This window comes from Carassius auratus, unplaced genomic scaffold, assembly GCF_003368295.1.
Source record: "Carassius auratus strain Wakin unplaced genomic scaffold, ASM336829v1 scaf_tig00013793, whole genome shotgun sequence".
NCBI lineage: Eukaryota > Metazoa > Chordata > Actinopteri > Cypriniformes > Cyprinidae > Carassius > Carassius auratus.
In genome coordinates this window covers 119,449-184,250 of record NW_020524447.1, presented here as the reverse complement: position 1 = coordinate 184,250, position 64,802 = coordinate 119,449, and the positions used below count along the sequence as shown (strand labels likewise).

Here is a 64,802-nt window from a genome sequence, read left to right as displayed (position 1 = left end):
TTTGCAACCTGGAAATTTACTAATACAGTCATGAATGGAACATGGAAGAAAAAAGTTCACCAAAAGAAGTAAATTCCTTTATCACAAAGCAGATGTTTGGCAAAATTTCCAATCCATTTGTTGTTGTTGTTTTTAATACAAATTATTCATAAATGTTATCACAATTACAGCATTTTTTTTCTAGTGATCCTTTCTAGGTAACTCAAATTGTTTAAAAATAATAATAATAATAATACTTGAATTTTTACTTGAAATAAATACATTATGAATTATTCATAATTATTAATAATAGTAATTACAGTTAGTTTACTTGTACTAAAATACTAAAACTAAAATTAACATTTGTAGGAAAAAAAAATCAACAAAAATTCCAAGTGTATAGTTTATACTAAAGTACAGAATTAGAAGATATTTTATTTATTTTAATATAATAAATTTTATTTTATTGAAAAATAATGTTATGGAATGAACAAAGGCCTACCTGTATCTGACCTACTGTACGTACATTATTTGTATTTTCAATTTTTTTTTTAATTCCATCTTGATTTGACAATTCTAATATTTTCCTTTACTTTTTGAACTTACAAACTTTTTGAACATGACTGCACTTCTGTGTTGAGGAACTGACAGTGCAACACCTCAGATGTCTGGCAGACTTAGTGTGGATCCTGCGTGTTCATGTTGAAGGTCTCTTTGAAGCACAGCACTCTCTCGCCTTTGATCCTTCCCTGATGTTTGCATCCCCCATCCCCTGCACGCAAGAATAACTATGGTGGAGAAGAATGTGGTTAAATTACGCTCTCCTTAAAGTGCAAATCAATGCTAATGGAAAGAAATCAGACCGCCTACATATATCAATTCTCATTAGTCTTCCAGTTCTGTGGACACGACACACCAGACAAAAACCAAACTACTTTGCTGAAGTGTGCAAGTGGGGGCTTTTAAACCTCTCAGCCAAAGCTTTGGGGGAAATCATCAAATAGCAGCTTCTGGGTCGCAGCTGTACTAATTGAATGATGGCTAAATGGAATTTTTTTTGCTTTGTCACTACAGTAAATTTGTCTTTGCTTTCCAAAATGAAGTTTGTTTTTAATCAGAGATTACGATCCGTTGTTTAGACATGTAAATAACCTTGGCATATTTGATAAGGTACGCTGGGAGTTTGGCTCTGGCTTTCCACTGATTAATTAATTCATTATTTATTTATTTTTTTCAAGAATTTACATTAGTGAAATGCACTAAACCCAGTACTTAATAAATGTAAATAATTAAGAACCAGGGACCAATAATGCTGGGTGTAAGACATCATCAAGGACACCTTAATTGCTAGAAAGTTTTTTCTTTTCTTTATTAAAGTTAGCAATGCATTCATCCAAGTCTAATAGAAACCCCTTGTCGCTCTTAGCAAGCATGTCATTACAAACACTAAGGACCAGATTTACTAACAACTTGCACCAGCGCAAACCCTTGTTGCCATTAAAAACTACCATCAGGATTTACCAAAGACATGCAGTGAAACATTAGCAATGTATCTAATGAATCACGCAAGGGGACTTACTGTGGTTTGTAATAGTTAATTTACTGGTATTTAATGCTCAAGAAGCATGTCATTACCCATTTTGCACCGGTGTTGTTATTTACAATTATATATACATATTGATTATTATTAGCTCTGTTTGTTTGTGACCCTACGCTAATTTCCACTGCTCTTAGTAGATTGCGCTAGTCATTATCTTTTTTCAAATTGTTAAAAAAAGTCTGAATTATGAGAACAAAACTTTGCACCTTTTTTATATATATATATCCTATAGTAGAAACAAGCTTTCATACATTTTGCACCAAAATCCTTACAGATACAGTACAGAGTTCATCTTCTGTCCAGCAATATAGGACAGCTACAGTAGATTTAGAGGATTTCCAATCAAGCTTACACATTTGCCAATCATTTATCATAAGCCAGATCTATCTCTTCTCCTGGTTAAATGAAAACAGTTCATGAAAGCATGCTTTATTTTGTAAGAAAAAAGAACTGACATTTTCCTCTGTATAATTTTGAAATTATTTCAGTTTGGTGTGCAATGCATTAGCATTTTTGCATGTGGCTGCCTATTCGCTATTTTCTTGTGTTAGGTATATTAGACGGCTGGTATATAAACAGAGAGACCGACTTAGATTGTGTTTTGATTTAGTGAATCTCTAAATCAACTAATTTGATTTTTCAGCTCTCCGGCAGTTAGCAGAGATTACTGGGTGTTGGTGTATTTGTGATGAAACAAACTGCTGTCAAGGTTGGCTCATGTCAGAGATGCTGTGTAAAATATCAACAAAACCTTGACATAATTTTCAATCTAACATTTTGTGATTGAACCAAAATACATATTTTTGTACCTATGACGTCATATGTTTATGTGGACTGAAAGGATGTGTATCACATTCTACTGTATTTTTCTTTATTTGTAAAAATATTTTAAAAATTGTATCCAGACTTGAAGATCTTTTTTTTATTTTATTTTTTTATTCCATATTCTGTACCATATTTGTGGAAATTAATTATCTGTCATGTTCCAAGTATAAGATTAAATATATAAGATCATGCACATCTGGCATTGCAAAGCCTATAATAATCATGTTTGGTTTCAGAGAATATGTGAAATAAACTTCTCAAATTCCAGCAATGCAAGCTTTATTCATAAACTAAACAAAGGAAAATGAAACATCCCACATTTTCTAAAAACTACTCTGTAGATTATAAAGACATCTGTTGATTTTAATAATCCCTGAAGAGCAAACCATATTCAGGATTTTTTTTTTTTTTTTTATATAATGTTCTAGTTTATGTATATCACAGTGAATACATATATACACACATTTTTATTTACGTTTTTTTTTTTTCTCTCAAATCCATTACCTCATGTGTGACATTGGTTATCAACATGGCAAATCATTAAGCTAAAATCAAACATGTTAATTTTCAAATTAAGTGATATCTTGTGGTGTAACCCATGGCTCGATTCTGAGCCCTTTATGTATTATTAAATCTCCATTTACTTTGTGTAGTTGGCATAATTAATTGAATCAGCTTTCAGTATGCAATGATGTGCAACTCCATTTTTTACTTTTCATTTGCATTTATGTGCATACAGTATATAGCAATTTGTAAACAACTTTATAAAATTAATTTTATTTTCATTATTTGGAAAGGACATATTTTTATATTGTATTCCAGTATAAAATTGTGATTTGTGCTCATTGTGCCAAAGTTGAGTACACATTCTTGTGATTAACGACTGTGCTTTAATTTTCCCCTGCAGACTAGCTGCAGTTGTCAGTGTTCGTCTTTCCTCCTCCCTCTAATGAGCTGACACATGCCGATTAAAGACTTGTGACAGAAAAGTGGAGTGAGGGCTGTTAATAAGTCAGTGTCCTCGGCTAAATCTTGATGGCAGAGATACATGGCTGCTCTGACTTCTGAGTCTCTGTATGAGACAATAAATCTGAAGAAAGACGTAACGCATCCGATCCAGCCAGCCGGAATCCATACGTGGTCAAACAGATCTTCCTAAAGCTACTTACCATTAGGAGTCTAGGGCTTAAAGGGGCCATAACAAGGAAAATGTTATTTATAGTTTATAGATCCATTGTAAGGAACTGTTACCCTTCATATGAATGTCTACTTCGAAAAGAGACATTTTACAGCCGTCAATCCACCTTGGCTTTTATTTTTATCAGAGACTTGAAGGATATTTCTTCATGTTTTAAACATTTTATTTTACTTACCTTGTGTAAAAAAAGTGTCACCTCCCTATACAAATTGATGATGTCATTAACACAATACAAACATTTTTTGCACTTTCCCTTCACATCTTATTTGCCAGTGTGTAAATGATGTGATGCGTTGTCAACTTAATCATCTTATAATGCAGATGCTTTAATGAATGATGAACCATAGAGAATTAGGTTCTGTTACCAAGGTGATTATTTCCTCACATTATCCTTGAGCTGGATTGAAGCTCACACTGAGAGGATAACACACTGAAAGCACCATCACACTACGATATCTGTAAACAATCTATATAGTAATGTTAATGGAAAATATTGGTATATAATATATAAGATATTTTACCATATAAAAAGTGTATGACAAATTATATTGTGTAAAATGTTACTAGTTTAATTTAAAAAATTTAATTGTTTAAAAAATACTTTATTTATATTTAAGAATATGTACCGTTACACTAAAGAAATGTGTTTTATTTATTTTTTAAAGATATCTATTGCTATTCTGTATAGTTTGGGGTTCATGCAAAGACCAAGCTGGATGAAGCCACTCAATATATCTGTGAATTGTAAATATGCAGGTCCTATACAGGGTCATCGCATAAAATCTGAAACACAGGGGCATTATGGGAGATTTCAAAGGATTTGTAAATAACCTTCTAAGACTGCGTTCATAAAAACACAAAAAGAATAGTTTTGTTTTTTTATTATTTTACACAACATAAGAACACAGCAGATGTTGCCTTCCTGTACATGGTTTTTTTATGCCTTCAAACAAAGGCAAAATCAACGTCACAGAAAAGAAAACGCTTTGATTTTTTAAAAAATATCAATTTAATAACAGGTCCCAGTATCAAGTCCTTATATAGTTGTTTTTTTTTTTCCTCTATAATATGCAGGAAATGTCATTTCCTTGAATAGAAAGGCTTTTTTGTGAAATCTCTAATGTTTCCTTCCATCCGTGTAACTGACACAAAGCTCGTGTCCAGTAGGAGCCCCTGGTAAGAGGACACAGGAAGGCACCGATGCTTTCCTCTTACCGTAACACTCGGCGTGTGCAGTGAAGATGGAGGCGTGTCTCTCTCGGATGATGGATCTTGCTCAGAGTGGCTCTAACACCTCCCTCAAGGCAAATATCCACATTAATCCATGGGTTTCCAGAAAACATTAATAAAAAGACAGCAGAAAATATGATTTGCGGATGGAAACAAAAGAAATGGTGCAAAACGTGCACATTCATTCGATCACACACATTTATATACTATGAGCTCGTATACACACCCTCACACACACACAAAAGCACGTACACAATGAGATGCAGGCACTCCGTCATGTTTCCAGCAGTCGTACATTCACACGGTGCTCTCTAGAATCCACTCTGAACTGGAAAATGCAGATTTCTCACTGTCTAGATTTGAGTTTGCCATTTGGACTAGCATTCCGTTCACGGACATACTCCGCTTGCAAAACACATTGCCCATCTTCTGCGAGCCAATGTAGCAGTGATGTTTCGACAGGTTCTCGTTCAAAGAGTACCTGCGTTTAGCCCGTGCTCCTTCCACGGGCAGTGTCATATACTTGGACGAAGACGGACAAGCCCTCCTTAAAATCGGAGTGTCTTTGAAGCGGGATGGAGGGGGCGGAGGGGTTGGGACCGGCTGCTGAAGAGCGGTGGAGTTGTTGCGGTTGGTGTTTTGCGTCTCTGCGTTCAGAAGCGCCTCTACTTTGGGCTCGGTGCAGGCCACTGGGACAGGCTTTGGCGCTGGTTTGCGCTTTGGCTTTAGTGATCCTGAAGAGCCGGGAGTCGTCCAGCTTTGGCTTACCAGGGAAGTGGAGGTGGAGCAGTCTGGGATGGAGGTTTCTGAGGTGTGGGTTTGGGAATCTGGAGGCGGAGGAAGAGGCATGGCGGAGCTCTGTTTACACCCCTCGCCCTCCTCCAAGCTCAAAGCACCCTGTTTGGACACAGACGGTGTGACTGTACAGCCCTGGGATTGTGCCCCGTTGGTTTGCGAGTGCACGTCGGTGACCGAGGCCCCCTTGGTGGAGTCGCCGCTGTTGCACACCTTGTAGCGGATCATGAGGATGATGATGAAGATGAGGACGGAGGCGACGATTATTCCCCCGATGATGATGATCATAGTGCCGCCCAAGAACTGGGATTGCATGAAGTGGCAGCGCAGATATTCAGATTCGGTGGTAAACTGCACACAGCCCACAACCCGCGTAGCCGTCAGGGAGGTTATGCCGTCGTCGTAAATGGCCAGCACGCAGAGATCGTACTGCGTCCCGGCGGCCAGGTTATTCACCAGGAAGTTTTTACTCGTTGGGGGAATCATTCTGTTGGGTGAAGAAAAGAACAGTGTTAGAATAATACATTATATGTTTCATTCATCATTCATTTATTAAACTGCCTTACACCTTTTTAACAACCTCAAGAGGGGTACCAGTTCCTGCAAAATTTTCATTTACATCTTTTTGAGCTCAGCAGTAGCCCTGAGAGAGTAATCTCTTACATATATGTATAAGGGTTGGGGAGTTGGTGCGTTTTGGGTACTGTAAACATTTCTACACAAACCATTTTTTTTGTCTGCCAATTCATGTACACACATGTACACACAGTATATACATACACTACAGTTCAAAGTTTTCAGGTTATAAATAAAGTATTGATGCTTTTTAAAGAAGTCTCTTATGCTCACCAAGTCTGCATTTATTTGACTGAACAAATACGTACAATACTAGGGCTGCCCTCGCCTAAAGATTTTTCTGGTTTACTTGTAGTTGTTCATTTTAAGCATTAGTCTACTATTAGTTGCACTTTTATTAATAAACCATATAATTCATAATAATGAGCATATAATTGCCTAAATAGTCTAATAAGCACTCAAGCGCATGCAAAATAGGCTTGCCACAGCACACTGGCAAATATAATAATTATGAATTTGTTAGGGAAAAACAGCAAGTACACTGCATTAATGTTTTAATAATTTATTGATACACTAGTGCTGTCTGTTTTTGGTTTAAGAGATGAAATCAGTGACACTGACTCTTTTGTAACATTATAAATGTAATAATGCATCCTTGCTGAACAGATAAAATGATATATTTAAAACAAAATAAAATAAAAAAATCTATTAAAATAAGGAGTTTATAAATAAAATGTATAATAAAAGTCACATAAAAAAAATTACAAATTAAGCAATATTTAATGAAAAAAAAAAAAACTGGTATTACTTCAAGGGGTCCACTGGTATGATTGTCATTTTGATTTGTGTTCAGAAATCAAAATTCCAGACAAATATATGATTTCATAATCTAAGCAGAGAGTAGAATAAAAAAAAAAGATTGCACATCGGAGGGCTCTGCTGATAAATATGCTAATATTCAAGTAGGAAATTTTTATTACATTTATTTTTTTTTTGCATCGGGCTCAGGCACGAAGCATGCAGAGTATGCATTATACTATACTGAGCATGTTACAATAAACACGTCAAACAAACTATGATATCAGGACTATCTCTTATCTCTACCATGTTTACTCTGCTGCAGGCATGTTTAATCACATAATCTAGCGAGCACAAATCTGAAGCCGTGGTAAATCTGCTTCGGTGCTCTATGGAAGTCCTGCTGTACCTGCAGGAGCCTGGGGTCTGCTATCACTCTCTGAACCGTTCGCTTCAGACGTGAACAATGGCATCTCTTATCATCCTTCCCCACGCGCCCCACCTGTCTCCTCTGCAGCCTGGCAAACATTCAGCTCATTCAGCCAGCTGAAAGAAGTGCTCTGTGATTTCCCCATGCAAACCGACTGGATTTGGAGCACAAAGGTTCTCAGTAGAAGCTGCCTCGCGCCACAGCCGGTCAAAGCGTTTCAGTGGTGAGAGCGGCCGCCGTCGTACATACAAATGAATGAGCCAAGCATTTTAATTGCAGGGTTGCTCTGAGTAACTCAAAGTGTGTTTAATGGTGTCAAGAAGCTAGTTGCTAGGGTCACATTTCACAAAATAGCTGACAATATTTGCATGGTTCTAGTTTTTGAGTAATTACTAATTTTATGCAGTGAGATTTTTATATATATATATATATATATCCTATTTCTAGATGCTTCATTGTTAAATGTAACATCTAATTAGCTCTCTGCCTAGATTCTATTAGTGTCGCTACGTCTGGATAGCATAAGTTTCCATTTTGTGGAGGAGTTTCTCGATACTAGCAGGCAGCTGGCACTGTGAACGCAAAGAAGTTGAAAAGTTTACAATGCTTGGCAATGACAACAAATACTGGGTTAAAAAAAAAAAGGACAGAGAGATTTCAATTATAGTGCACACAATCTTACACAAATTAAAAGCCAAGTGTTCAGCTAAATTCGTACTTGAGCGAAAGTAAAAAGTTTCCACATTTAATTGTGCTTAATATTTAATAGTAGCCTCAAGAGTGCTACTTACTTGGCTTGTGAAAAAGACTGATGCAATCAGCAGGGGATTTCTCATTAAAGTAACTCTGATGCTCAAACTGTGTAGAAGAGTCCTTTTTAGCACAGTTTTGTTGATGTTGTAGTTATTTTTATACTGATCATTGATCATTTAAAGCCAGATTTACTTAGGGTTATAGCATGCACTGTTTTAGATCAAAAACTACATTCATCCATAATTGTGTCCAATCACATTTTACACACACACACACACACACATATAAATAAATAAATATATTTATATATATATATGTGTGTGTGTGTGTGTGTGTGTACTTTGAAGGTCTAAATTAAATTAAAGGAACTAAACGGTGTGATTTTCTGCCTTAGAAATATAACTGAGTCTTTAGTTTCAATAGAACATGAGAACATTTCTCCCATAAAATGATGAAGCATAATTAATTTAAGTATTTTACACCTCTGAGACATCAACACATTTTCTGATGAGTAGTGAATTATGTACTTTGAAGATCTCAATGAAATTACAATGATTAAAAAGTATGATTTTCTTATAAATGTAATTGAGTGAATTCACTTCCAATGGCACTTGAATAAAGTACAAAAAAAAATGTAAAAAAAAAATTCAAAGGTCTCAATTCAAAGGTCAAAATTCAAATAATTTTAAAAAGAATACTGGTAATGCCCTTTTTAAGTTGTGTGTGTGTGTGTGTGTGTTAGAGAAGGTACAATTATGAGTGGTGAAATTAGGGGTGGGTGATATGGAAAAAATATCATATGACATATTTTTCTAAATATCACGATTCACGATTTTATCACAATTCTTTGTCATGTTGGTTTTACTATTTTGTAAGTTGTCTGAGCATTACAGCTAAACTAATTTATCTATTATAAAGATAAGGTCTTTCAAGGTAACAAAAAAAAAAAAAAAAATGTCTTTATGTTTTGTTGTTTTATTAACGTTAAATAGTTCATCCAAAAATAAAATTTTCTATCAGTGTCTGTCAATTCTGTCATAGTGTTTTATTTTTATACCAACATTTACTCACTCAAAACTGGATTTAAACCTAAATGAGTTTCTTTCTTCTTCTGAACATAAATGCTGTTTTGTGGAATGTCGAAAAACCAAACAGTTACTGGTCCACATGGACTTCCATAGTATTTTTTGCTACTACCAAATTCAGTGTGGACCAGCAACTGTTTGTTAACCACATTCTTCAAAATATCTTCTTTGTTTAATAGGCCTACTGTCCCTGTAAGACCTGCATGCATCTATTATACAGGCATATATAAGTTTTTTCTATTAACTGTTTACTTTCATTTTAGACATAAACCAACTTGAGTCTACATGTAAACCTTGTGTGTTTTGAGAGTATTAGCGCAAAAGATAAGTTAGTTCAATAATCAGGCGCTGTTTGACAGGTTTTACACGTTTTACACGTTGTATACACGCGAATGAAACATTTAAAAGCACATGCAAATAATGAAAGAGTAACTTTACCGCCGAGTTAACACTGCTGTGAATGCATGTCCCTTATGAAACAAAAATATATTGCAGTATATTGGAAAATATCATGTAATATAATAGGCATATATTCTTATATATATTTATTTTTTCCAATATATTGCAATATATTTAAAGTGGCAATCATTTGTATATTTTGAAATATATTATATAATATATGTATCATTAATATATTATTAAATGTATTCAAATATATAATATATTAGAAAATAAAAAGGGAAAATAACATATTACCACAAAATTTAAGAAATATATTGGTAAATATATTTTCCTTTCGTATGGGGTTTAACAAGTTCACAGCACTTTTCTGCATCTTTATCGCAGAAACAAATTCCACTGGCCTTGTTTATGTGGTGAAAATTCGATTATAGTCTATGTTTCACTGTGACCGTTCTGTTGCTAAATGTGTTAACTGAGAAGGGAGCACTTGATAACAACAAGGGGTATCAGCCAGCTGCTTCTCTAGTAAAAAATAGGTCGAGATGTATCTGTAGTCTTTCTGTGGGCTTCATTTTCATCATTCGTGAAAAGAGCTTCCCACACAATGTGCTCTGTACACAAATGATGAGGTAATGGCTTTGCTTCTGCAGTGTGTCTCATTGAACAGGAATGCTCATGGCCAGTGTGTGTTATTGTAATTAGCCGACTGTGGCTCATTTGCAGCAGCCCATTGAGATAAAGTCAGCCAAAAAATGAATCTCTTTTTGATTCCCCCTAGCGGGTCTGCAAAGAACGTAATTATGAGAATGTATTAATGAGCACAGAGTATGTGAAAGAAAATACTGTTTGAGATAGCACTAAAACAGATTGGCTAACACACACAATGGTGACTGGATATTATCAACGCTATAAACTACAGTTATTATTCAGATTTACGCTTTAATATGCTCTTGATATACACCTTTGCTAATCTGAATCAAAAAGGTTCATGGATTGTATTCAGTCTTCCAAATATCCAAAACCTCTTTCAAAAATCAAACCACACCTGGTAAAACCGGACTAGGCTAGTTTCAAGCTGTATCTTTCAGCAGAAATAGCTGCAATAGAGAACAAATGACAAGCAGCACTATGTTATCAAACTCTCTTCTGTCTTCCAAACCCTCACTCTGTCCGCCATTAGTCAGTTAAAGAGACAGTACCATTTCCCACTCAGACTATTATGCTTAAATAAACAGCAAGATTTTAATAAAACCATTTTGATTTAACATTTTTAGGAAATTATACTTGTCTCTGCATATCCTAGCAAAATCTTGGATAGAAAATATGTCCTGAAAAACTCTAAAATTATCAAATATAAAAACTTTAAAAGTATAAACACCTAACACTGAAGTGTAGCATTATAGTTAGAAAAAAAAGGCTGAAGGCTAAAGGTTCAGATATGAAGAATCCCAACCAAAGATAGACAAAAACACTGCACACTCTAAGAGCTAGGCTGCAAAAACTAATACACCAAAAAACACCAGCATTATTCATTTAAGAGAAAATTAGAAATGGATTTCTTTTCCACCATCTCACATGGAAAGAAAGCACAGCATTGATCCATCCATCCATTAGAACAACACAAACTGGTGATGGATTTTTGTGCTAATGTACTAAATATAAGATCTTTTTCTCAACTGGCCTATATAACACCTTGCGGTTGACTCAAAGGGCAAAAGTCAGTTCAATCATGCATCTAGACTGATTGTGTTTTTTTTCAACTGCCCTTTAAACCAAATCGTTCCTTCTACTTTTGCTGGTTGGTCTGAGAGTCTATTGTAAAAAATTTTTTTTTTTTTTTAATTTCAGTCTACAAACCACATACTGATATATGAGCCCATTTTTTTAATCTTTGTGCTGCATTATTTACACATAAAAAAGTATGTCCAGAGCTGTACACATTTAGTGAAATACTGATGGATTTATTGGATGAAGCATTGATGGTGTTTACTTCACACTGCTATTGTATTAATTATGACCTAAAATTCAATCTGAAATGAGTTGCGTTTGAGAAGGGTCAAGCAGTTTTAATAGCTATGGCCATTCTGTTTATAGATTTAAAACAATGTGATATCAAAAGTGGAATACTAATTTACTGTATCGTACACACAGTCTAATTCAGTGACTGTGGTGACAGCAGTGGCAATACACATGTCACTCAAGTGGCCATCCCCCTAATTATGCAGAACTTGAAGGCTTAACATAATTTAAATGGATGAGTTATACAAAAATTCACCCCCTCACAGACGAAGACCACTTTTTGTACCAGGCTTTAAACACACACACATACACACATGTCTGGTCAGCTATCCTTGTGGGGACTCTCCATAGGTGTAATGGTTTTTATACTGTACAGACCGTATTTTCTATCGTCCTTCACCAACCCTACACCTAAACCTAACCCTCACAGGAAACTTTCTGCATTTTTAGATTTTCAAGAAACTTCATTCTGTTTAATTTATTAGCTTGTTTACCCGTGGGGACCTCAATTTAGGTCCCCACCGTGACACGAGTCCCCATGAGTCTGTGTGTATTCAGGTTTAAGTCCCCACCAGAATAGAAAAACAAGAACACACACACACACACACACACACACACACACACACACACACACACACACACACACACATATATATATATATATATATATATATATATATATATTTGTTTTTGCTGTAAAGTTGTGCGTTTTAACACAGGGAGCCTATGGGACTGACTCTCTTTTAGAGCCAGCCTCAAGCGGACAGTCAATGAATTGCAGCTTTATTCACTTCAGTGTTGGTTTCAAGAAAGAAGGTTGCTATTTGATCAATAAATAATAATAATAATAATAATAATAATAATAATAATTTTGATTATTGTTTTTTTCATAAAACACGAAATCATATCTTGAGTAATTTTACTTGTAAAGTAAACACATCTTAATTCCAGAATTTGTAGATATTTTTACTATAAAACAAGACAAAAATACTAAGGAAGAAAAAAAAAAATGTTTTGCAGTGAAAGCCAACATAAAAAAAACAACAATGACTAACAACTGTTCAACATCCACTTAAAAATGTATAACATCTAGCTTACTTCCTTATAATATACTTTTCTAATAAACCAGCCATTGTATATTACAAATACTCTTTCTTCTGTAAGTTGATTTTTGTTAAAAGCATCTGCTAAATGCACATTTACATTTAGCTGACGCTTTTATCCAAAGCAACTTACAGTGCATTCAGGCTATATATATTTTTTTATTGTTATTATTAGTATGCATGTTCCCTGGGAATTGAACCCATGACCTTTTGCGCTGCTATCTCAATACTCTACCTCTGAGCAACAGGAACACAGGAAATGCAAAAGTAAGTATTTCTCACCTGTAAACAAGAGAGTCATCATAGGTTCCATTATACTGAATCTGAAACATGCGTATTCCAGGTATATTCCTCTGGAAGTTAAATTTGATGAGTGCTGTGGACGAGGTGGCTTCTGCCATAACCACCCTCTTATCGGAGCTGGTCTTGGCATCGCCAGTGTGGTTGCCGCCATTTGCTCCTGCCCTTGTCGAAGTGGAGATGTCAGAAGAGCCTGGGTCAGGCTCCTGGATGTTATTGGTGCTGTTGCTAATGTGTGGAAGCTTGATGATGACGAGCTCAATGGTCTGGTGGGCCTCCCCAGCGGGATTTGAGGAAATGCACGTGAAAGAGCCTGTGTCCTTTACTGTGCTTATCAGAATGTCCAACGTGCCATTGTTGTAAACCAGCGTGCGAGACGAGTTTGAAACCAACTTCCCATCGGGAGATATCCAGTGAATGGCAGGTTCTGGATCTCCCCTAGCTTTGCACTTCAACGCAACCCGTTGGCCCTCCAGGACCCTCATCTCGTGAGAGTGGCGGGTGATGAGGGGTGGCTCGCAAAGGAACTCCTCCTCCGGGATGGACCAGAAATAGCGTCCAGAGAGGTGCAAAGGTGTGGCGCAGGTCTCCAGGTCATCCTCGCGATTGAGCCGCCGAAGCCACAGAAGCTCACAGTTGCAGTGTAAAGGATTCCCTCCAAAGCTCAGAGCAAAAGAGGAGGGATTCATTATGCCAGACGTAGCCAGAACCTGCGCCCGCTGGAAAAGTGGGTCCGGCGGAAGCTTCTGGAGCTTGTTGGAGGTCACGTCCAAGCGGTTGAGCTTCTGTAGGAGGGAAAAAGTCCCCTCAGGAATGTATTCGATCATGTTGTGGTCCAGACTAAGAGTGTGTAGGCTGGTCATCTTTTGAATGGCCTCCCAGGGGATGGTCTCCAAGTTGTTGTAGGATAAGTCCAGTTCTTCGAGGGCTAGTAGGTCGTTAAAGGTTCCCATGTGGATGAGGGTCAGTTGGTTGTTGTTCAGAATCAGGTGATGCAGCTTAGACATGCCACTGAAGGTATCGTTGGTTATTCGCGTCAACCGGTTGTGGTCTAGATGCAAGGCTCGTAGGTTCTCCAAGTCCGCAAACGCATGTGGAGTGATGAAGCTTATTGTATTCCTTGACAAAGTAAGGTCCACCAGCTTGGTCATGTTGGCCAAGTCTTTCCGTTTTATGCTGGTGACAAAGTTATCCGCTAGCCGGAGCTCCACGGTGTGCCTGTCGATGTTGGGCGGAACAAAGAGCAGTCCTTTTTTGGCACAGAGTGTTGCGAGGTTGGGGGATAAAACTTGACAGACGCAGCGCTTCGGACAGATCTGGGCCTTCACTGCCATTCCGATAACCAACAAGCAGACAAGCAGTTTTTCCATTTTTACACCTAGGGAAAGGAGAGAGAAAAAGACGAAGTGTGTGATTAATATACTACTGTGCCTTTGAACTACAATTTTAAGCAAAGTAGGCCTTTATTCATTTAGAGCATAATTGCATTTGTAGATGTTTATCAAACACCAGTGCTTAGCGCAGCCAGAATGCATGTGATAACAGCAGGCCATTGGTTATCCTGCAGTCATTTCAGGAAGTGTGATAAACAGTTCATCTTGCACAAACAAAACCCTATGTCAGATGTAAGATATCAGCAGTTTTGTAACACATCAGTAACATTCTCAAGTTCAAAATCAGTGTAGTCAGATCCCAGATTTTTGTCAGATCATTCTTTTGCGGCATTAATTAGGAACATTTACTGTATTTGTCAGTGGTGGACAGTAACGGAGTAGCTTTACTTCGTTACTGTACTTAAGTACATTTTTCAAGTATCTGTACTTTACTGGAGTAGTTTTATTTTGAGCAACTTTTACTTTTACTTCACTACATTCCAAAGCATAAAATCGTACTTTTTACTTCACTACATTTCATAAAACATATCGTTACTCCCTATATCACGTGCTCCGACACGCAGAAGCGGTGTCTGATTCATCATGAACGAACCGAGTCTTTTCAAAATAAAACTTTTAAATCGGATCGCGAATCGCACCAAACGATTCGTTTACTAATTAGAATGATCCGATTGCAGCTGTTCTGGAGTCGATCACTCACTGATTCAAATGAACCGTTTAGTGCGAGTCACCAGAAGTAAGAACCGGGAGATCTTGTGAGCGCGCGTGCGTCTGGTGTTGCTAAGTTATGTCGAAATTTTGGATTAATCATTGTAACTGAAAATCATATTTAGGTCAAAACTGTCAGTTGTTTGGGAACTAAATCCGTTGTAAAGAGAGATCTATTTAAGCCCACTCAAATGCTCGAGTGCAGACGATGCAGACACATCAATTTTAGGTAAGAAAACAACAACAACAACAACAAAAAAACCTTAAAACAACACAGATTAAATACAATAACTCATGCATGTTCAAATTCACCGCTGCCGTAATGTTAACAGTTTTATTAAAATGTCCTATGTGACGTCTGTTTTTATATTGTTTATCGACAGTGACGTTATACATATGTATATTGTTTGGATTAACTAGACGAGTAGACAGACATGAATGTTCATCGTACTGAAAATAAGTAAATATTGTTAGCTGATGCTAACTGTCTAGCTAACAAGCTTGTTGGTGCTAAGTTGATGTAATTTTTAATAAATGTCCAAATATTTTTATTCAGCCACACACACACACACACACACACACATATATATATATATATATATATATATATATATATATATATATATATATATATATATATATATATATATATAGATAGATAGATAGATAGATAGATAGATTACATCTGGGTAGAAAAGAAAGGATGTGATGTTCAGAACATGATAACTACAGTAATTATCAAAGTGGGAAGAGATGCACCCCGTTTGGCCAGGGGTGTTTTTAAACCACAGACAAGATTTGAGAAGGAAAAAATCATTATTAAATTTTTTTTATTATTTTTTTCCTTAAAATGTTCTTCCTAACTTCAGGCCTTATTATCATGTCATATATACAGTACAGACCAAAAGTTTGGACACACCTTCTCATTCAAAGAGTTTTCTTTATTTTCTTGACTATGAAAATTGTAGATTCACACTGAAGGCATCAAAACTATGAATTAACACATGTGGAATTATATATGGAATTATATACATAACAAAAAAGTGTGAAACAACTGAAAATATGTCATATTGTAGGTTCTTCAAAGTAGCCACCTTTTGCTTTGATTACTGCTTTGCACACTCTTGGCATTCTCTTGATGAGCTTCAAGAGGTAGTCACCTGAAATGGTCTTCCAACAGTCTTGAAGGAGTTCCCCGAGAGATGCTTAGCACTTGTTGGCCCTTTTGCCTTCAGTCTGTGGTCCAGCTCACCCCCAAACCATCTCGATTGGGTTCAGGTCCGGTGACTGTGGAGGCCAGGTCATCTCAGCACCCCATCACTCTCCTTCTTGCTCAAATAGCCCTTGATGACTTCAGTGTGACTCTACAATCTTCATAGTCATGAAAATAAAGAAAACTCTTTGTATGAGTTTTCCAAACTTTTGGTCTGTACTGTAACTTTGATGTTCTGTAAAACAACTAACTTTAAAATACTTTTTTCTTACTGGTGAAAATCAGATGGTCATCTCTGTTTTCTCTCAGGTACATCACAGTGTAAGCTTCACAGTGAACATTACTCTCATCAGCGTAGTCCATATCAACAACAAAAATATATCTTGACTCCATATAGTGGTTATTTTGGAAAAAATCCCAGGTATTTTGAGCAGTAGGATTATAAAAAAATGTGCTAATATAAAATTAAATTAAGTAGCCTATGTAAAATTGCAAACATCTATCTTGCAGTACTTTTTTACTTAAGTACATAAAAAATTTAGTACTTTTGTACTTTCACTTGAGTAAAATTGAAAAAGGAGTACTTTTACTTTTACCGGAGTAATATTTTACCATATGTATCTGTACTTTTACTCAAGTACTTGATTTGTGTACTTCGTCCACCACTGGTATTTGTGCAGACTAAAAAAAAAAGGATGTTTTTTTTGTGTTTTCAGACCAATGTATTAAGAAGTTTAGATAAATTTAAAAACAGTCACATAGTTTAATGCATAAAGATCCATTTATACTGTGTGTAAAAAAATAAATAAATACAAAAAATGATTTTATAAAGGCGAGGTTTTTCCCCAAACAAAATCATTACCAAATTAACTGATTAAATTATTACCTGGAAAATAATTTGTACTACAACAGAATATTTATGTATTTTTGTTTTTACCCAATATTAAAATACAAAAGAAAGACAAGGCCAAAAGTAGCTTATAATAAGTGCTCATGGCAACACAGCTCAAAATAGATCGATGCCGTCTCTAAAGGAGTGTGGGTTTATTTCAGGCAAAACACATGGCTAACAAACGTCATGCACACTACAGGAACTATTTTAACTCCACTTTATTAGAGGCAAATTAAGAAAAACATTAATTCTTTCTAAACCCAATATGCCCTTTTCATCTTCGATTTCAAGGGTTTTCAACACAACATCTTCCTTGTCTCACTTTCTCACACTTCTCTGGACGGTGTGATGCATTCTTTCCTAATGTAGAGTCCTTCACTCTCCATTAGAACTGTGTGGGTGCGCAGAAGAGCTGTTTCATAATGACCGTGTGTGTGTGAACAGGGAACGCTTTTGCAAGACCCTGACCCAGTGGGGGAACTGTATAATATTTAATTATATAATTATGCTGAGTTGAGTATGTAATGACACAATACGGGGTCTAACAACTCTGCACTCACAGAGAGTACTGCATTAAAATCAGCCATCATTAAATGGTAAGAGAAGCTGACATCAGACTATGAAATCATGAGGATTGGTCTGAGCATTAGTCCTGAAATGACCAGAAGGACCATGATCATTGATTATGTCACCTTTCAGAATAGGACATTATATCTGAAATATGATAATTTGTTATTGCTTATTTACCCTAATGTCATTCCATACAATGCAACTGAATAGTTATTAAGGGCTGTTACATCATGAATCATGTGCTATATTCAAAGCCTCAAAGACATACATAAGCATTGAAAAATTTCCCTTCCATCACAACAGAAACCATACCACACAAAATTTGTGAAAGGTAAGAAATGTGATGAAAGGGTAGATTTACCATAAACAATTAGCTTGTTTGTTTCATGCACATACCATTTTACCTTTATTCATGACACCTTTATGGTGCTTTCTAGAAATTTTTGGATCTTTTGTTATATTATTATATCATAACAGTATTTATTATATACTATTAAAGTATGTGTTAATATTTTTAATTAGCTTTTATTTTTATATTGTCCGTTTTCATTTAAAAAAAATTTAACTATTGGCGCTTTAGTATATATGATTTTGTATATTGAACTTTTTATATTTCTATTTAGCTTTAATTTTTTTCAGACTTTAATAAGTCTGAGTAATTTAAGTAAGTAGTTAGCTGCCAAGGCAATCTGAGATTTTATTTTGTTTATTAAAAAAAAAAAAAATCTATATTTAAAGTTTAAATCAGCTTTATTTCTGATAATGAAAATCATAGTTTTAGTGTTTAGTCTGGTGTCAATATCCAGTCTGACATCAACTTTTGTGCTTCTCGGAAGAAAGATAATCGTACAGGTTAGAAACAACATGAGAGTGTGTTTATTTTTGGGCATTCCTTTGAGTGTAAAAGATGATGGAAAGATGACATTTGAACATGGCTGGGCAAGATAAAATACCTCCTTGCTCTCATGTGAAAGATTCATCCAGTGAAACTATCTTCGGCACACAGTGAAACTCACAAGAGTACCACAGACCCGATGCTGCTGCCCAGTCACACAGCAAATGCAAAGATCGTGTTTTTTCCCCACACTGCAAGTCTTCACTATTGATTTTCATTTCACCCTGCGGACAGGACAAAGCAGTGAGATTTGAGTGAGCAAGAGAGAAAGGGCAGGCGAAAAGAAAGAGCAAGAGAGACAGAGAGAAATGATGCTGTAATGGAGACTGATGTGTTGTGCATATGAACAACAGGGAATAGTATGTAGAGTGTATGATTCATGCCATTGGATCTGATTCATGAGCCCTGACTCTTCACCAGTGCAGTAAAGCATAAAAGGCCTCGGCAGATGTGCATTAGGTTTTGCCTCAAGATGAACTGAATAATGTGTTCAAGCCACATGGTTATGCAATGATCAGTGTAGAAAAACCACAATCGTATTCGTGTTATCTATATGGTCTAAAAACCTACACTGTATAGGAATCTAAAGCAAGTTGTTAAAGTGCTTGTTCAGATAGTTCCTAGTAGTTATCAGCAATTATCCAAGCCGCATTTTTACATCATTAAAGTTAACAAATCTGCCCATTTTACCTGTGAAAATGACAACCTCATCACAGATGCTGATTGAACCTGTTTAGTTGTTTTGTGACAGATATTCATAAAGAAAACCACAGATAAACTAAACGTGTTCATGATCCCAGCTTACAACACCCATAAATATTCTCTTTCATCACCCTTCTTTATCATTTATGAATGCAGATTTGAGAATTACCACATTTGCATTTCTCAATTCTTGTACAAACTTAAATAGAGACAAACTTCTGAACAATAGGCCTAATTATCCTGCATATTTCATGCTTCATTAAGGTCAGCTAAGTGATAAAAAAAATATTCAAAAAAGAAAGACATGTTTTTGACAAAATGTCAGTCTATATAAAGAAAATAAAACTTTTTTTTTTTTTTTTTACTTTTTACTTTGTTCTTCTTCCAATCCCGTTTGAATGCATGACTTCAGCATTTCCATTTAATAAGTTCTGATGAAGGCTTCACAACTTTCACCTAAAATACTTTTCAAATTAAAAACTTTTTACATGCTTTACCAAACGCACTTGTCCAATCCTTCTTTCCTGGCCACCCATATCAACTCACTTTTCAAAAACAATTTACCTCAACGCACAAGCGTTTCAATCGTTGAATCAGTAAAATTCTCAGCAGCATTTAGAAGCATCGGCTGTATCCAAAATCCAATACTTGCCTAGTAAATAGTAGGCGAGAAGCAGTATATGAAAATAGTTATATGTCTGAATTCACAAAGTATGCCCCAAGTCATGTACAACTTATGCACTATTCTATGCTGTTCTGTAGTATAAACAGTGTAGTGTGTTCACAGTGAAAATTCCAACAAGGAAAAGCACCTGGATAATGCAAAAAAAAAAAAAAAAAAAAAGAGTACTTCACACAGGCATAGTATTGGCTATACTGATAGAACATACATTTATGTGGCTACAAATCAATTACTGACTCAAAGGAAGTACCTAGTTGGATATTATGGGATTTTGGATGCAACCACAGTTTCATATCTTGTATACACTGATGACTTATATTTTGGAATTGAATTCAGGCTTATAAACAGAATGCTACCATGCTGCATACTGCTGCAATATGCATACTGTGCACAGTATGCACATTTTCTGTATGCACAGAATACCCAGGTGACCCATTACATTGGCAACTGTGTGGAATACTACACCCCACAATGCACCAGTGTAATGGATGAATCAGTGGCAATATCAGATGTGATGCACGTCTTTCTTGACTCATTCTACCAGAATGCAAAATGTTAAGACATATTTACATGAAAATCAAACTGCAAATCTACTGTCTATTCTTTACAAGAATTTAAGAACTAACAATATAGAATTCTAAGAATATAGATTTGTAAGCCTAAGCATTATTTGAAGATCTATATTAATCTGCACTTGTTTGGCTAAATAAACCATGCATGGGATCCGGTATCCTACATAATCTTCTAATCTTCTAATCTAATGAAACAACATCAGCAATCCCTCCCAAAATGCAATCTTCAGACCCACACACATACTGATGTAAAATATCACTGATCCCATTAAAATCCTTTTTAGTTATTTAAATACACCAAACAAAAAGTCACTTTGTATTATTCTAAATGACAAGTGACCACACTGAATATCAAGTAGATGGTGTATGCACAACAAACACTCATGAAAAGTATAATGATAGCTACTGTAATGAGGAAGCTGGAGAGTGCTGTCAGTCACTTTGACAGGAAGCATTTGCCATGCACTTCACTGTGAAGAGCAGCCCCAAGACAAACACTCACTAATCAAGCATGTCTGAGAGAGTATGGGCGTTTCACCCCACCACAGCCCTTAATGAAGTGAGGCGCTCGGTTCAACCATCACACGTATGCCATGTAACCCTCTGTGGTTCTTTATGCAGGGGTGTGAATCTGCCTCAGTCCTGAGATGGGAAACATTACCAACAATGATGTTCTAATGATCATATTAGATCAATATGATCTCATTTTATGATCAAGGAGTGAGCAATACTAATGATTACTATGTATTTAATCAATTTATAATGTATGATTGCCTTTCAACTATTTTTAGGTGTATAAAAAATCTTTACTGCTTGATATTTAAAAGCGGTATTTCTTATAATGTTTTAACATACAGTACAAAGTAATTGTTACATTTAATCTCAATATTCTGACCTTTTTCTATTTATCTATCCATCGAAACGTCCCATTACAGAAACAGGCTTCTGGATGCAGGAACCATGTTTGTGTATTGTGTTTGTAACAACTGTGTGTTGACCTGAGAGAGACAGAGAGAATGAGAAAGACATGATGTACAAAATCCTATGATTATCATGAATCATTCATATGATAAAACATAAAAACTGCTACATAATTTACATTGGTTATATTTTTCACACACAATGCACGCATGCATTTTTAAACGCTCTAAAAGGAGATGTTTTCCTCACTGAAAATGTTATCATAAATCATTTAAGACATATCAACACAGCAGAGATGCAGGGCTGGATTAAAAAAAATAAAAATAATTAATTAATAGAAAAAGGAAAAATAGAAAGATGTAAAACTCATTCTATAAAACTCTCACCAGGCAGACATTTGGTGCAATGAGGGGGTCAGGTTTTAACCATTTAACCCTGCTGGTAGATGACATAACCGCAGTCAAGAAGCATTTCTCCAACAGCCAATCAAACGTAGCCATGTATTCTTACAAAATGTATCAACAAATCACAAAGATTTATTTATGATAAAGAACATTTTGTCAGTGTATTTTTTTTTCTGATTAAGAAGGTCTTTAATATCTGCATAAAAGTATTACAGACCTCCTTGGTTGAATCCTCAATTACAGCATGATTACGGATGGACTAATGGATGATATAAAATTCTAAAAATATATTTGCAAGAATCATAATAGTTTTTTCAAACCAAAGTAAAATTCATTTAAAGGTGATAGTTTACCTTAAAATGAAAATTATCTTATCATTTACTCACCCTCAATTTATTTCAAATATGTATGAGCTTTTAATTACACTTTATGTTAAGGTGTCCTTGTTGCAGTGTAATTGTACACTTACTGAGTAATATTAAATAACTACATGTACTTACTATGTAATTTTGCACAAGTCTTTTTTTAATAAAAAAGTAAGTACATGTTATGTGTGACAGGGACTCCTTAAAATAAAGTGTTACCAAGCTTCTTTCTTCTGTGGATAATAATGTGGATCATGAAATAATATATTTTGTGGGTAACAACAGTTGCTGGTCTCCATTTACTTCCATTGTGTTTTTCTCATACACTGCAAGTCAGTAGGTAAAAGCAACTGTTCATACAGGTTTGGAATTGTTTTATATTTAATATTTAAATTCTTCAAGTGAACTAAAAACTATTTTGTATAAAATGAAAACTATACAAAACAGGCATTTCCATACATATTCTCCCACTTTTGCCTATGTATAAAATGTTGTAACTGCTCACCTCCCATTTCTTTAGGGTAAATTCTAGCTACATTTTATATTTACAGGTTCACCTGAGTTTGCCCGGGCCAAGAATGAGAGCCATTTGCACATTAACTGTATTCCCAACACCACTAACCAAAATGTGGCACAATGTGAAATCCCATTTCTAGCCCATTTGCACTACGAAACAGTGATGCACTGCATATGTCAGCCTAAAGATGTTTTTGAAGAAAAATGTGGAGACTTTTGCTCCAGTGGCTGGGAGGGAGGCTCTGCTTGTTCTGGAGGATGTAGATCCAGACAGCATTTTTTTTCCTCACGCTAAGTGATGGCAGCAGCATTTTTCAGGCTGCTTATTCAAGATTAATCAGCACCTAATGGCAAAACAGAGTGCTAAAATCTCCATAAAAGAGAGAAGGGTACAGACTAAGAGAGATGGATTGAAATACAGAAAGGGAAAAAAAAAGAAACATCAACACATCCGCAGTAGTTGCCTGGAGCAATGACCAGCCTCAGCATCACTCCCACTGACACACACGCACAGAAACACAATAAGACAGAATCCATACTAAACATCTCTCCTTACTGCATTCCCTCCATCCTTTTCTATCATTTCCTTCTGTCTAGCCCTTTCCCCTCAGCTCATCTTTTTGCTTCCTCCCCCACAGGAAAACAAAAACACAAATGAGATCTTTTTGAATATCTCAGGTATTTCTTCTAGACATCAAAAGAAGGATTTAGCTGATATCTGCTACAATTCAGATCTTTTCTTTGACATAAAGACCCTATAATATCTCTAAACTATGAAGTCAGCATGCATTTCAATAGGAAAGAGAAATAAACAATTTCTTTATTTTCTCAACAGTTTTTCCTAGATAGCAATAAGATGACATGCATATTTCGGAGTCTCCTGCTTGTCAGTTTCTTCTACTGAGAAAAAAGACCTCAGTAATCTCACATTTCCACAAGAGTTTCAGAAAAGATCAGTAAAATCCCACACAAATCACGAATGATTTTAATACTGAAAGTTTTTAACATCTACATTTTTCATTCCAGGAGTTATGGAAGCCTGTTTCTAGTTTTTTTTTTTTTTTTTCTCACACTTCTTTCCTTGCAATTCTGAGAAAACATTAAGTCAAAATCGTCAGAAATAAACACAGAATTCTGAGGGGAAAAAAGTTGCATAAGTTTGTATCACAATTCTGTTTATATCTTGTAATTTGAACCTCTTTTCTCTGACGTTTGAGACAAAAAAAAGGCAGAATTGTTGGGGGGGGTCAGATTTTTATTTTTTTATTATTACATTGTGAAAATGGGCTTCGTTAGGATTGCTGTGAAATAAACTTTCATTAATTTGTAATCTGGAACAAATTATATAGTTATTAAAAAGTTCAACATTCTAGTCTTCAGCTTCTCTGATATTTATTCTAAGAAAAAGACCACATTGATCTCTACAAAATCTCAACAATTTCATAAACTGTGCATATTTACTATTAAACATATTTACTCAAAGCCAGTATGAACTTCTCCCCAAACCAAGCTTTTCTGTGCTACAGTATCTAAATACATTTTATAAGCAATACTCATGAATACTGTAAGTCAACATTTGTCTAATTTGTATGTATTTCTGTCCCTTCTAAGAGTTACAGCAAAAACATCTGAGAAAAACAAAACTGGAAACTAATGATTAAAAAAGAGCAACCTCTAAGTAACATGTTTCTCTGAGTGATTAATCAGGTTTTTTTTTTTTTTTTTTTTTTTTTTGGTCCCGTCTGCCATTGTATGAAAAGATGTGAAAATAAAGCAATATTTTACACCTCTTCCTGCTCTGCCAACCTCCCCCAATTTTCTGGAGTTCCGCTTTAGAGGAGCAGAGTGCAGCAATCATGAGAAATCTGTGCTCTGGAAAGATAGCCTATTGTTCAGCACTGATCAAACCCTGAGAAGGGAAAGACTGTGTGACTGTGTGTGCGTGTCAAAGACGGGAACAACAGCTCGACAGAAAGAGAGCTGGCACGCAGGTCACTTAATTGGAAGAGAAAATGAATTCGGCTTTGCATACGATGGGATGAATTTTAATAAAGCACATGAAGCTTCTGACAGAGGACAGATCATATCAGCGGAATCTCATTTCTCGTTTGGTCTCTGTGCAATGCCTGGTGTCTGAGCATGAGCAGATGCATCTATGCCCAATTAACCTTTTAATGCCACCAGTTTATTATAAGTAGCATTAAAGTAAAGCTTTACCAAAGTAAGGGGTTTTACCAAAGTAAGGGGGTACTGTTAGTACAAAAAAAAAAAAAAACTCTTAATTTTCATAAAACACTGCTTTATATAATGAGGGCCACCACTAATGATTTAAATATTCTATAAAAAAAATAACAAATCACAAGTAATCTAGTTTTCTATTATAATAAACGAATGAAAGGCTACAGATATGAAAATGTTCACCAATGACTCACAGATGAGAAATACTGCTCCTAATTTTAAATTCCTGTGAAATAATTATTTCGTTCATTATCCAATCTGTAGGATGTTTATGGTTGCTGAGCAACATACCAAATTAGCTCATTTCTATCAAATTTAACTGATCAGTGGTCACAGGTATGCATATATCAGCTAATGAAAACAGCTTCAAACATAGCTGATCCAATCAAAATTCAGAGCCAGAACTATAATAAAATGGTTTTCTGTTAAATTACTGTAAGAAGGGAATAGCCATGAAGCTGTAAGGACCAACCAATGAGAAATATTGGATTCAATTGAAGTGAAGTCACAGGTATGCATACATCAGCTTCAAAAACAGCTTTTATACCTGGCTGGCCCAATCAAAATTTAGAGCCAGAAGTATAATAAAATGGTTTTCTGTTATAGTATCATAAAATCTGATTAGTTATAAAGCTGTACAGACCAACCAATGAGAAATATTGGATTACTTGTGACTTGTCTCCTCTAGAGTTCTTCGAAGAGATCTCAACAGTGTCTAAAACTTTTAAGATCAGCCAAGATGGCAAAGTCTACTATCTAAAATCAAAAAGAAAAAGAAAAAAGTTTTGCCATTCGTTTTATAGTTTTGTACTCGTTAGTTCCAAAACCTTTTCATAGTAATGCAATAGAAGAACCAACAGTTCTTGAAAGAACCTTTCTTGCCATGGAAAAATTTCATCCCCAAAGAACCTTTCAAATTTAAAAAGAGCAATGTTTTCTTAGAGCATTTTCAAATGTTCTAGGAACATTTTATATTCTAATGAACCTCTTACCTCTATAAAGAACCTTTTGTGGAATGGAAAGGTTTCACACTTCACACTTCACACATAGAATAAACATTTTTGGTTCCCCAAACGAACCATTTTGAAAAATATAAAAAAGAAATGTAAAGAACCTTTTTCCACCATAAAGAACATTTTCTGCATTTGAAAGGTTTCATGGATGTTCAAGATATTTAGAACTATCAATGCCTATAAGAACCTTTTTTAAAAAGTGTATGGATGTTAAAGGTTCATGGAACCACAGATGCCAATACAAACATTTACTGCAGCTAACCACTTAGAAGCAAACAACACTTGAGCCAATGCTGTATGCCAAGCAACCTGAGACTCATCTTGACATGGCGACAAGCGTGTGCATGTGCATGCTGGCATATGTTAATAAGGTCTCTGTGTGGGATCATGTGTCTGATGACTGAAGCTCAGCGGGAGCTGTTCTGTTCTGTCTGGCTGTCAGTGTTTGACCCAGCGCATCCGCATCCGCACACACACACAAACACATACCAACCAGAGCCCTTTTCTGGTGACTCTTTGGCTTCGCGCAGCCCCCTGTAGCCTGCCTCTCACAGCTCGTTAGAAGATCCTTCACCCCCCGCTGGGCTTCCGCCCACCTTGGCAGCTGATCACAACCGATGGAGAAAGCCAGCATCATCGGCTCAAGCCGGGAGAGGGGAGAGAAGCCGGCGAGTGTGGAAAGAGAGAAAGGCCTCCAGATACTTATGCTGGACTGCTACCACAACCCCATCGCTTTTGAAGCAGAGGACCCTGAACTCTTTGATCTGTAACAGAGCATCTGTAGCACCTCCACTGGGAAATGAGTGTGAAAAGATTGATAACCAGAAGGTGATAGGTTGAAATCCCTCTTCACCTTATTACCGTGACACTAGTCTCAGCCTCACTGACCGCCTACAGTCTGTTCACTGACCACCTGATGCATATTGCACACATAAATGATAAAATCTCAAGAGTGGCTGGATTTATTTTTACAAGTCATTTTTACAAAAAACAACACATTTATGGAGAAAAAAAACAGTTTGCCAAAGTTTGCCAGGATAGTGGTTCCAAATTTTGTAGATTAGAACATACCCATTCCCATATTTCAATCAAAATAGTGTTGTCAAAAGTACCAACCGCAATACCAGTTGGTTCTGAAATGTTTAAAACTTTTTAATTGCTTCTGTGTGAACGCTCAGTGAAGAGCGTGAAGCGAGGATCATTGTAGCCAATCACAGTCAACAGTTGACTATGTGAACACAATGGCCATTCAGCAATGCTTAAGAATCTGTTCATCAGTGCCCAAATATTGGTAGAAAATAGTTTTTTTATTATTTTAGTACCAACTGGTATCACGTGGGTACTTTTAACAACACTATTTCAAAATATGAAAGCATTAATTGTTCAAAATTAAGACCAAGGGCCAGTTTTACTAAACAGGGCAAATAAGTACAAGAGCGCAATTCCAAAACACCGCAGATAGGCTTGGATATTTTTGCGGGTGATTTACTAACAACACACTAATTAAAGAACACAGAAGCGATTTTCATGTAATTTGGACAAGACTAACATCTCCATGTTTATTACAGAGGTGGGAGGGTCTGTTCTGTACATCTGAGTGTCACAGAGATCATGCACTCTGTCTGTGGGCATTGCGTATAGTCATTCAGATTGATTACCATTAGTATTATTGCACAAACACCTTGGTGAAACTAAATGGCTAGTATAGCAAACAATGTTAATGTGTGGTTACTTTAGTTTAGTTAATGTTTTATTGTATTTTTATTTTATTTTATGTGTAGTAAACCCATGTTTAATTTTCATTAAGGTACATCTCTAATTAAAAAATTATGTAATTGAATGCGAAAATTAACGCGAGTAATCTTACCTGACACTGCTACAAAAGCCAAGTCTTAGCAGTTTACGTGATCTGGCTTTTGATTTTATTATTGTTATTTTTTTATTATTATTTATTTGCCAGGGAGCAAATATATCAAACATAGGTGTGGTAAGACCATCTATGGTACTTCACGTTGGCCAAAACACACAAAGAAACGCGTTGTGGAAAAGAATACCACTGGCAATCACAGACATTCGCATCCGGACAGGATTAGTTTTCTCAGAGGACCACTGAGTTTGCTGAAAAACAGTACGTAATTTTCTCTGGAATTTTTACAGAGGTTGTGTGAGAAAAACACTGATGTAGCAAATTCGGACGGGATTAAAATCACCAAGTATGTCTGTGAAACACAAATTTCTCTAACGACCCCCTGTAAAACTAGTCCTGTCTGGATAGGGCTTAAGCATTCATAAATAAATTCCCTCAGTATTATCAGCAGTTTTCGCATTGCATCATTGCATCAGTAGAAGCACTACTTAGTGTATTCTACCTGAGGAGTTTCATCGTATCATCCATCTTACAACATTTGAAGACATCTGCACAGACGATACCATTCTCTCTTTCAGCTTACACTGAGCAAAAGAGAGTCAAAAGACATTGATCTTAACATCTCATTAAATAAATGCTAATCGTTTTGTCTTATTAGTGTTATTCAGACTTTTACTACATAAAAAATAGCCATAATAAGTTAACTGCTGGTTCTTCTGAGCTCATCCGCAGTACAATCAGATATATGGCAGCCCTCACCATTATCAAAGGCAAAACGGCAATGGTAGATAAGATGAAAAGGGTTTATAATGTGTGCTTTCCAACACACCACCCAGGGCTGAAATACTCTATCTGACATTCTGTGTGCAATTAATGGGTGAGGCCTTCACTTTTTTTGGTGGCTTTAACCCACAAGTGCCCTAGACACTGTTCAATGTTATAAAGCAAAATAGCTTAAATTTCCATCTATCAGTACTCATGATTGTGTCACATCAGTGATTTTATGTAAGGGTTTCTGCTTATGTTATATAAACGACTCTAAGAGCCCTCGCTATTGAAAATGCTTTGTGTCATCATAACCTCTGCTAAATCTGTTAAGCAGATGTATTTCAATTCCATCATAGATACAAAAATCTACTCCCCACTAAGAACCAAAATAGGCTCAATGCCAATAAACAGAGATGATTTTAATATTAAACGCCACTATTGTCAGAAATATTTTGAAGGTCTTTATCAAAACTAATCTGTCTTAGTAAATGAGTATAAAATCTCATCTGACAGATCAGAACAGAGTAAAATCCTGTAGAAATGCAGGGTTCTGAGAAGGAAAAAAAACTGACATTACATTGAAATTCTGGGAATTTAATGAAAAAAAGTTTAATTTAAAGAATTTTAATTTTAAAGGTGACATATTATGCCCCTTTTTACATTATGTAATATAAGTCTCTGGTGTCCCAAGTATGCATCTGTAACGTTTCAGCTAAAAAAAAACACAGATTATTTATTATATCAATTTGAAAATGCCTATTTTGAGTGGAAGCAGAAACACGCTGTTTTTCGTGCCTGTGTCTTTAAATGCAAATGAGCTGCTGCTTCCGTCCCCTTTTTCAGAATAGAGCTGTGTCATTACAGTGCTAAAATCATCTGTTTTGGTTCTGATTATCATGTTTATCAAGCTGAATTCATGCTTTTTAACCATATTAGTTTAAGCTTCTGATATAGGGTTTCCTGAGTGCACACATTAAGCACATGAACAGAGAGCGGCTGTCACAGCATGTGAGTACTAAACTAAGTTCTTATTCACACACAAGTTTACATTAAAAACACACAAATTACAAAAATAGTTGGTTATGTCTGTGAAGGTTTTAGATCTGTTTGGCAGCAGCAATATACAGTAAATAAATCAATAATTCCACTGCTCTCTTTTTAGTGTTCTGTTCTCGTCTGTGCAGCCAAAGACAGAACAGTTTTGATCAAACTTTCACAATGGCAGTAGAACTGGTACACCGTTGTTGCTTGCAAAATCAAAATGAAGGCACCCTGGGTGGAAGCTTACAGATTAAGGGGTGGTAAAATTATAATGAGATACCTTTGCCATGTCACCAAGGGAGCGAGACCGGACGTGCTTGTTTTCTCAGACGCTTGCAGAAAAAGGCTTACCAAAACAAAGTTACTGGGTTACTCTTCTTAACGTGTCCTTGATTGGTAGATGCACTGATTATAGCACTTAAAAACCTGGAAAAGTCAGATTTTCAAGATATGTCACCTTTAAAAAATATATTATGTTAAATTAATAATACACATCTCAGGGTATGCACTAGGTTGCTATTCTAATTAAAAGAAAAGATTTTTAACATTTATTTAAAAATGTTTTTCCTTATATTAAGTTTATTTATTAATTTTATTTTCAACTCAAGATTCTTATGATGGAAATCTACCTGAAAAAAAAAAAAAAATATATATATATATATATATATATATATATATATATATATATATATATATATATATATATATATAAAGGCATTTTCACTAGTAAGTTCAGAAGTTTGGACCCCACTGTATGTGGAAATAAAATAAAAAGTCAAAAAAGAAAAGAAAAAAGTTTAATTTGAACATTGTAAATCATGTCAGAAACACTTCCAGGTCTTCGCTTTTGTAATGTTTGCAGGTGGGTGTGCTTGCTTGGCGTTTCACTCGAATGTACTTGCCATTAAAGTGTCTCTAAGTATGTAAAGTGAAGCAAGCATCTTATCTCTGAGCTTAGAGCTGGCATTCACAGTTGGGAAAGCTAGGCTTTATGAAGATCAATAGTCCTCTCCCTTTCTCTCTCTCTCTCTTTGGCTTTACTCAGTCTTAAAGTAAAAAAAAAAAAAAAAAAAAAAACACCCAGTGAGGTGATTACCTCATGCATGAAGTTCACATCACCCTTTCAGCAAAGCAAAGCTTTATGGGATTACAGGAAAACACCAGTGGAAAACAGGAGGGTGAGTACAGGATAACTGTCTGTGCACCTCAAAGGAGAGGTTAAAGATAAGGGAATCGTCTTGTGTCGCCGATGGCATTTGAGCTAATGCTGTTAGTCGCGAGTGTCCTCGCAAATATTTGCAAATATTATAACTTGGTCCAAGCCTTTGCAAAAGGTTGAATCAGTTTGTCAATGCTTAAAGCAGTTTTTTTTTTTTTTTTAGTTTTTTGAAGAGGGATATCAAAATATCTGCTTGACTGGAGTAATGGTGAAAAGGTCAGAAGGTAGATCTGGCTGTGATATTTCAAATATTACTGTACCGATATCGTCTAATAAGGATTAGTTTTAACAAGGCACCCATGTCTACAGACTGCCCACAGACTGTATGATGCAAAGTACACACAAAATAGCAAAAGTTTATGAAAATCATAAAAGGTTATGCAAAAATCAATTGGCTGGCTGACTCAAACAAAACTTTTGAAAGAGTATATGCATACCTTGAATGACAGAAGTGTAAGTCAAATGCATAAAATGTAAGTAACTATGAGATAGATAGAATAATAAAATAGGAATATGGTCAACTGAATCATGCATTTTATAAAAGCCTAAGATACCTGTAGTTTTTTTCTCTTCCCACGAAGTAATATTTAACAAAATGTTATGCTTAAAAAGTTCAATGCACAAAGGAAAATTATTATGTGTTAGATATCTCAATATCTTATTGTAAAAACAATATCCTGAAAAATATCTTAGATTTTCATATTGCAAAATGACAAAAATGCATACAGTATATACTGCGATAGTTAATATATTTCACAATGCATAATAAGTGTTTCCGTGGAAAATAACTATCATATAAAGATATTCATGGGATTTATTTCATTCTGACCACAAAGTCAACACATTTTCCACTAGTCTGATATACCTTCATTTGAATGAAATACCACTTGGTTACACATTGCTCCATTATTGCGGTATCATTGATTTTATATGTATTCATCCCTATATCTCAAAGCAAACAGTAGTTGGTCATTTTACAGCAATCAGCTGTGTTTAAGTGGGCAAATCTTGGCCCAGATAAGCCAGAATGTGGAGTAGACTTCATGGCAATAGTCGAAAGCTTTGGCTAGATCAAGCAGCTCTGGACTCTCTAATTGCTTCTCCTGACCTTCACCCCAGGAAATGTAAATAAGCAGAAACCTAATTAAAATCCACACCCAAATCCAGACCTAGAATGCTTCAAGGTGTGCCAGACCTTAAAAAAAAAAAAAAAAAACATCCTTATATAGACATACCAGAGGATAACAAGCTACCAAACCAAATGTTCATGATGCACAACAATAAAGAATTAAATGATTCAAATCCCAACAGCAACCACAACTGAAAGGGCTGTTGGTGGGATTTTATATTCCTTTAAGTATAAATAAATGACACCGCTGTGCATGCAAAGACACGGGTGCACACCGAATAGATATGGTTTCACAGTATGACACAGATGAGGATGGCTAAATGTTAACAGACCAACATTTTTCCCAACATGCATTTGTTTGTTTGTTTGATTTGATTTGACCCCTTAATCTTCTTGTTCATTTGCAATGCAGGGGTCACATGGTTCCTTGCAGGTATGAGGACAGCTTAACCCTAAATGTCTCTGTGGAGTTGATCATTGCCATCTGTGTGTGAGCTGGTGTGGTTTGATGCACACCCTTCGGCTATCCGCACCAGCCGTGAATAGACATTAAAACCTACAACAGATGGACACACCACAGCTCTGTCAAACAGAGGACAAGTAAACACACAAACTCACGGTTCGGAGAAATAAGCGTAAATAAGCGCATAATGCAGCACACAATGTGTGACAAAAGCAATGTCTTTCTGCGAGCTCATTACTTCTTGTTTCACCTCAGTGTCTTGTCCTGCAAACTGTAAATCATACAACTCTACAAAGCATCCTATTGTGCTATAGTCTCCACACTCAATGTTTTTATTGCAATACTCTCAACAGTATAAAACGACCCTTTCTTTGGATGTCTCCTTGTCTTTGAAGAGGACAGAACTGAACATGGGGAGAAAATGAACAGATTTTTGGTCTAAGCATGACTGGCACCGGCGTGTGTTTTTTTTAGTGTCTGTTCCTTCCTATCCTTCTCTCCAGCAGGGCTCTGATCTCATTTGCCTCTAGGTATTGATTTTGCATTTAAGGATTAATGCAGAGACTAATGGACAATCAGTCGGAATAGCGCCCCACCTCCCTCTCAGTCTTCTCGCATCAGAAGGAAGGGACCGCAGCGATCTACAATAAATTTGTTTTGCAGCAATGCTCGCTGTTGTTTTTGGCAAATCATTGGCTTGTCTTTATTGCTCAAGAGCTGAAATTTCAAGATGCTCCTCAAGCACATCCTTTTTATCAGAGTTGGAGACTGGAACCAAAATATTTTATTGAAATGTCAGAGAAATACCATAAGTATTTCAGTAAGAATAGGTGACACACAAATGAATATTTTGTCCAGTATTAATTTAGTATTATTTATATACTATTAATTTTTTTATGCTTCCGTTAGAAAGTTATCCACTCGCACGGTTAAAAGATTATTGCATTTTGGTCAGTTCCTCTCAGCACAGGTACTGTATAAACTTTGTCAATTTTTGACAATCCACTCTCTATGTACAAAAATAGAAGCTTGAGCATTCTGCCTAAGATCTCTTATTGTGTTTCTGTGAGGAAATATACAAATATAATAGTGTGGGCATGACATAAATGACATAAAGATGAGCAAATAATGACAACATGTTCATTTTGGGCTGTCTATTCCTGGAGAAATCCAGTTAAATGCTTAGCTCATTTCTCACTAAAAAGTGAGCATAATAAAAGGATTTAGAGATAAAATGATCCAGTCTGGACTTTAGAGCTGATGATTTTGTCTATGCAGCTTTACACTTGTCATTTGTGCATTTATTTATTTTTTAGACCGGTCTGGTTGAGCCGGCTGTCTCAGCTCCTCTGGGTTCTCAGCACCTGTGTCTGATGCACCTGGGGTCTCTGCAGATGGAGTTTCTCCTTGCTCTCCCTGTTGCGGTTTCATCCTTGCGACTCTCCAGTTTGAATGTAAATCGCACTGCCCATGGCTATGTCTGGCTCCTGCGTCTCAAACATTCCCCATCGTTTCCCCTCTAGTTCTTCATCAGCAAAGTTTGGCTTCGAGGCAGAAGGTCGAGGCCTCTCTGATCAATGCTGCATGGAATGAGGGCGCTATTTCACTTTAAACCTGCCTGTGGCATTCACACATGCACTAACACACACACCTAACGCCAACTGTGCCGGTGGTGCAGCTCAGGTCGCGCTCCCTCCTGCGATCCAAACTAAATGATGCATATCCCATTATTCAGAGAAGTAGGTCACAGTTTATATACCACTGGCTCACACAAAAAGCACAATATCTTGGCCATATCTGGGACACGGTGAAGAGACAAAAACTGTTTGTTTAAGATTTCAAGCTTACACCACTTACATTTGGTCTCTCAGAAGATTGAGAGGTCTGGCCAGGACAGGCCTCTCAGATGTCGTTCTCAATTATGTCACAATGTCTGTCTTAGTGGTCCTGTTGTGAGAGCCACCAGTCACCATCCCACACACTGACTAAGGGGTTGTTCAGATCACTTTTAAAGGCCCATTAGAGCCACTTGCCAAAAGCAAATTCCCTGGCTGATTGTTCACCTACCGGTCTGACAGCTCAAATACATTCAGAGAGTGCATCTCTGCTTACAAATACAAACGATGAGCTTTTTTCAGTTTTGATGCCAAGGACACTGTTCCTAAAATATATGTTCAGCTTTACATTTTCATGGATACAGCAGCATTATTTTAATATCACTGAGATAGTATTATAGTTTTTATTAGCTAATATTTTCATTTTTTTTTTTTTCCTTTTTTATATTCCATATTGTTGTATACATTTTTATTTAAGCTGTAGATTTTTTTTTTTAATTTAACTGTTTTATTTCAAATAATTGATTTTGTAATCATTTTAGTTATCTATAATAATCCTTATTTTGTTTTATTTATTTTTTTGGCTGCAAATACTGTGTGTGTGTGTGTATGTGTGTGTGCTTACAAATACTTTATATATTTATGTATTTATGTATAACAGAATTAAAATTAAATAATCACAATTAGTCATTCCATGACCTCCGAGGCTCCAAAAAATCTTAGGAAACCAGAAAGAAACAGGGATAATGTAAAAGTAGCATATTGTTTCACCGGTGCTCTACCACCTTCTTCTGGAGCCCACTTTGAAACCCCCTGGTTTTGCTGCTGCTTTCATTGAAGAGTTAGACCACATTAGTAACAATACAGTAGCTAAGTACACTGCGATGTGAATGATGATGTGTTCAATTAATGTGTTGGTTCAATAACTACTAACCCTAGCACCTCAAAACCCATCTCAAATAGTAACCACAGGGGAAAAAAACAGCACAAGGAGATCAAAAATCATAGAGCATATTGATCAAGCTCATGGCTCATTCATCTAAGCACTGTTCTCAGCCTTTCTACAGTCGTATTTTTGACTCTGAATAGTCCACTCTGCTATGAAGTGCTGCCCATGATTAATATCGAAACTATTAAATAGCCCTTGGTCTGAGATGATGAACGATCCACATTCAGCTCACTTACCGATCCTGAATATGTATGAAAAGCCATCAAATTTAATGATGCTTTAGCATTCCCAAATGCAATACACACTGGGATTCCAGTCCGCAGGAATACAACAATCCACCCTTTGTAAATCCTATAAAACAAAGATTATGCTATGTTTGCTGACCGCATGTGGACAGTATTGCAGCCGTATTTCAAAAAGAATGGGTCCGCATGGATTTCAGCCACTCTGTGTGGAAATGCTGACGACAAAAAGCTAATATCATTAGACACGGAAAAAAGAAAAGAAAAGAAAAAAAAATCATAGGGTTATGTTCTCAAGAAGGCAAAACAAACAAATGCCACCCCCCTTAAGGGGCTTTCTCCTGTGGCTTTGTGCATTGCGGCTTCTTAATTATCACAGTCTCTGTGTTTCCTGTGTAATAGCTGTTGTGTGGGTGTGAGTTGTGTGGGTGTCCCATCTGAAGAAACGCTCTATCACTATGGCAAGTCATGCATAACAGTCTGAGCGTCTGAGTCTGTCCAAGTGTTTCAGATCATCACAAATGCACGTACATGTATGCGCACATATGTGGAGGGTACAAGGAGGGTATCATAGGACTCAGAACAAAGAAAAGCCTAAATCATCAATACGCTGCAGCTTCCTAATGATTTGCTTCCTCTGAAGGTCAAGACAACAAGCTGCAAATTAGGGGTGATCGAGCCAACAAAGCACAATATGGAGAGTGGATGGCAATGAATGCACTCTAGGTTTATCCAGTAAATGTGAGGAGATAATTACAGGATCATTAGGATTTAATGATATAGATAATTTTGCCTGAACAAAAACCAACCAAACCAAAATTTTAATTCATTTTATGAATATCTTTAAACAAAATTTTGAAAAAAAGTATGTTTATTTTATAGAACAGTACAGTTTTCAATAAAAAAATGGCATATTATATTCATTCCTTACACACATACTGATATATTTCAAATGTTTATTTCTTTTAATTTTGATGATTATAACTGAAACTAAGGAAAATCCCAAATTCAGTATCTAAGAAAATTAGAATATAACTTAAGACCAATACAAAGAAAGGATTTTGAGAAATCTTGGCCAACTAAAAAATATGAAAATGAAAAGTATGAGCATGTACAGCACTCAATACGTAGTTGGGGCTCTTTTTGCCTGAATTACTGCAGCAATGCTGCGTGGCATGGAGCCGATCAGTCTGTGGCACTGCTCAGGTGGTATGAGAGCCCAGGTTGTTCTGATAGTGGCCTTCACCTCTTCTGCATTCTTTGGTCTAACATATAGCATCTTCCTCTTCAAAATACACCATAGATTTTCTGTGGGGTTAAAGTCAGTTTGCTAACTAATTAAGAAAAGGGATACCATGGTCCTTAAACCAGGTACTGGAAACTTTGGCACTGTGTGCAGGTACCAAGTCCTGTTGGAAAATGAAATCTGCATCTCCATAAAGTTGGTCAGCAGCAGGAAGCATGAAGGGCTCTAAAACTTCCTGGTATACAGCTGCGTTGACCTTGGACCTCAGAAAACACAATGGACCAACACCGGCAGATGACAATGCACCCCAAACCATCACTGACTTTGGAAACTTTACACTGGACCTCGAGCAAAGTGGATTGTGTGCCTCTCCTCTCTTCCTCCAGACTCTGGGACCCTGATATCCAAAGGAAATGCAAAATTTACTTTCCTCAGAGAACATAAGTTTGGACCACTCAGCAGCAGCCAAGTCTTTTATAAAGCGAGATGCTTCTGACACTGTCTGTTGTTCAAGAGTGGCTTGACACAAGGAATGCGACAGCTGAAACCCATGTCTTGCATAAGTCTGTCCGTAGTGGTTCTTGAAGCACTGACTCTAGTTGCAGTCCACTCTTTGTGAGTCTTCCCCACATTTTGGCATGGGTTTTGTTTCACAAACCTCTCCAGGGTGTGGTGATCCCTATTGCTTGTACACTTTTTTTTCCACCACATCATTTCCTTCCCTTCGCCTCTCTATTAATATGCTTGGACACAGAGCTCTGTGAACTGCCAGCCTCTTTGGCAATGACCTTTTGTGTCTTGCCCTCCTTGTGCAAGGTGTCAATGATCGTCTTTTGGACAACTGTCAAGTGAGCAGTCTTCCCCATGATTGTATAGCCTACAGAACTAGCCTGAGAGACAATTTAAAGGCTTTTTCAGGTGTTTTGAGTTAATTAGCTGATTAGAGGGTGGCACCATATATACACACACACACAAACACACATATACACACTCACAAATATACTCCAAATATAAGATAAAACACAGATATAAGGTGTATACACACTAGGAAAGTCTGCTACAGTAGTTCACTTGCTTTGTTCCGGACCAAATACAATGTTGATTTTTTCTTTTCTTTTTTTGTTCTTTTGTTTTTTTGTTCACTTTCACACTGCCCTTTTTGCAAGTGAACCAAAAATTTTAAACAAAACCACACGTGTGCTAAGGTCATCCATTCACTGGAAAGGAATTCTCAAGCAAGGAAAAGCAGGGATTTCGAAAACAGAACAATCATGTAGATTTTTCATAATGCAACTGTTATTATTTTACTGATTTTCTGTTATCAGCTACAAACACAATATGAAGAGACTTATGAACATCAGATGAGACAATATCATCTATACGATGTTGTAACATGGATTTTGCGAAGATGAAGAATTGCTGCAAGACAATGTTGGAGAGAGCATGCTCATATTGTGCCTACCATAGCATGCTGACAATGGCACTGCGCAGAAGACGGATTAGGGTATAAAGAAATCGAAAGTGAAACTTTCTGCAATTGGGTCCGATCGAGGTCAGATCATATTCACACTCCAAAGGGGGAACGAACCAGAGTTAGTTTCAATCGAACCAAATAAAGACAGGTGTGAATACACCATTATTGTTCAATATGATGACAAAGCATATTTGGATACTTAAGCCAAATGTATGAATATAAGAATATATGTATGAATATCGCTGCACAAAAATAAATAAATAAATAAATAAATATATATATATATATTTTTTTTTTTAACATTGCACAAAAATATTGATAGGTCTTAGATAAACGTTAAAGGACAAAAGTAGATACAGCCTTAAAATGTAAGATACTTTTTTTAATTATTAAATAAATTAGCCTTGTGAAAAAAAATCATTTGTTTAAAGAAAAACAGTATACTATTCATTATGAATAAAAAAAGTTTAAAAAAAAAGTTTTCACAGATAAAAAAAGGTTAACATGCAATTAATCCATTTAATGTGTTCTAAATTCATTGTAATTTGCTCAATTTAATAACAACAAAAGTCTCCATTTAGATAAAAAGGCATGTGTGATTGTGCATGTGTTACACTGAAACATCTAAAGTGGGCAGACGGTCAGATTTTCAAGACAGTTTCCACAGTAACCAAGGCAGTAGCCATGAAGAGCAAAACCTTGAGTGGATTTCACTGAAACTTAACACTGCTTTTCCACAGAAGAAGGTTTTTAAAGGGGGGGTGAAATGCTCGTTTTCACTCAATATCCTGTTAATCTTGAGTACCTATAGAGTAGTACTGCATCCTTCATAACTCCAAAAAGTCTTTCTTTTTATTATATTTATAAGAGAAAGATAGTCTGTACCGATTTTTCCCGGAAAAACACGAGCGCCTAGAGGCGTGATGTGTGGGCAGAGCTAAAGAATCACGAGAGCCAGTAGGCTTTTGAGTTGAGAGCATGTGGAAGCTGTGACACAGATCCAGAGGCTGAAATTTAACAAGAGCAGCATCAGCAAAGGCGATATGCTATGTGGTATGTACTGAAACTGTATATATTTGCTTAGCGGTTTTGGAAAATGACTAAGTTCCACTTTATGTCGTCTTTTATTTTTTATTTTTTTAAGCTATACATGTGGAAAGTGCAGTTTGATGACAACATCGCATGTTGTTTACTTGATGTGCTTACGCGCTGATAGCTAAGTTAACAACACAGAGATATTTGAAGCACTTTTACTCACCGCATGTGGTTCCAACACACGATCATGACCCTTTTTCGTTGGGACTGCATTATCCTTAAGAAATAAACGATGTGCAATCCGAAATGCAGGGAACAAACAAAAACACTTGCACAACTCCGTTGATGCTCTGTAAAAATAAACTCCATCCACTGGTTCCTTAATGCTGTTTCTCTTTTCGTAATCTGTGCAGGGTTGTCTTGCCCTGGCAACCAAAAACACACTTCTTTTGTGACTTTTTGCGACACTCTCGCTCTGATCAGGCTGTGCTCAGCCTCTCAGTGCTCTGCTATACAGGAGCGCGCGCTCTTCCGGCAGAAGAGCGCGCACTTAGCACCCATATAAGGAAATTCCGCTCCATCTAACGTCACACAGAGCCATACTCGAAAAAAACTTTCCGAAACTTGTGACAAACCGGAAGAGGTTTTTTTGGAACAGAAATACTCCTTCAAACGTACAACTTAATTTTTGAAACTTTGTCCATGTTTAGCATGGGAATCCAACTCTTTAACAGTGTAAAAAACTCAGTATGCATGAAATAGCATTTCACCCCCCCTTTAATGCTTCTATTATGACAGTATCATTCTAACCTTGATTTTGTTCTCCAAAGGTGAAGTCTCAGAGCAGTCCACTATCTTTATCTATACTTTATCTAAATTTAAACAGTTCAAAATCTGTATGTAAAGTGTCTGAAGCTGAAAGAAAATAAAAAGTTGTATAAGCCTATGATGCAATACAAGCACTATAATGAAGCAATCAAAAATAAGGTAATCAGCTGAGAAATTCAGAAAGTAGATCAAAGAGAGAATAAAAATGCAGAGAGAGTAAAATATGAGAGAGAAAGAAAGCCTGAGAGGAGACGAGAAAAGAACCTGAAGCCTTAAGACTATGCATACATTATAGCTCACCTTAGACGGGAAGTGTGACATCAAAGCTATGCTAATGCTCATAAACAGCTCAAAGTAATGAGACCGTCACATGCGATCTCTGTCACATACCACCAGAAAACACAGCAATCAAAAGTAAACACTTCAGTACCTCGCTACCATATTGCACCAAGACATTTCACATGTGTTTAGCTAAACATTTGGAAACGTCTTGACATCTAAGAAAAATACGGAAACCAAGCAAATGAAATGTTTTCTGCTGGGGAGGAAATAAACTGCAACACACAGATGCCACTCACATATCTCCACCTCAGTGGTTTCTTGTATGATCTGTGCATAATAAATAGTAAATCTTCAAGCGTGAAAGTAATTACGATGCTTTGAATTCCTTTCACTTTTTTTTTATTGTTATTTCACAGTTACTGGACTAAGATTAATCACTAGTCTCAGTATCAGGTCTGCCTACATTGCATCTAATGCATATTGCTCACAAATATAATGTGTATAACAGTATAATATTGTGTAGATGCAACTTGTAGTTTTATTATAAATAAAAAATTAATAAATTTCAACACATTTATCATCAATACAGACATGATTTCTCATCAACATGCATGCAACTCAAAGTACATATCAGAGTTTTTAAGTCAGAATTTTGACTTAATAGTAGCATTCATGATCATTCAACAAATAAGTGCATTCTACCAAACATGATTTGAGTTCCAAATACAATGTTAAACTTTTCCACAATTGTAGAACTATTCATGTAGACATTATTTGAATGAGCCACAACTCAAATAGCAATTTGATCTACTAGTGTGTGATCGAGTTCAGATTTTTCACATAAAAACAAGCTATGGCTTGTCACTCAATTTAAATGTACTGTATTGTTCTTTTCCAAAATAAGTTGCAAACTGAACCAGACTTTATGCCCATAGTCAGAAATCTGTCCCTGTATGATCAATCATTACACAGTTACTGTCTAATCAATTGTCATTAGCCATCAAGGTGCTGATGGGAAAAAAATTAGGCCTGCAATCTATAAGTGCTGTAGGCTCTTTTAATTCACACCTGGCTGGTTCATTAGAAATTCCTCCTCACTCATATTCCCGGAGCCCTAACAAAGAGCCTCGTTAGAAGGGTTTAATTTGTGCCAGAACAAGCAGGGTTTGGATTTTTTTTTTTTTTTTTGTGGATTTCTCTGGAAAAAGATATGCTACTGCAAGTTAAAAACTAAGTTTTGTCTACTGCCAATCATTTGCAGCGTCAGCTGGGTTTTAATGGCAGATCTATCAGCGGTCTTTGTTCCACAACCTCATCATTTACAAATTAAGCACTGCTCATTAGCATGTGATAGCCATTTTATCCTCTAACAGAGCTTGGCTAACCTCTGGTAGTGCTTTGACAGACACATTTTCGGATCTCTAAATCCTGCCAGGTGCTCATTGTGTTCCTAGGCATCTCTAGAGATGGTGAGTGGCACCTCTGGAGTGACAGACGGCCTTTGCTCAGCTCATGAGTCTGCCTGCACTGGGACATAAACTCACGGTGACAGCCTCCATTCAGGCCTCCCAGGTGTCTCCTCTAAAACAGCTATTCAACCTTTCAGTTTCTTAATGAGAATCAACAAAGCATCAAAGCCTTTCTAAACTCCTGCTTCCTGTCTTTCACTAAATGATTCTCTCTTTTTGCAGCACAGTGGGAACGAATGTCACACTATGCAAGCTATATACTCTTTATTGTGTTTGTGTAGTTAGCATTTCAAGTGTCCTGCAGTGTAATATGCTATATTTTACCTAAAATACTTTTAATTTAACACATTATTAATTTTCACACCACTGCAGTATTTATGTTTAAAATGGCTATACTGCTAATATCACCGGTAGGTGTCGCTGTGAGGTAATTGTTGTTGCGCAATAACATAGTCCTTTCAGGCAAGTTGTGCCACTTGGCCGCTATCTTGGCAACGCCTCCGGGCAGCTATTTGAGACTAACAAGACCAGGCTCCTATCTAAATGAATGGGTAGAGAGTCAGAACTGCACTTTCACTGGTCACTGGGACATTAAAACAGCATGTATAGAAACAGCAGTGAAATATGATAAAATTTTATGACTCTGCCCCTTTTTCCTCACAGGTTATACCTTTACTATGCATGCGCAAGGGTTCCTCAACTGCGCGCATACGTCAGTGGGACCAGACGATAGGCTTAAATGTTTCCCGGCTTGAGTGTTAAAAGCAGATGATTGGCTTTCCAGCAGGAGGGGCGGGACATGTGCATACAACCACCATCTTTGCCGTTATGGGTTTTCCTTATATAGTTGTACTGAGGATTGAGGAAGTGGCATGACTCTTATAATCTGGCTCTGGCAATAATGCAAAGTAGCTTTAATTTTATATCTCAATCTATTTTAACTAAAAATAATTATCTCTCTCTCTCTCTCTCTCTCTCTCTCACACACACACACACACACACAAACATGCAATCATTATAAAGTTAGTTTTAGTTAGTTGCGTGTGCATCCTCGGTGCAAAAATTTTGTTTACGGTCCTATCCTTATGTATAACTGTCACAAATTCACACAAGCATTTCCATTTTTGAATACAATTTTGTCCTGACAGTCTGTGTTAAGTTTGAATCTTTACTGAATGAGTGCCGGTGTCGTGAGAAATCGAGTCCCCCTCTAAATTTGGTCCAATTAGACCAAGACATTAGCTGTTTTAAATGCCCGATCAAAAGTTGTCACGATAGCTTGTTGTAGCTTGTTTTTTTTTCAAGCTAAAATAATTTTGTAAATTCAACAAACACAAAGTAATCTGTAAAAATAAAAAACCCATAGCTTCGGTTATATACTTTTGAATGAAATATGTAATTCAAAAGACTTTAATGCTCATTATAATGAAGTTTAAACAACATAAATCAAAGCTGATTTTGCAGGAATTGTGATCAAGTGCTAAATAATACCCATTAAAAGTTTGTTGAGCCAACGGGATCACTGCGGACTCGATTTTGAGGGGGGGACTCGATTTCTCATGACACCGGGATGGCGGGCGGTTGCATGAATGTCAGACAACCGGAAAAGAGAGACAATTAATAATCAGCGCAAAAACATTCATTGTGCTGAAATAATTCTGAGATTATTATATTTATAATATAGATTTATAATAATCGTTGAAAAATATAATATAGTCAGAGTTAAATAAAAAATTGTCTATGATCTTTCAAGCTGTTTAATGGCACTCAACGGGTGTTGAAGTGCATCAGTCCAAAAGAAGTGAAATAAAAAGCGCCAATTCTTGATAAAAAAAGTGTCTCACACAGCTACGGGAGGTGAACAAAGTCCTCCTCTAGTGAGTCGATGCTTTTTTGTAAGAAAAATAACCATATTTAAAATGTAAAAATCAATTTAATGTAACTTGCACTTACTGTTGTACACAAAAGGACGTTGACGTATGAGGTCGGCTTTGCGAATGTGCTGCTCAAAAGTGTCGAATGCGAAAACGATCTCTCAAAACAAAGCAACGGTTACTAATCCGAAGTACAAAATGAGGATTTTTTTTTTTAATGAAGAATGTCCGAGGATTTTTATACAAGCCAAGAGGAGACAACAATACTCCAAATGATAGGAGTTTTTTTCTTTGTTAAAGTAAGGAAACTTCGCTATCTTTGCTCCTGATAACAAATGTTGGTTTTCACGAGATTCACCGACCAAGGCCAGATTCGCTCTCATTTAGCCAACATATATCATTAGCTGTTATCTCATGCCATCCCATGGTAACATTTCCCTAACTTGCACTTTCCAGAAAGTACCAAAAGTAAGTAGTTGTTCAGATAAATAAGTAAAAATCCCTGAACCACACAGGTCACAACAACAGTGCTGTCGCCCTCATTAAACATGAGACTGAAATAGTTTGTGGTGTGTGATAAATCATTGGCTTATGAGAGAGAGCAGGGTGGTGGTGCATTTGTATTCCACCAGCTGTTAGCAGACTTCTATCTGCTTTGAGCCTCTCATGGCCATAGAGAGAGGGAGAGAGACTGCATTAAGCCATTATAGTCTGCCGTTCACCCTGAATACAGATGTGCATTCAGCCATTTCAGTCCATCATTTAGTGTCAAAATGCACAGGAGACAGAGGCCAGAGGAGGTAATCATATCCGCAATAAACGCACCTACCAAATCTTTATCTTCATCAGTTAGGCCAAGTGAAGTGCAATTAGGGTCTTCTGGTGTAAGACATATCGCCTAGCTGCTCTTTACAGTTTCTGCTTTTGTACAGCTGTAGATAAGCAGCCATTTCCATTATCAAAAACTGGTGCAAGGATACAGCAAGAGCTTTAATATGCTCTTAACACTTAAGTGAGTATATCAAGCATGCCGGGTGGTACTGTCTCATTTTATAGCTGCTGCAGACCTCTTTTATGGCTCAATATCTGCTTACTTTAGTAAGATCTGCTTACTGCAAGCCAAACCTGGCCAGCCATGTTTGCAGCAGGGGAGCTGTATCAGATGTCACCTACTGTATCAGAAGGTTTCGAACAATTTCAAAATGTTTAAAAGTTTCAGTGGTTTCAGTTTCTGTGAACCAATGAACCAGAGTCTATGGTTTTTACCTTATACCTGGTCCATTTTATACTTTTGTATAAATTATTAATAGGCATGCAACGATATTATAAATACAGAAATATTATGATAGCAAAATTCTTGATATTATAGTGGTCACATGACAATATGAAATGATAGGTCTTCTGGGCAAAAAGTGTAGTTTTTAAATTTATATTAGAACTTCTTCACCTAAAATGCATAAAAGGCCATTTTTGCACAGTACTGTGTCTGTCAAATGAACTAAAACTGAAAGCACAATATGGCTTAATCCCTTCAGTCAGTTTACACTGCACATTTCGAAGTGTGCACTTCAATAAGGTTATCAGGGATGTGTGATATGGGGAAAATTTCCAATTGCGATTCTTTCTTTTTTTTTTTTTTGACAGATATTGCGATTTTAAATTAGCAAAGTCAAGCTTCAGCTCAATATTGTCAATAATGTGCAGCACAGTATGAGTATCATTACCCTGCTGAAAAGAAAGAAAAAAAACCCCCAGAAATTCCTACAGTTTCCGTGAAACCATTACAAAATTCCTTTTTGTTTTTGGCATTATTCCAATGGGAATTACTGTTGTTCTATCCAGTGCAATTCCCATTATAATTTATAACAATATAAATTATATATATTTTATTTTTATTTTCAGCAGACAAGATTATAATGGTATAAATAATTTTATAGAATTAACTTAGTTACTGAATTTCACTGGAAATATTTATTTTTTTATATAAATAAAGAACTGTATATCTTTAGTCAATTATTAAAGTATTACATGTTACACTGTATTTGGGATTTTAAGAGCAAGTGGAAAATGTGAAAATAGCAAGCAGTTAGACTGAATTTACATTCATTTTAAACGTGGAGCCAGGCGCGAGTCGACGCAGGTTGCGTGCATGCATCCAGCCATGCATACTGCCAGATAGGCTTGTGGAGATTTGCGGTGCAGGCCCGCGCGAGAATATAACTGAGCATTACGAAACAGGCTACGTGAGTGCGCCAAGTGTGAACGGCTCGTCCGTGACGCGGGAATCGCGCCATGTGGGGAAGAGAGGAGTGAGTATGAGAAGCATTCGGAGACACGGGCTGTGTGTGCGATCTTCTGAATTGGGAATAGTGAACATGCAATAAGGGATGCCCTTGATATGCATTGTGACGCAGCTCTTGTAAATTATCTTTTTTTGATCGTTGTCTGTCTTTTCAAATCTTAAGCTACATAATGTTTTTCTTTAGTTTTAATTTAAATTAAATGTATGCATTTAGCAGAAGCTTTTATCCAAAGCGACTTACAGTGCATTCAGGCTATCAATTTTTACCTATCTTGTGTTCCCGGGGAATCGAACCCCGAACCTTGCACTTGATAACGCAATGCTCTACCAGGAACTCATGAGCGAGTTGATTATCGGGCTCGGCTGGGTGTTCATCTTCAGTTCTCTCTTCACAGCAGTTCAGTCAGTGTACTGTTTGAGGACATGAAATAACCCAGGATATTGGTTTATTTAAACTCAGAGGGAGTGTCAGCCACATTAAAAAAGTTTACAGCTTAAGTCATTAATGTGTATTGGAGACGCAAACCGTCTAAAACTATTCAGTTCGATTTGGTGAACTGGTTCAAAAAGATCTGGTTACATTGAATGAACCGGATATCACAAACTGCTTTGTTTTGAACTCTCTCACAACATACATGGAGAAGACAATGCTGAATAAAGTCATAGTTTTTGCTATTTTTGGACCAAAATGTATTTTGGATGCTTCAAAAAATTCTAACTGAACCTCTGATGTCACATGGACTACTTTGATGATGTTTTTCTTACCTTTCTGGACATGGAGGACATTCAATGGAGGGACTGAGAGCTCTCGGACTAAATCTAAAATATCTTGGATAAACTGAGGTCTCACGGGTTTGGAACTACATGAGGGTGAGTTATTAATGACACAATTTAGATTTTTGGGTCAACTATCCCTTTAACACAGGAGTTAATGTTCACATTTATGAACACCAATTAAAAGATGTGAAACTGCATTTTGGTCCATTTTTGATTGACCTAAAGAATGAAAGCTGTATCATACACTTGAGAAATTATGAGCTACATCACCACTTATCTCATGAGATACCATCACCACTTATCTTACACTTAGCTCACGAGATATACATATACTTGGTTCACTAGAATGATACAATATTTTAATACTATTTTTATGATTTTTTTAAATGACAAAATAAGGCCTGCACAATTAATTGAAATGGAATTGAAACCATGATTCGACATAAGCTTTGATTTTCATGAGTATCTTTCAGAGAAGCACGGTTCTGTGATCAGCAGTAAATCTCCATCCGAAGGCCAGAGGCGCACTCGCACTGAAAATCCAAATATGCCCCGAAGAAGAAACCACTGCAGCTGAATATACAGTACAGCCATTTTTAAAATCTAGATATTAAAGAACTGTTTATTCCCAGATACAGGGAATTAAAATAATCGGTAACACTTTAGAATAAGGTTCCATTAGTTAATGTTAGTTAATGTATTAATTAACATGAACAAACAATGAATAATACATTTATTACTGTATTTATTCATCTTCGTTAATGTTAGTTAATGAAAATACAGTTATTCATTGTTAGTTCATGGTAATTCACAGTGCATTAACTAATGTTAACAAGCACAACTTTTGATTTAAATAATGCATTAGTAAATGTTGAAACTAACATGAACTAAGACTTATAAATGCTGTAGAAGGATTGTGCTTGCTTAGTTCATGTAAACGAAAGTAGTTAACTAACATAAACTAATGGAATCTTATTCTAAAGGGTTACCAAATAATCAATTCTAGATTATTTGGTACTACTCTACTTTCAAAGTACTTTGAAGAAAGGTCTTCACTTTATCCAACGTTCTTAAATAGTAAAAACTTGATTTCAAATTTAAGTGCACTATCAAAACATAAGTCCAAGTTTTTTACACCTGATTTAACTGAAGAAGATCAAACACCAGAATTTTCACAGTCACGCACTAATACAAAGTTTGTAAACAAGTGTATTAACAGTAATCGTTGCAAACTGTTTTATTAAGCGCAAGGTTGGGGGTTCGATTCCCCGGGAACACATGATAGGTAAAAAATGATAGCCTGAATGCACTGTAAGTCGCTTTGGATAAAAGCGTCTAATAAAAATGCATACATTTAATTAAATTAAATTTTTAATAATTAATGATTTCAAACAACATACACAGCGTTTCCTTTAGATTGGCAGGTTTGAGCGTGGGAAAATACAGTTTATGCATTCAGCAAATTAACTTTTTTGTTGGACGATAGACCTTGTTGGGAATGCACTGCTTGTTTGGCAGTGGAACACTGAACCTTCACTTCACCAGACGCGACACCGCCGCATTGCAACAGGTTTTGTCTGTCTAGTGTCTCCACAAGACATTTGAACTCTGTGTCAGTGCTTTATAAATAGGATGAGTCAGTTACTGTCAGGGATTTGTCGTGTCGTCCCGCATCCATAGTATCATCACTGATTATAATGAGTATTTTGTCACGCTGCTCCGCTCGCGTCTGTTAAACAGGATGTATTTAGCTTTCTTATTTAAGCTACTTTGTTTAACGGTTTTATTTCTTTGATTTTTATTTTAGTGTTTTGCAGGCTGCGTATTCAGAAGTGCTATATAAATTTATAAAATATATTACTGTACATGCATGCACAGTTTTAAGGTAGCTTTAATTGCCTTTCTGGAACATTTCCGCACTCACTTCACTCATGCCTGGTGCTGAAGTGAAGTGGAGCAGGCGTCTGAAACACCTTATATATAAATAAGTGCCACCGGCGGTTATTTGGTCCATTACCACCACGGTGGTAAAAATCTGCCACCATCACAGCCCTAACAGGTACAACAGAGTCACCTGAGTTAGTGGCCATTAAAACGTCATTTAAAATGTTTACAGGTGCTGTCTGTCACTGTAGAGTGAAACTTTCTAAAACCACTTTCTAAAATTAGATTGAAATGTTGGATCCAAATTCGACTTTTTAAAAGAGGTTAAACAATTGCATGCTTTAAACAGTCAGGTACAATTCCTGATTCTTGTATTTTGAATCAGATTATTTTGCTGAATGTGTTTTTGTGCTGGCACCTTGGCTGGTTTAGGACTGTTATGGATAAATAAAGATGACAATTACACAGCATGTAGGTGGCAGCAAATCCCTGTTTTAATAAATGATTCATTGAATAGTTCAAAACGGCAGATTCAATTAGAAATGAAACAACTGAATGGACCATTGAATCACTGACTCGCATGATTCTTTCAAAAACAGATTAATTCAAGGAGTAATACACCGAATGGCTTTACACTGTTGTACACAATTATTAGTATATTTATGTGCTGATATTCAGAAAACTACATTGCTTGTGAAATATATATACAAACATAATAACTCATACATGGGTGTTTTTTTCTTTCATTGCTGTAATGCATTATAACTGCATTCTAATGGGCTTCATTGTGCAGTTAATGCTTCTGGACTCTCAAGATGTGTTTTTGTTTATTTTTTGCAAAGGTGGTGACATACTGTACTCATCAGCTCCCCTTCCGTCTCTTAGTCCCTCACAGTCACACATACAGCACAATGACATTATGCCAGGGGAATGTCTTTAAATTCTAATCAAGAAAAAAAATCATACCTTCTGTTGTCTTCTTTTTAAATAACTTCAAAGTTGCACTTGAACCATTTTGCACAAAAAATTACAGAAACTTGCTTCAGTTTGTGCGCTGCTTGTTACAGTACCAAGTTCTGATTGGCCAATCACTATTATTAAGTGCATTAATTATTATAAGTAGAGAATTTTGATATTTATTTGCATGATAAATTTGATATAATACACATTATTGATCTAAAGGGGATGGTTTCAAAGGAGGGATGCTTTTTGTCATTTTTTTCCACCAGGTGATGCCACCCCCAGCCCCCCATCAAAAAATCATGGTTATCAGTTCAGTGCAGCTCTACAGAGTTGGATACTCACTGATACCGATTACATTTCTATTTTGCTCATTTATGCAGACCTGAGTAAACAACTACGATGTTATAGTAGGTCTTACTCCACTTTGTCATGTGAACCTAAGCATCAATTTGATAGATTGCACAAGCATGCGGCACCCTAGACCAGATTAAGGCCATCCATGTTGTTGAGGCTCTTCCTCTATGTCTGTAATCTGATCAGTTCAGATAAAATCAGGTCTAACGCTCTGATGCACTCGCCAACACAAAACACTTCCTTTCTTAGAACACAACACAAATATTTATCCCATTTTCACCTTGCGAATACAAGACTAATATTTGCAAACAGATTAGACAGGGGATTGGCATTGCTGAAAGGACCTATAATAGAGATCAGAGAAAACAAATATGAAATGTTTTCACATGCATGTGTATATAAATCTTTCCAAGCCAATTCTGTTTAGATGATGAGGCTTAAATAAGTGCAGTATGGATGCATGGGCTACTTTAAAGAGATAGCTTTGGTTAGCTAAGCTCTATTAATCTTGTTATGGATGACACAGGCTTTGCTCCATTCAGAGGAAAGCAGAAGGTAGCGGTGATATGCTAATGCAGATGACAGCTAATGCACGCTGATGATTTATTTCTAGATCAGAGAGGCCTGATGAAGCTTCAGTCACCAAAGACTTTCATTGGGACTGCAACAACAAACAGCACTCCTATAATCTTCCATGACTCCATCAGAATCATAAATGGTATATTCTTTATTTATAATTTTATGGTCTACTCCACCACATTTATTAGAAGTCAATGTTAACTGAGTACACAAATGTGGATGAAAAATCAAAAGATTTCTCAAGAATATCCCCAAGGATTTAATTTTACCACATATTTAAAAATAAAATCTGGATATTATGCTCTATTTATATATATATATATATATATATATATATATATATATATATATATATATATATATATATATATATATATATATATATATACACACATAATATACATTCACCTCATTTTGATGCAGGCTATATAGACCAAAAACAAATTGAAATCTTTGTCAAAAACATGTTTTTGGTATGAATTTCAGGTGAGAAGAAAAAAAAAATAGGTACTGTTATACTGTTTTACTTGCATTCACCGCGATTCTAGGCCGAATCTGTATCTGTATGCATGAGACTGTCTGAATCCCTGCAGAATTCACATTTCTGTTGTAAAAAGAGAAAAACTGTGCAGAAGTAATATTTGCTGTTATGCATGTGTGTCCGAAGCTGCAGTTGCTGTGTGACGCGTGTCCCAAAAGAAAAAAAGAAAACTGAATGCGCTCCGAGAGGTCGTTAAAATGAATTTCCTATTTTCGTTTACAAAACTTGTGTTGGTTGGTCCAATCGATTTGTGCAATAGATTTTCTAAGTTTTAGACTAGACGGGAGAAGGGATGGGAAAAGATCTGGGCACAGTTTTTCCCGAACTTCGTGCCAAGTTAAAGCGGTGTCGATCTGTTTTAATTAATTTTTTTAAATGTGTCCTAAATTGACAGGGTCGGTCGGGTTACGGCAAACAAGAATATTTTTAAGGATGGCCTCAGTTAAAATGTCTATGCATTCATACATGGTTACAAAGTTTTAATTATAATTACTAAAGTTCTACCATTAAATTATACGTGATTATCCAGATTTCATATTATAATGCTTGACTGACTGATGTTAAGATTGTACTTTCAGGTATTTAAAAATCTGTACCATAAAAAAAAAAAAAAAAACCTTTATATTGTGGCAGTTTTTTCTGTGGTATTGAAAATGGTATCGAATATCGATATTTTTCAAGGAATCATATCGAAGTTTGAAATTCCATTATCGTGACAACACTAATTTACTTAGTAATTTATTTAGTCATTTAACAGACGCTTTTATCTAAAGGGACTTACAAATGAAGACAATGAAAGCATATATATATATATATATATACACACACACACACACACACATATAAATATTATAAATACACCAGGAGGGAACATTTAATTTAAAAGTCCGTAAAACTGACTTTGTGCTTCTATGTGATGGCACAATTAAGCAACGTTAACTTGCAGAACGCCAGCTTCTAGAGGGCACATAAGTCTGAAGTAATACATTTAGGTAAATGGGAGCAGGGCCAGTGGTAGTTTTGTAGGCAAACATCAATGCATTGAATTTTATGCGAGCAGCTATTGGAAGTCAGTGAAAATTGATAAACAGAGGTGTGACGTGTATTCTTTTCGGCTCATTAAAAATTAATCTTGCTGCCGTGTTCTGGATTAATTGTAAAGGTTTGATAGAACTGGTTGGAAGACCTGCCAAGAGAGCATTGCAATAGTCCAGCCTGGACAGAACAAGAGCTTGAACAAGGAGTTGTGCAGTATGTTCCGAAAGAAAGGGCTTTTATGAAACCATTTAGACAAAAAGGTTCTTCTATGGCATTGTGAAGCACCTTTATTTTTTTGTATATGACAACATTTCCAGGATGCATTGAGGAGGAGCCCAAACTACACTCAGTGGCCAAGTGATGCTTATGCTGCATGATATTGGTACAGAGTCTGTGTAATAAACAATGTGTGACTGTATATTTCAAGCTGGAAAGTACATTTAGTTCCCACTTTACGATGCTGGTTATCTACAGAATGGATTAAAATGCTGATAAAGTCAAGAAAAGATGAGACATAAACACATGACAGTATGATTGAGATGTTAAAATGTAAAATAAAATAAAAGAAATAAAACAATTATGTGGCACCTTAAAAAAACCATTTGACGCCTAAGTTTTTTTTAAATAGGAGACAATGGCTCTTTACTTGATTTTTTTGTTTGGATCTCTGTGATATTATTAGATTAGAAAACTCATATTTTGTCACTTCCTCTTGTTTCTAGTGATTTATTCCCTATTTTTACCCTTGGTGGCCTGATCATTTTTCTATGTACAATCTCAGTAGACCACATCAGCCACCATCCAGTACAACAGTGCTGCAGACAAAGAGCAACACACATTCACTGTGAACACAGAAGAAAGCCTCCATTCCCCAACACATACACATAACTAATGGCATTATAGCCTCTTTGGCCTTTGTACACAGAATCTATTTCTATTCACAGCTGTCAGTTTTCTCTTGCTTAAAGCAGTAGGGTGGCAAGATCAAAACAAGGCACCGGTGCCTCAGTGACAGCTCATTATCACAGACAAACACCCCCTAAAGTGACTCCCACTCGAACCTCTGCCATTTTACCTCACCGCTTCTCCTGTCACTCTGACAACAACCACACTCTCCCCATCTCTGAACGCCAGCACTCCCGAATCCAGCATTCAGAACGTTTAGAGCTGATCATGACCTCAATGTGGCTGTTTTGTGATTTTATGCAGCTTCGAAATCTGGCTGTTTTGACTGGAATTGTTTCAGTTTACGTCTCTCGCCAAATGTTTTCTGAATGCCTGCCCGAAAGCTTTTTACATCCCAGTGACTCTGTCCTCTGTGACTCAAAAATAGCTTCCAGAAGATTCAGGTGGAGCCTCACAGCATCTGCAGAAACACTGCAAGGTTGTTTTAACCTGTGCGGACCTGTAATAAAAGAATAACCTAGGGGGTCTGAGTTGTAACTTTTTAGTATTGGCAAACATCTTGAGCGGTCATCTGCTGTTTATCTCAAAGTTGGAAGTAAGGTCATGATGTGAACTAAAGGTTGAGAATTGACGTCATATCCAGTATCTAATCTATTTTGACATGTTTACATTCATCTCTTTGGGACACAGATCTATTGGGTTTAATTCTATTGTTTTAGCTGACATAACTCATGCACAACAGCTGGCCACCCAGGCCTGCAAATACTCCATACCAGTTAGAGTAGATACAGTCTACAAATCTTCCACAGAAAACAACATGGATGATTGACTGACAGAAATGATTCAACCTTGTAGTCTATGACATCAAACAAAGTCACAAAAGCTAGAGAAATAAATATAGGAATATTCATTACTCAACCAAACACATATACTCTACCAGTCAAACATTTGAAATTAGTACTGTTTTAAAAAAAAATGTTTTTGAAGGAAGTTTTTTTATACTCACCAAGGCTACATGTATTTGATAAAATATATTTACAATATAACAGATTTCTATTTGAAAATCGCATAAGATGGAAAAGCTGAGTTTTCAACAGCCATTACACCAGTTTTCAGAGTCACATGATCCTGCTAATTTGGTGCTCAATTATGTTATATTATATTACATTAGTTATTACTGCTGCAATAGAACAGCATTTATTAGAAATATTTTTTTTCTTAATTTTAAAAATGTATTATGTGTTTTGTTTTTGTTTTTCATAGAAAATAATATTTCACAATATTCCAATATTTTATTGTATTTTTGATCAAATAAATGCAGCCTTGGTAAGTATAAGAGACTTCTTTCAAAAGCATAAAAAAATATTTAATTCCATTATTTCGACCAGTGGTGTACATAGCTTCCAATTTTCATTTAATTCTATATTTGGAGCAGGAAATTCAGAGGAACAAACCAGAGACATCGCCGCTTCTCCAGACATCCGTAAACAGCAGGATATTAGGTTTCACCATCTCAGCACAGTTACCATGTATCCTAATTACTCACATGCAAAGAACCACTGTATGACTGAAACGATCTTCACAACATCGGTCACAAACATGTAGCTTATAGTTTACTGCACTACTATAATTCACATTATCCAGCCTGCGAGTTGCATCATTTCAAAGAAAGCTCAGTTTTACTCAGAACTGCAAAATAACTCAATGAGTGTGATAATCCTTTTTACCCTTTCCAATTCCTTACTCAAACAATCACGCAAGCTGTGGGAATCATTGCGCTCTTGCTGGCTTCTTGGCTTCATCTCATCATATCAAGGGTCTAAGCTCAGCAAGAGTAATTAAACAAGTCTGAAGGACTTACTGGCAGCCTGGCACCACATTCAACACAACAGAACACAACAGGATCGGTCCACAGCGCTGGAAAACATGCTAATTCCGATGTTATGTAAAGAAGGGGAAACAATGCTGCACATTTTGCAATGTACACGTTAAAGTAGTTCCACAAAACTGTTACATATTAAATGTGCAGTTTGTTAGAAGTACTGTAACATAAATACCCTATTACAAAGTATACAACCCTTTTTCCTTATATATGGTCTTGTCAGCATGATAAAACCATAGTTTCACACACCCATATCCAAAAAGACTTGGATCCGGCCCTCAGAGCTTCTGTGTGAGCCATAAATTGAATTATAGCACCACCAGCCAGTGGAAGAGGTGCTGCAGTTCAGTTACACATCTACACCCTGTGAAAAAAAAACTACTGCAGCCAAAAATATAAAGCATTTTCATATCCAACAATATATTTCACATGTTGGTGTTTTATAAACTTAGAAACAACAATATACTGTAGTAAATTAAATTTCATTTCAAGTAATTCAATATAAATTTAGGATTTTTGTCAAAGTAACTGATGGAATCTGACTCAGCTTAAAATAAATTTTTATGGTATATTATTTTGAATTTAGATATAAAACAATTTTGAAACAGATTATAATTGATATTTTAAATAAAGTAATAAAATGTATGGATTTGAAAAAAAATGTAAAAGCTCAAGAGCATCACAAAATAAAGCATGCAGGATATACATAACTGTTTTGTTAATTTATCATTTTTTGGTTATAGAAAGGATAATGAAGACTGATTATGACATTTCATATTGCTGTATATGCTGCAGGTGTATGGTAAACGAGATAAAACCTAAATAACAATGACAAGAATCAGTCTAATAAAAAAATAAAAAAATTAAAAACTCAATGTAGGTGTTCAGAATAATCAAACAGAGCTGCACATATCATCTAAATAACCCATTTTTTAACATGTATTTTCTCCTACAGCCCTTAATATTAACCCAGCATGCTTGAAATGTATAATTAAAACCATTTGCTAAAAGATGAAACTAAAAATATTTCTCTTGCCTATTTGATCACGCACAAAATTCATTTTTAGGGAAAAACACAATATGAAATGCAAGTTCCATACGCTCCAGTGAATGCAAGTACGACTTTTATAGGGAAAAGAATTACATGAAATCCGAATGTACATAATATGACTGGGATACGCCTCCTATATCATCGACTGGATCTGTGCCAATTCTGAAGACTTACTTCATTGCTTCTGCTAGTCAATAGCTCACAAATAAACCCTCATGACACACAAAATGAAACTCTTAATGTCACCATCACTTATAACAGAGCAGATTACGGATGTGGATGCATATGAAAGAATGGATTTCAATCTAGTCTTTCAACACAACCCCCTCCACCGCCCAACAACCACACAACCACACACGCACACAATCTCATCCATCCCATTATCTCAACTATACAAGCACTCAGACCAAACCTTGGCTATATGTTTTATGCATGAAGCTGGTGTTCTACAATAAAATATTCTGAAGCATTTCAATCTACTTACTTCTCATTTCTGAGAGCAAAATAATGTGTTCTTCTCCTTAAGATATATGTTGACCTTGCCTAAAAACCAAAGACCCTCCAGATACTCTGAAAAGAGATCCGGACTCTCGTCACAGATTCCTCAAGGAGATCGAGAAGGGACAGTTCAATGTGAAAAGCCATTCAATATTCAGACTGAAAAGTTTACCTAGCAGAAGGAACGCCAGTCCGGCTTGAAGCACCGAGGGTCAGAGGAACCGAATCTTCTCACTTGTCATATTTTCCCATGTTGTGCTCCACTGGATTCACACTAAATTCAAAGGTGCGTGCGATATGAAGGCATCCAACTCCCCAAAGCACATATCCAAAGCCACTAAAATCCAATAGGTTTTTTTTTTTCCTTTCGACGTAACGGACAAATATCCCGAAAAACGTACCCTGAGGGACAGTCAAATTCCTGCGCAATGTGCCCGACGCCCCTCAAGAAAGCCAAGTACTTGTTTTCCCCTCAGATACTCGGAAGCTCGTGCCATTCTCCTCCCGCCCGTCGACGCACCTCGCTCGAGCGCGAGCTTTCGTCCGCATTAAACCCGAGAAGTCAAATCAAATCTCAACAGAGAGACCTTCTCACCACCGCACCTTTACAAGTAACGTTACTTCCTCCCCGCTTAATCCACACAATCACTGACCGACAGCCTTCCGCGCCAACCTCCCATCCAAAGGGCACCAAAAGTGTCTTCTCAGACAGCGTACGCTCTCCACGCGCGACTGGAGATGGATGAATAACTCGAAATGTCTCCGATAAGTCGCTATAACACACATAAGATGCTGGAAATTTAAAGGGAGGTCTAATTAATTGCACATGAAGTGGGAAGAGAGAGCAAATGCATCATAACAGATCGAGCTGTTTAAACAAACTAATTTTGCACCAGCCAGCCGCTGCCTGGGATCATCCGTATAACGGCTGTGCTCTCTCTCCTGCTGTTCGGATTGGGAGAGAGAAAGCAGGACGTCATCAAGGATTGGCTCAGATTGACGCTCGCAATACTTGATACGTGTGTCACTCTGCGCCTCTCAGCGAGAAGTGTTGTTGATTTAAGGCTCGAAGACAACGGAAAAGGTAAAGAAATCCACGGATTATGGCAAGCTGCTTTAGCGTTTATTGCTTAGGACAAAGTATCGATTATTACTTTTTTAGCCAATAAATTAACCAGTATTACGACTAAGGCTTTTTAATTTCACAGGCTTATTTTCATTAGATAGGCTACTACTGAAGGGTTAGTTCACCCAAAAATGAAAATTCTGTCATTAATTACTCTCGTACCCTCATGTTGTTCCGAACCCGTAAGACCTTTGCTCATCTTCGGAAAACATATTAACATTTTTGATGAAATCTGAGATCTATCAGACCCTGCATATACAGAAATGCAACTGCAATGTTCCCTGTCCCATAAATGTAACAAGGACTTCGAAATACACATGTGCTTTCCCCAGAACGTAACCAACACAATCAGGGTTGTTTACATTTATAAGAACATGTGTGCATGCTGAAAATAAACAACGCTGATGGACTATTTTATAAACGTCCTCCTTAATACATTTCTGGGACGGGGAACATTGCAGTTGTGCTGCTGTCTATACAGGGTCAAAGAGCTCTTAGATTTCATCAAAAATATCTTAATTTCTGTTCCAAAGATGAACAAAGGTCTTATGGGTTTGGAACGACATGAGGTTGAGTAATTAATAACAGAATTTACATTTTGGGGTGAGCTATCAATTTAGGGTGTGGTCACATTTATGTTGAATGGCGAAATTTTGCAGATGGAATCCAGTCATTGCAATAGAGAGTGATGGGTAGTTAATTTTTTTCCCCCCACAGATTTTGCAAGTGTTCAACTTTGTCTATTGAATTTGTCTCTTTTCACTGTTTTTTTTTCTTCTTCATTTGTCACATTCTAAAATCAATTCTTCGAAAAATAAAACAATAATATGACTCCTAAGATGTTACTTAATGTTACTTTTTTTTATCAGCAAGAGTATCCTGGGATAGAAGGAAAGGATGGATATTCTGAAGCACCTTGGCATTTCTGACTGGTCTCAGACATCTTGGTTTGGAGAAAAATACAACAACAACACAAACAACAGTTTACCGCTAGGTGGCAGTTTATGAGATGGTGCACTAGTGACCACTCTGGTGGCTGATGTGCAAATATGCCATGTACAGGAGCGCTTTAAGATATCCAGAGGCCCTTGGGCTACAGCATTATGGTAGGCCCCCCTCCCAAGTTTTTTTTGATTACATGTATGATTTAAACACCATAAATTACAGAAAATATTAATTATTCATCATCAGTAGATTGAAACAAAAGTTGGCATAAATGAGAGATGTTTGGTTTTCAAGATGTATGCTTGCCCATTCCAAGTATAGGCCCCTGGGCTTCAGCCCCTTAAAGCCCAATACGCCCATGCATATGTATAAAAAGCAGTCCACTTTAGTGACCCATATGCATGAAAGTGTTAAATTTTAACTGTAAATATCAGTGGAAATAACTGTAGGATAGATCAGTAGCAAAAATTTGTTTTTTCTGACTACTTTAATAAAACTAGAAAATGAGAATAATCAGTTTTAAACGTTCATACGGCTTGCCATACATGGAAAGGTTACTGTCTGTCAGTGGCCACTGTTAAACGCAAAACTCTCAGTCCCGTTTACGGAAACCCAGCAGATGGTCGGGATTAAGAGCGAACCTTACGTGCTCCGCGTGCAGGAATGCTCCACGCAGTGAATGCAGTGACGCCAGTGAATGGTGCTGCAGCTGATTAAGCTATAAAGATTTGAAATGAAATACCCCTTCCATACTCGTTTTGTGTTGTGTGGGACAGGAGATCGATTGTTTACGATCATACCAATAAAAGCGTCAATGCTGCATTTACCGCTGCGTCAAGAGTGCACTCATTACATATTGCTTGACATGTCAGCTGTCGATATAGATGCAACTCTTGCATTAAAAAAATAAATAAAATAAAAACATTGTGAGTTCATGTAGGTTTCTTACACAGGCGAGGTCTAACTGCTGCTACAAATATAAATACTCTCCACAAACCACTTAATGGGGGTTTGTGTGGTGAAGGGTTTTTATGGTGATTCAGAACCATGGACAGCGATTTCTGCAGTTTTTGTTCTTGAGACCACAAATAGTCCCCGACTGTTTTAATGTGGGGGAAAAGGAAATTAATAATAATAATAAAATATATAAAAACATAAATAATACTAAGAATATTTTATATAATAATATTAATAATAATCATATAAAATTATAAGTTTGTATATGTAACATATCAACAGTTTTATGTGGGGGGTGCAAAATTTCACGTAAAATATTTACTATACACTATTATGATTGTCCAGTAGCAAAGGAATAAATAGCCTACTTTGTGTGTATATGCATCATAAACCAAATGTATTTGTTAGACACACACACACACAAAAAAAAAAAAAAAAAAAAAAAAAAACAGAATTACCCATCCCCACCCACAAAGAGTTGTCTACAGTGTTTGAACTTTTCCTTTGACGGCACATTTCAAAGTAATCTCACACTGAGGTCCTCGTGGAACAGTCTATGAATCGTAATTTATCCATACTTTTACATAAGACCACCAAGCGTTCATTAAAACCTTTTGTACATGCTTGAAAAGAGTTTGGCAAGTATTTGACTTTTTCACTCTGTTGATTGCCTGGGCAATTTACTGTTCATTTTGTCATCAGCTCACTCCATAAAATAACGACCAGTCGTTTCCTTTCACTCAGTGCAACTGCATGCAAGTAGAACATATCATTAAAATGGCTTTATGGGCTGGATCAATTTATTTTCAAAGCACAGCGTGCGTGCAAGAGGTCTGTTAAGATGGGGGAGCTGTTGCACCGAACACTATATTGCTATGTATTATTCAGTCCAGCAGTTCCAGTACAGTCATTTATTGAAGCAAGGCGAAAGAGGTTATGCTTTCTCTACAGGGTGAATTACAAAATGGCCATGAAATCTCCTTATTTGTACTCTTTTTATCACCTTTCATTGTGGGTGTTCTCTTTCCAGTGTAAACAATTCCACTCAGCATTAACCAGCCCATCAGCATCCGCCCTGCAAAATAAAATGGCCCCCAGCTGATCATCCAATAATCAAACTCTTTTTTAGCTGAATTAGCACTTACTTTATTTTGCTCTGAAAGCCATTATGAGGATTCTGGTTTGCCAATGCAAGACATGTTTGCATATTGTTTAAAATGCTGAAATTATAAGAGCTATTGAATTATAAGATGTCATAAATGACCAGCCTGCAGAAAAATAAATAAAAAAATTGCTCATAAATTTCCAGTAATGCTGTATTATTAGCAAACAGTGGATTTAATATTTTCATCAATGTTTTTTTTTTTTTTTTTTTTTTTTTTTAATTGGCAGTTTTTGTTTTGTTTTTTTTATCATAGGCCTCAATGATCTTAACTTATGCACATCCATTTTTGAGTGGAGAAAAGCATTATTTGAGGATATTTTTAGGCAATGTTTACACAAAAACTGAAGTGCATAAGCTCAGATCAATGAGGCCATGATCAATCAATTCCAAAAAGACCCATGCTAATAGGAAGAAAACATGTTGACAAAAATATTTTATTCAAGATTTGTAGATAATATAGGATAATATTAGTTTTAAAAGCAATTTTTTAAATGCCGGTCATTTCTGACCACAATCACCACATTAAGTAAAGGATTTTCAGCACAAGGGTTAAAATGTCACCTGTGCATGAAACAGTGAAAACACAGTTCTTATTTAATTATCAGCTCTCTACAAAGCACAAACTTACTAAGAAACATCTTCCCCATAATCCCAGGTGTATTCTGCTGAGAATCTGTCAACTGTCAGAACCAAACTACAGTAATTGATGCAAAATACAAATCAGACAGACCTAGTGGACAGAAAAAAAAAAAGTTGTGGAAGGTCGCCTTCACTAGAAGGGAAAGAATCAGTAACTGTTTGATTTCACTCCAGAGATTGTCTCTTTTTAAATGACAAATATGATAATTAAAACACTCTCTGTTTTTCCCCCTTCATCCAAAAACAGATGTGAGACATTCCCTGTGCAACACCCATGTGCTTGTGCTCACACACGCATGACCTGCACTCTTTCGTGCTATCTTGTCACATCAACAGAGGGAATGAAACACCTTTGCTGTAGCCCCTGAGGGACACTTTCACACTGCCGATTTGAGCTTCTGTTCTCTTGAGGCTGCCTCTCTTGTAATCATGCTATGCGTCTGCACAATACAATATTCTGTTTTTAGAAAGACAGGGACAGGATGCTAATGACTCTGATGGAGTGTAACTAGCTGTAATTTTATGCAGTATGAATAGAACAAAAAAGTACACAGCCTGCTAATCCTGTGCATTGTTCATGGATCTATCTATCTATCTATCTATCTATCTATCTATCTATCTATCTATCTATCTATCTATCTATCTATCTATCTATCTATCTATCTATCTATCTATCTGTCTGTCTGTCTGTCTGTCTGTCTGTCTGTCTGTCTGTCTGTCTGTCTGTCTATCTGTCTGTCTGTCTGTCTGTCTTTCTGTATATCTATCTATCTATCTATCTATCTATCTATCTATCTATCTATCTATCTATCTATCTATCTATCTATCTATCTATCTATCTATCTATCTATCTTGTGCTTATGGGAGAGGGGTATTGCTGGACATGAAATGTTACTATGAAACTATCACTGCCTCACTATAGCATCAGGACTAAGAAGGGATTTTATATCATAAGTACAGATGTTTTGGAAGTGCATCTGTGTGTCTGTGTGTGTGTGTGTGTGTGTGTGTGTGTGTGTGTGTGTGTGTGTGTGTGTGTGTGTGTGTGTTTGTGTGTGTGTGAGTGTGTGTGTGTGACAGGTCATGTGCTTTCTGATTGAGGATGCTATTTGCTCACTGTGACACAGAAACTATTTTGTTCTATTTCCTTCATGTGCTGAAAATTCCTTCAAGTCTCGGCCCACCTGCTGGTTCCCTTCCCCCTTCACACAGCCTGCAGAGAGCAACCAGGCAGAAATCTCCCTGAGTCACATCATCTCCTCCTCAGCCCTCCGGCTCAGCCGCTGTCCAAGACAAGCAGAAAAAAAAAGAGCTCAAGCAAAACGAGTAATGACCTGGGGATTTATTTTTTTGGCAGCAGTCTCATTTACAGCAGGTAAAATAAGTATTGAACACATCACCATTTTTCTCAGTAAATATATTACTAAAGGTGCTGCTGAAATGAAATTTTCACCAGATGTCTGTAACAACCCAACTAATCCATACATTCAAAGAAAACAATACAAATAAGTTCAGAAATTAAGTTCTGTGTAATTTAATGGAATGACCCAAGGAAGTATTGAACATGCTTACTGAAATTTATTTAATACTTCCTACAAAAGCCTTTGTTGTTAATGACAACTTCAAGACACCTCCTGTATGGAGAAACTAGTCGTAGGCATTGCTCAGGTGTGATTTTGGCCCATTCTTCCACACAAGCAGTTTTCCAATCTTGGAGTTTCCATGGACCTCTTTTATGACCTCTAATCTTTAGTTCTTTACATATATTTACTGTTGGATTCAAGTCAGGTGATTGGCTGGGCCATTCTAGCAGCTTTACTTTTTATTTCTCTGAAACCAAATGTGAGTTTCCTTGGCTGTGTGTTTGGGATCATTGTCTCGCGGAATGTCCATCCTCATTGCATCTTCATCATTCTGGTAGATGGCAGGAGATATTTATCAAGAATATCTTGGTACATTTTTCCATTCATCCTTCCTTCAATCATTAAAATTTTGCCAGTGCTACACCATGATGTTGTGGGGTGACGTGCCATTTGACCTCCAAACATAGTGTGTGTTATGGCATCCAAAGAGTACAATTTGTCTCTCATCGTGCCAGAGTCTCCCAGTATTTCACGTCGTGCAGCAAATTTTAAACAAGCTTCAACATGCTTTGTCTTCAGCAACAGATCCTTGTGTGGTGAGCGTGCATACAGTACGTGAATTACTTATTGTACTTATTTTCTTTGATATAATTGTACATGCTAATTCCAGGTCTTTCTGAAGTACTGCACAAGTGATCCTTGGAACTCTTCTGATAAATCTTTTCACCCTTCTGTCAGAAAGAAGTTTATGGTGAAATGATGTTCTTTCCACTTCCGGATTATGGCCCCAACTATGCTCACTGGAACATTCAGAAGTATAGAAATCCTTCTGTAACCAATGACAAGGGGTAGGAATGCTTTCTAATTACTGATGTATTTCAGCTGGTGTCTTGGCTTTTCTTGCCTTTTTGCACCTCCCTTTCCTCATGTGTTCAGTACTTTTACCTGTGTCATTCTACTTTATTACACAGAACGTAATTTCTGAACTTATTTGTTTTTGCTTTCTTCATATGTTTGGATTACTTGGTTTGTCACCGACATCAGTTGAAAATTTCATGTCAACAGAACCTTTAGAAATACATTTACTGAGAAAAATGGTGATCTGTTCAAAACTTATTTTACCCGCTGTATACTTTGCGCTGTCATGTTGATTGTGTCCTGCAGACCAAATGTCTTTAGCACAGTCTAATTATTGGCCACAAGTGGTAAAGTATGGCAGGTATTTACATACTGATGAGTAAGCAAATATGACATACACACACACATTTGAGCATTAGCAGCAGTATTACTAATTGGAAAAGAAGCAGATAATAATGCACTTCTGTTAAGGTAGTCAACTGCACATCATTTCACTCCAAGAATGAACAGCAAATAAAAAACTAATTGTCTGAAATAAAAAATGTATTCTATACTCATCATTAAATTGCTGTGAAATGAAAAAAAGAGAAAACATAGAGATGAAGAATCTCAGCCAAGCCAACTAAAGTGCAAAAAATATTTTAGTGATGCTTTTATGGGTGCAATTGTCCAAAAACAACAACCTTTAAGGTTTGTCTTTCAGTCTGTCCATCCATCCATCTATACTGTACATATTTGATGAAAACAGTATTTTCTTGTAAAATGTACTGCAACAATCTTTGCTTTATATACAACTTTGAATAAAAGATACAGTGTCCACAATTAAAATTGTGTTACTCCTACCAAAATTAGTTG

General features: G+C 36.4%; 1 protein-coding gene across 1 annotated transcript; it reads right to left on the bottom strand.

Annotated features, from left to right (window-relative positions):
- Positions 1 to 4,482: 4,482 nt before the first annotated feature.
- On the bottom strand, positions 4,483 to 57,685 carry LOC113074181 (leucine-rich repeat and fibronectin type-III domain-containing protein 5-like). Its single transcript, XM_026246936.1, has 3 exons — positions 56,847 to 57,685; positions 13,076 to 14,471; positions 4,483 to 6,114 (listed from the first exon to the last, which is right to left on the bottom strand). Exons 2-3 carry the CDS (start codon positions 14,461 to 14,463, stop codon positions 5,130 to 5,132), a joined length of 2,373 nt encoding a protein of 790 aa, XP_026102721.1. The 5' UTR covers positions 14,464 to 14,471; positions 56,847 to 57,685; the 3' UTR covers positions 4,483 to 5,129.
- Between the last annotated feature and the right edge of the window lie 7,117 nt (positions 57,686 to 64,802).

What these genes read in the sequence shown, in the direction of transcription:
- LOC113074181 (XM_026246936.1), bottom strand. Translation starts at nt 14,463, where the DNA reads ATGGAAAAACTGCTTGTCTGCTTGTTGGTTATCGGAATGGCAGTGAAG. An exon ending in GATGACTCTCTTGTTTACAG is followed by an intron (nt 6,115 to 13,075) that starts GTGAGAAATACT and finishes TTCACCCAACAG; the next exon opens with AATGATTCCCCCAACGAGTA.